Source organism: Nicotiana sylvestris, chromosome 6 (assembly GCF_000393655.2).
Source record: "Nicotiana sylvestris chromosome 6, ASM39365v2, whole genome shotgun sequence".
Taxonomy (NCBI): domain Eukaryota; kingdom Viridiplantae; phylum Streptophyta; class Magnoliopsida; order Solanales; family Solanaceae; genus Nicotiana; species Nicotiana sylvestris.
The window spans coordinates 90765401-90837489 of NC_091062.1; the positions used below are offsets into that span (position 1 = coordinate 90765401).

The 72089-nt window shown below is 38.2% G+C and overlaps 2 protein-coding genes across 4 annotated transcripts; both read left to right on the top strand.

Annotated features, from left to right (window-relative positions):
- The first annotated feature begins 23457 nt into the window (after nucleotides 1-23457).
- On the top strand, nucleotides 23458-38008 carry LOC104237291 (protein FAR1-RELATED SEQUENCE 9). Of its 3 annotated transcripts, XR_011400652.1 has the most exons (4): nucleotides 23458-23582; nucleotides 24255-25798; nucleotides 28205-28974; nucleotides 37616-37723. XR_011400652.1 is itself a non-coding variant. In XM_009791406.2 (3 exons), exons 2-3 carry the CDS (start codon nucleotides 24314-24316, stop codon nucleotides 37781-37783), a joined length of 1653 nt encoding a protein of 550 aa, XP_009789708.1. In that variant the 5' UTR covers nucleotides 23458-23582; nucleotides 24255-24313; the 3' UTR covers nucleotides 37784-38008. The 3 variants fall into 3 exon arrangements, 2 of the variants coding, with proteins under 2 accessions (XP_009789708.1, XP_009789709.1); XM_009791406.2 differs by lacking the exon at nucleotides 28205-28974 and having other exon boundaries at nucleotides 37616-38008; XM_009791407.2 differs by lacking the exon at nucleotides 37616-37723 and having other exon boundaries at nucleotides 28197-28335.
- Nucleotides 38009-52539: 14531 nt separating this feature from the next.
- Nucleotides 52540-52977, top strand: LOC138870925 (uncharacterized). Its single transcript, XM_070148768.1, has one exon. It carries the CDS (start codon nucleotides 52540-52542, stop codon nucleotides 52975-52977), a length of 438 nt encoding a protein of 145 aa, XP_070004869.1.
- The last annotated feature ends 19112 nt before the right edge of the window (nucleotides 52978-72089 follow it).

Sequence of the window (72089 nt, forward strand, 5' to 3'; positions counted from 1 at the left end):
GAGGGTTGCCTACGTATCTCACACTCTGTGAGAATCAAACTGGCGTAGTTCTGGCAAAGAAAATAAACTAATTTGGAAAAACAAGACTTCTTTCTTTAGTTTTTTTTTCCAAGTAAATCACACTAAAAACATTTTTCATTTTCTCAAAATTTTGGCAGAGTTTCGACGCTATTTGGGCACTGATTTTTTCTAAAAATAGGTAATTATCTCTCTACACTGCTATTTTTCTTTTTCTCTTTTTCCCACTTTTTCCGATATTCCCGTATTTTCAGAAGCAGGTCAGCATGCAAGTTTGAAGCAAATAAATGCGTAAAACAAATAGGATGCAGTAGGATGGTCATTTCATTTCAGGTTGCTTGTCCTAGACGGACCCAACCCCTGTGTTGAGTCCCCTAAGTCAAAAAAATGCATATGATGCACACAAACGTTCCTACTAGGGATCCGTCATGAGGTTTTGTTATACTAGGTTTAATGCCTGGGTGTATTGTTCTAAACCTGGCTTACCCGAGCGGACAACTCGAGCCGAGGATGGGAGCTATGTACCGGTAACCAAAAGATCATCCGGTTTTGCAACTCCTCCGAATCCTCGTTCTATTTTGGGATATGACACTAACAGAAAGAAGTCATGACCAGCGTGCACTCCTCAGGAGAGAGAAGAGGGGGGTTACGTAGCAGTTTATATATACAGTTCAAATAATATCAAAGCGGTAAAAGCAACATTTAGCACATTAGGCCCAAACATATAATAAAATCAGATAATAACTAAAGCCAATTATAACAATTATTCTAAGCTCGAATTCTGGAACCCTAAACCAGAAGTTCTGGGTTCTTGTCCCCAACAGAGTCGCCAGAGCTGTCACACCTACTTTTTCACCTACACCCGCAAGGGCATAAAGGAGTTTTTCCACTTAAAGGACAATCGGAACAAGATTTATTATTATTTATTCAGAGTCTCCACTTGGGAGATTAATGGTGTCCCAAGTCACCGGTTGAATCCCAAACCGAGGAAAATATGACTCTGTTAACAGTCCGCGAACCAGAAATCCGAGTAAGGAATTTTGTTAACCCGGAAGAAGGTGTTAGGCATTCCCGAGTTCCGTGGTTCTAGCACGGTCGCTCAACTGTTATATTCGGCTTAATTATCTGATTTTAGTACATGTTCAAACCTATGTGCATTCTTAACCTTAACCGCTTTTATTCATTTTTAGGAAGATTGCAACGTTATTAAAACACGTCTTGAACCACGTCACATAAATGCACCCGTGATCTTTGACATATTTTAACATTGTTGAGATTTGGATTTGGGTCACATAAATGCGCACCCGAGTTTAAGAAGGTAATATTATTAAATGTCGGACCTAAAGCAACTAGCGTATTATTAACTTTGGGGGAGGCCATGAAATTCGCTAAATGGCACGTCCCGAGGTCTAAAATATTTTTACTATAATTAAGAGGGCCACACAATGTATGATATTTGTTTGGCGCGACGCACCTCATTTATTTTAAAGCCAACCTAAAAGAACTATGATTTTTCTATTAAGTATTGTCTCTAAAAGGGCCCTAATTAATTAGCATTGTTAATAAACCATCATTGAAAGTATTACATCACAATATTAAATCAAAAAGCTTTAATAAACAACCTAGTATCTTTAGCAGATTGGGCTTCAAAATCAGCCCAAAAGAAGGAGAATTGTTTAACCTTACAAGAGGGGAAGGGTTGTCTGACGCTGGGCCTTAAGCAGATTCAGGCCCAGATCTTGTTCAAACAGAGGCTTTCACGTTTAGGCTCCTAAATGAGCCTAGATCCCGTACTGATTGTGAGCACGTGATTTTTGTTTCGCGAGACAATCGCTCCAAAAGAAATAAAAAATAACAACAATTGATCCCGTTGTACAATTTTGAGATTTTTACATGGCACTTCGTTAATTGTTTATGACTTTGGCCCATTTTTACTTTATTAAAACAAAATACAAAAAATGTACGTGTCATGCATGATCTGAACTGTAACATGATTGTTAAATAGAAAAGCATGAACGGGCATCTTTGCCTTTGATTTTGTTCTGTTTAATTTTTACCTGTTTTGAGTCATTTTAATGTGTGTGCAAATAATTGTGTTAGGTGTTTATTTTAATTTGATTTTACTTAGTTTTGTATTTTTATAATAAAAGAAAAAAAAAAAAGACCCCTTCCGGACTTGGGCCAATAACAAACTCAGCCCAAAACCTAGGCCTGCCCGGTCCAGTCCAGATGATGCCCAGAGAGAGTCCAAACGACGTCGTATGGATACAGTTTGATCTGGGCCGTCGATCTCAGATTGATCAACGGCCAAGATCACATTTCCTATACCCACGAACAGAACCCGACCCGTTTCCACCCGGACCGACCCAAACCCCTTCAGGTTGAAACGACACCGTTACCCATCAGCATAAAAATCCTGGCCCTTCATCGCAGCTCATCCAATGGCCAAGAATCGACCCCTCACTAACTATATAAGCCTAGGCCTTTACCCTGCCCCCTATCCTAACCCCCAGGCCTTAGTCGTCCCCTCCACAGACCTCAGTCCTCCAAACCCTAGCCGCCCCTGTATACTTTCGCCATTAAAGCCGGCGGCATGGATGCCGGTGACCTTCCCCTGAACACCATAGAACCCCCATGCCATCCTGAACCTAAATCTACCAACCACACACTTCGAATCACCCCCAGGTCCTCGAATCTTCATTTGAAGATTCGAGTCAAAACTCGATCTACACCAACCAACCCCAGCTTCATACCAGACACTCCCCAGACCCCTCGTGACCAAACCATACTTGGTTTGGTCCGAATCTGATCAGGGAAGCCTGAATCCCAGATCTAAGTTTGAAAGTTTTGTGTCCTTCATCACTGGCCCATGCCAGTCCGAGCCAAAGAGATTAAGGTCTAATGGACCTTAATCGAAGTGTTTCTCATCTGAGAAACACTTCGATTAAAGTCCGTTCAGCCTTAAGAGAGGTCTGTCCAAATCCGAGTTCAAATTTTTAACTTTGCAAGCTTTAAGGTGAGTTTGTTTTCTTTCCTTTATTTGTTTTAGTCCGTGTGATTTGTTTTAAATATCTGGTCATGTTTTGTTTCAATTTGTGTCTTTAAATTTTACCACCTTCTGATTGACCACTTTGCCTGAACCACTGTGTTTTGTTTGAACCCCTCCTATTCTGATAAGACATGTGTATTGGTTGTATCCCAAATTTGTACTGACTTACTGATTCCTCAAAGTATAATCCTGCTTAATCAGTATAAGTCGAGTCATGTGTCCCATGCTTTTGAATGTCTGATTTGGCTACGTTTGTGTATGTTAATGCTAATATAGTCGAGTCGACATGTGTCGTCAATTAGTTTCAACTGTCTGAACAAAGTTAAATCGATTTGCTTCTATTGAACATTTGCCTGAATCAATTAAGAGCCAGTTAAGTTCACTTATAGCTGTTGGATTGTTTGTGCTTAGATTCTGAATTGGAAGGCATGTGCACTCGTGCACAGCATGTGCATTGGTGCATCTCATGTGCTTTGTGCACAGCATGTGGCCTGCATAAAGGTCCTTTGTTTAATTTTAAAAATGGTTTGACAGCATATGCTGTCAACATATTCTACTGCCCATACCTTGCTTTAAGTTTAAAAAGTATTAAACCTTTTAAAAGTTAAGCCTGCCAAGGGAATGTCATGGGGGTTAATACTTAAAATAGCTGAATGGAATCTGAAAAAGAGGGGAGCACACGGGAGGTATCTGATTGCCTAACAGGCTGTAAAAGTTTGGAATTTGAACTATAAAGAGAGAGATATACAGAGGGATTAGAGAGAGTGATATACAGAATTAGACTGAGACAATAGAAGAGAAAAAAAGGAGATACCATCTGAAGGGAAGGAGATATACAGGATTGAGAGATAGACATACACACACACACACAAAAGGAGGACAGAAGGAGAAGGGAAAAGGAAAATAGATAGACTGTGAGGAATTCTTTGAAAGAGAGAGCTGGAATACACATGGAGAGATAGATATACACACACAAACAGAAAAGTTGGGAAGAACTCTGTTTGATAGCACAGACAGACAAAAACTAGAAATTGCATTCTTAGTTGCTGTTTTGATTTCACTGGTCTTGATATGTTGTCCAACACTGATTCCTTCTAAATACAACTGGGTCTGTTGTTCGTTTGTTGGTCTATTCTGAGATTTGGTCTAGCTGGGATCTAGATTCTACCCCAATTGTTTCATTTGTTGTTGCTGCTGTTACTCTGATTCCTGTTGCTGCTGATTTTCCTTGTTATTCTCCTCTTCTTCTTTGCATTTCAGCCTTCCAGGTACACATTTCGAATCCCGTATTGATGTAACTGAAACAATTCGAAAGCATGAAATGAAAAGGGTTGAAGAAGTTCAAGTATTTGTTGTGATATTCATGGTACACTAACGGGTCTGTAAAAATTTTGATTAGTTCATAATTCAATAGTTTGAAAGCATGTACTGGTACTTGACTGGGTTTAGCCCCTTTGTGTTTTAGTTTGGTAGTTGTTTGTTAATACGGGGTATGTATACTCCAATCTTATACAATGCTGTTTATGTTTCATTTAATCTTTTTTTGGTTCCGTTAGGCAATACATAGGGTCACGCTCAAAGTCTCATTAGTAACAATATCCAGTAACTAAATCCTTTAATCTAGTCCAAATAAGTTCAGTTAAGTTCAAATTAAGAAATGTTCGGATTAAGTATTGCATTTCATCTATCTCATATGTGATCTTTTGTTCGACCAGGGCATTTTTCCTAAGGCATGACGTCTTTTACTTTAAAAGTAATTAATCAGAAACTGATAGGAGTTTGGTTTAGGCCAAAGTATATATTTCAATTATCATACATTTTTCTTTCTTCTATCTCTAGAAAAAAAATAATAGAAATGTGTCACTGTAGGATACCCTTCTAAAAATAATGAGACGAGCCTCGACTAATAAAAAATGCAAATTGCGGGGCCCTAAATAACCATGATAATTATTTAGAATTCAAGACAGGTCATTTAATAAATTTCATGGCCTTCTGCAAAGATAATAACGCGTTAGACTCTGAAGGCGCGGCTTAATTAAATCATATTCTTAAATTCGGGTGCACATTGATGTGACCCAAATCCGAATCTCAACGAAGTCCGAATGTGTCGACGATCACGGGTGCATTGATTGTGACGTGGTTCGACGCGCATTTTCACGACGTTGCAATTCTATAAAAATAAATGATAATAATAAAAGCGGTATAAATCTAATAAAAAGCACATAAGTCACAACATGTATTTAAAACAGATATTTAGCCATTATAACAATTTAAGCGACCGTGCTAGAACCACGGGATTCGAGGATGCCTAACACCTTCCCTCGGGTCAACAGAATTCCTTACTTAGAATTTTTGGTTCGCAGACTTCATTTGGAAAAGTCGAAAATTTCCTCAATTTGGGATTCAAGATAAACCGGTGACTTGGGACACCAAAAGCCAAACCTTTCCCAAGTGGCGACTCTGAATTAAATAATCCCATTTCGAAATATTGTCACTTAAATTGGAAAAACTCCACCCGCGCATTTAACCCTTCGGGGCGGGGCGCGCAAAAGGAGGTGTGACAGCTCTGGCGACTCCGCTGGGGATGATGAACCCAGAACCACTGGTTCAGGGTTCAAGAATTCGAGCTTAGAATAATTGTTATATTTGGCTTTATTATCTGATCTTTATTACATGTTTTTGCATAATGTGCTAAATGTTGTCTTTTACCGCTTTGATATTATCTGAACTGTATATAAACTGTGCTGAAACTCTTCTCTTCTTACCTCCGGGGAGAAGCTCGCTGGTCGAGACTCCCTATTCTGTTAGTGTCAATACCTGAAATAAGAAAGAGGTCGGACAAGTTACAAAGCCGGACGATCTCGCGGGTCCTCGGTACGTAGCCCCCTCCTCGGCTCGAGTTGTCCGCTCGGGTACACAGTCTAGAACGTATACCCAGGTTATAAACCCAGTATAACAAAACCGCTGCTGGAGAATTAGACCCAGAACCGCTGGTTCAGGGTTCAATAATTCGAGCTTAGAATAATTGTTGTATTTGGCCTCACTATCTGATATATATTACATGTTTTGACATAACATACTAAATGTTGTCTTTTACCGCTTTGATATTATCTGAACTGCATATAAACTGTGCCGAACCCTTCTCTCTTCACCTCCGGGGAGAAGCTCGCTGGTCGAGACTCCTTATTCTGTTAGTGTCGATACCTGGAATAAGAAAGAGGACGGATAAGTTACGAAGCCGGACGGCCTTTTGGTTCCCGGTAAGTTGCCCCTCCTCGACTCGAGTTGTCCGCTCGGGTACACAGTCTAGAACAAATACCAAGGTTTAAACCTAGTATAACTCGACTTCATGCCGGATCCCTAGTAGGAACGCTTATTTGCATCATGTTGCATTTGACTTAGGGGACTCAACACAGGGGTTGGGTCCGTCTAGGACTAGCAACCTGAAATGAAAAGACCATCTTGTTGCATCCTATTTGTTTCCGCGCATTTATTTGTCTCGGACATGCATGTTACCTGACTTTGGAGTATTTGAAAATAAAAAAAAAATATCAGTGTATAGGACTAATTTTCTACTTTGAAAAATAGCAATGCCCAATTACCGTCAAAACGCTGTTGAAATTTTGCAATAATAAAAGGTGAAAATATTTTATTTACTAAGAAAAAAAAACAACAAAAGATAGAAAAATAGTCTTTTTGGAAAGTTGTTTGTTGAAAAGGAAAGAGTTTTGTTCTAAAATAATTCGGTTAATTGGACCGAACTACGCGGGTCTGATTCTCGCCGGATGTGAGATACGTAGGCAAACCTCATCGGTTCCGGCCCCAATTTCCAAAAATCAAAAAAATTAAAAAGAATTTCCCTTTAGTTCTTTCTTTAGAAAATATAAATATATATATATATATATATATATATATATATATCTTTAGAAAATATAAAATATATATATAATAATATAAAGGTTTTCTTAAACTCAAATAAAAACAAAAAGTCTCTTTCTTTCTGAAGCCTTTCATATGAAATAATGTAATAAAAATTAAAAACCAGCAATAAAAATCTAAAAAAAATACTCTTTGCTTTAGTCTCGCTTTTGTAAAATGTTTTTTTTTAAATAAAAAAAAATATAAAAAAATATATATATATATATATATATATATATATTTGAAAATTTGAATTTCGAAATATTAGGATTTTTCTTTAGAAGTGATTTTGTAAATAAATAAAACTCAGAATTTCACATCATTTTCTTAAAAGTCCCTTTTTCAAAATTTAAGGGGCAACATCATATACATTCTTTCTTCCGTAGAAAAGGTAAAACAAAACAAAAAAAAAACAACCAAACATATTTTCTTTTCTTAATAAATTTCCAGAATTCAATTCAAAAACAAATAAATTTTTAGAAGTCTTTCTTTTTAAAAAAATAATAAAATAAAACAAAAATCAAAATAAACAAGATTTTCTTTCTTCTTTAAAGTATTCCTTTCAAAAATTCCAAAAAAAAAAATATAAAAAAAATTATAAGTAAATAAACAAAGAATAGCCAAATCTTTTGAGCCCTATGCTAAATGAGCACTTGCTTCTTTATTTTGTTAGTTTCGAACTACGTAATGATCTAATTCACGTAGGCATCGTGATACGTAGGCAATCCTCATCGGATCCGGTCGCATTTCTTTTAATGCAAAATAAAAGAAAAACAAAAAAATATATAATAAAAAAGGGGAAGAACTAATAAGAGGAAAAATGTCGGAATGACGCATGCTCTCGTAGCAAACATATAGTAATCCACTTAACTGTATAGGTGCATCATGCCCAACGTGAGATTAACTATCTGTTATTTGCTGCAAATTAACCGTGCGCTTGTCGATGAGTATATCCAGGGTTTTTGGAAAGACGGTTGGTTTGGTGAAAGTCTGGCCTCGCACTCATACTTCACGAGGTCAAGGAGAAGTGTTCAGCTACCTGTTGTTAGGACCAGAAGTAGTACTCACACTTACTTCACCAGGTCAAAAGGCAGTGTAGAAATGTCTTCAGAAATTCCATTGCAAACAATCTCTGTTTCTGAGGAAAGCTCGATCTCAGCCGTCCTCACACCTGAGTCCGCAACTGCGGAGGAAAATAGAATCCTACGGCTCCGCATGTTGGAAATGCTGGATGACTGGAACAATGGGAAAGAGCCGCCAAGTGTCATCCCCGGATTCCCTGAATTATTCTCCAGGTCAAGTGGGACTTCTAATGTCCCCATAAATTACCCTGCTACCCCATTTGGTTACCCAGCCACCTCCGCCTTCTCTGCCGGATCACCTTCTGAGCCTCATCCCCGAATGTCGGCCACTGATGCAAGCATGAACATCTTTACTGCATCGCCTTGCCCGGCTACGGCACAGCCTGCCATATACAAGCCAAGCTTTGACTCCTCTTCTTTTACATTCCACGCACCATCGTTCTCAATGGAACCAACTAGGTTCGCTACCAGTACTAATCCGCTACCGCCTCAGTGCGAGCTCGCACCAGGGCAGGATCAGAACCCCAAAGTTGTAGAACAAAATGAGATTGCCAAGAGAATGAGAAGCCTTGAACAATGTCTGAAGAATATGCAAGGATTGAGCGGACAAAAGAGCGTCTCTTACGCCGACCTGTGCATGTTCCCTCACGTGCACCTGCCAACGGGTTTCAAGACCCCCAAGTTCGAGAAATACGATGGGCACGGTGACCCCATTGCACATCTTAAAAAATACTGCAATCAATTGCGGGGAGCCGGCGGAAAAGAAGAGCTGCTAATGGCATATTTTGGAGAAAGTTTGGTGGGAATCGCTTCGGAATGGTATATGGACCAGGACATATCTCGCTGGCATATATGGGATGATCTTGCCAGAGACTTCGTAGGGCAGTTTCAATATAATATCGACATCGCGCCAGACAGAAATGCTTTGTCAAACTTAAAGAAGAAACCCTCGGAAAGTTTCAGAGAATACGCCATCAAATGGCGTGAGCAAGCGTCAAAGGGTAAAACCTTCCATGGACGAGATAGAGATGGTCACTACTTTTCTCCAGGCTCAAGAGTCCGACTATTTCCAAAACATGATGTCAGCCATGGGAAAGCCTTTCGCAGAAGCGATTAAGATTGGAGAAATGGTGGAGAACGGTTTGAAAACGGGAAGAATTTTGAGTCAGGCAGCCATAAGGGCAACCTCCCAAGCCGTCCAAAGCGGGTCTGGAGGAATGGCAAGAGGGAAGAAAAAAGAGGAAACGTCCATGACAGTGGCAGAGGTGGGAGAATATCATAATCCCGGGCTTTGTTCTTCGGAAAGAACCTCGCAACAGTATTTCCCCCACCAAAATGCGACCTACGCTCCTCAGCCCTACATGGTCATGAGCACCCAGCCTTATATCCAGCGGACACAACCAGTCAATCGGGGGCAGGCCCCACATCCTAGGAATCAGCCTCCTCACCGAAACCACTACAATCCTCGACCTCCTCAAAATAATTTCCGTCCTCGGGAACCACCCAGGAGACCCAACTACACACCAATCGGTGAACCCTATTCCACCCTATTCCCTAAGCTTGTCCAAATGAATTTGTTGCAGCCCATACCACCGAACGGGCAGAACCCGGGATCACCATCATATCAGCGGGGTGTCAGATGTGCATACCATTCAGGGGTAGAAGGGCACGACACCAACGACTGTTGGACATTGAAACAAGCTGTGGAGAATTTGTTAGACCAAGGGAAGATTGTGTTGAGAGATGAGGATATCCCAAATGTGACCAATAATCCGTTGCCCGCCCACAACAACGGGCCGATAGTTGGGATGATTGGTGAGGACGAGGAGGTTGATCCAGCACTTAAAGCCATAATTGCTGTTGCTGATATAGGAAAAGGACCCAGGGTAACTCCAGAGCCAGAAAAAGGAATAAGTGATGTATTCAAGCAGGCCTCCATGGTATGGGGGACGATCAAACAACCTCGGCCGAATGAGCCAGTGTTTGTCGGACGCATACCATAGGAACCAAAATGCAACAAAGAAGGAGATGATAAGGTGTCCCCGCTCGACGAGAGCAAGGGAATATGTGAGGCGACAAGGGAAGAGCTATGCGAAATACACATGGTCCAGCCAAGAGAGGGCACTAGCACCGTTGAAGCATCGTACATGGGACCAAGCACCTAGTTTCAAAACTAGAAGGCTACGCCGTTCTTGATCAAACGGAAGTCCTAATGAACCTGTCTTGCCACTTTCTCTGCATCACAAGTAACCCCAGAGGGTGACTCAGATGTTTTTCTTCATTTTCATGTTGTTTAATTCCCTGAATGTCAACCTTTTCTTTATCTTCCCCAAAATGCCAAGAAACGAAATCATGCTTGATTACTCACTTTCTTCTTCTATGTTTTCTTTTGTGTTCTCTTCAATTCTGATGAATGCAGCTTTAAATAACATGACATGTTTGCGGACTTCATGCCTGGATCACGAGAACTCCGATCAGACTTCAAATAATGAGTCAAAATTTGAGATATAAAGAATTTGAAAAGTAGGAACAACTAAAGAAAATTGGTTCATGGTTTGGAAAATGTCCTTCACTAAAGCAGAGTTTGAGAGCAGTAAATGGGTTTAGACCCGTACAGAATGATAACCTTAATAACTGCGGTTTGTCACGAGCAATTGTACCAAGAAATAAGGGTCCATACGTCATCAAAAAACGTTACCAAATGGAGCATTTGTATCTGGGCGACGTCGGAAGAAACGATGTCAGCCTTGCTTGGAAAGCAGGTGCAGTGATATGTCTAAATCACTCTAGCGATATCTTTGCACAGTTTGAGATGACGAAGGCTTTCATTCTCGCTACCCAAACACTATCAACCCTTTGCAAACCCATTTGAGCTGGTTACTCTTCTTTGATTACCCTCTTTGGAACCTGAAAAATATTATTGAAAAAAAATTGAATAAAAAAAAAGAGAGAAGGAAGAAGAAAGAATTGGAAAAATAAGGAAATGATAAAAAAAAAAGGAGAACGTATGAACTACGTCTGACTTGATTCCGAAAGGATACGTAGGCAACCTCTCCTTGGGGTTCAGTCACACCAACAATAAAATCCAGGAATTCCCCCGAAAGTGAAACTGGGGCAGAGGTTATAACGATCTGGCAATAATCCCACCCAAAAGGTTCCAAAGTTGTAGTTCAATCCAAATTCTTTTCACCCCAAACCTTTTCAAGTCCTTCTGATCAATCAACGTGCCATTCCAAAATAGGGAGACGGAATTATTTGGGTCTGATACAACAAATGAGGAGAATAAAATGAGAGAGTCTTGCCGGTGAAAACCTTTGGGCACCGTGAGGCGACGCGAGAAGAGAAATTGAAAATGAGAGAGCTTGTTTAGTAAAAACTCGCAAAGAGTACTAGCAGGCGACTGTAAGAAGAGAAATGAGAGATGTCGGCTAGCGAAAACCCGCAAAGGGCGTTGTCGGCCAGAAAGATGATTCCACCTCAGAAAGTCCTGGCAAGGTTCTCATGCTTCGAAAATATAGATCTATTTTGATTCATAAGGAAATGCAAGTTCTCGGAGGTCGGGCATCCAGTCCAAAAGGCATGTCATGTCAGTTTGAAACTGGCATACACTCCAGATAAGTCCTTCTTTTCTCCCCGAAAGGGGCGTTTCTCTTTAAACTCATATGTTCTCCTTTACATAGTTTTCTTTGAGTCCTTTTTTATCTAACTCTTAATTCCGTAATAATCACAAAGAAAGGTGGCAGGACTGGTTTTACAGGGCTCCGTTTGGCAAGAGTCAAATAAATGTACGACCTCAGTGACGCGTTAGTCCCATCCCGACTGGCCATGGTAGTTGATTTGCTTCCAAAACCGACAAATCCCCACAGGGTATCCCTTGTTACAAATCCCCACGAAGTCTCCCCCTGGTACAATTCCCCAAAGAGGTCCACCCCAGCACATCCCCCGCAAGTCTGCTACAATCAAAAATCAAAAAAAAAAAATCCTCACAGAGTTTGCATTGGGCAAATACCCACGGAGATTCCCTTGTACAAATCCCCACAGAGTCTCCCTGATAAAATCCCCACCAAAATCACCAAGCAGAACGGGACGGAAAAGCCAAAGCCTTATAAGACAAATCATCACAAATCTGGGAACGCAAGTCTGAGTAGTCCAAAGGTTTTCACATCAATGGCAGAGTTGGTCAACAAGAATCAGGCTAAGACAAAGCAATTGGAACGATCAAGGCCCCCAAAACCAACCGCCATTTCCAAACTGACAATGTTTTCTTTGTGTAGGGAATTGAGACAGGTACGACCCAAAGCAGCCATGCATGAAGCTGGTGTAGCCCAAAAGAAATGGAGCACACAAGCATGGAAACGGCCTCGCAGCGGAAAACGACCAATGGTAAGTTTCCCCTTAATTCTTTCGTGCATTTCTGATAAATAAAAATAGAGAAAGGGGAGAACCAAAGGAAAGAAAGAAGACAAGGAATAAACATCTCAAAAAGAAAACAAATCATGGTAGCATAGGACCTCGTTCCTCAACTATCCCGGTATAAACCCCGGATCTCCCTAGCATAACCCAAGGAGCCTTTTTTATCCAAATTCCCGGCATAACCCGATGAATCTTTTCGGCATAACCCGATAAACTTTTCGGCATAATCCGATAAATCTTCCCGGCATAACCCGATGAATCTCCCGGCATAACCCGATGATTCTTTTCGGCATAATCCGATAAATCCCCTGGCATAACCCGATGAATTTCCCGGCATAACCCGATGAATCCTCCCGGCATAACCCGATGAATCTTCCCGGCACAATCCGATAAATCCCCCAGGCATAACCCGATGAATTTCCCGGCATAACCCGATGAATCCTCCCGGCATAACCCGATGAATCCTCCCGGCATAACCCGATGAATCTTCCCGGCATAATCCGATGAATCCCCCCGGCATAACCCGATGAATCCTCCCGGCATAACCCGATGAATCTTCCCAGCATAACCCGATGAATCCTTCCGGCATAATCCGATGAATCCCCCCGGCATAACCCGATGAATCTTCCCGGCATAATCCGATGAATCCTCCCGGCATAACCCGATGAATCCCCTTGGCGTAACCCGATAAATCCTCCCGGCATAACCCGATGAATCTTCTCGGCATAATCCGATAAATCTTCCCGGCATAACCCGATGAATCTCCCGGCATAACCCGATGAATCCTCCCAGCATGACTCGATGAATCTTTTCGGCATAACCCGAGAACTCTTTTCCATGTAATCAACATTAGGGTTTTAAACCCTAAACTGAACTTTTACTTTCAGCCAGCATTAGGGTTTTAAACCCTAAACTGAGCTTTTCCATGCAATCAGCATTAGGGTTTTTGAACCCTAAACTGAATTCTTCCTTTGTTCGGCGTTAGGGTTTTAAACCCCAAATCGAACTTTTCCCCAGCTAGCCGATGTTAGGGCTCTAACCCTGAACTGAGCATGCATATCCTTTTTCATCAAATTTATGAACTTCCTGGTGCATAATTAACGAAATTTTCCTAGTGAAACTGGGGCAGAAAATTTCGTTCGTTTGTTTGTTTGTTTTTCCCGCAGGTCTAACCTCGAGCCACATGAATCGAAATGACCCACGAGACGAGTCTCAACTCAAAATCAAAGAAGAAAAGAGGTGTCCCAAGATTCGGAGTAAAAGGAAGGCGGATTGACTCCAGCATTTAATTAAGGTCCTGAACCCTGCCAGTCGCGCCTCACTCAGTATCCCAGAGATTAAACAGGTCACCACAACTCGCAAGCATCAAGATTCAGATCTTTAGTCTGCAAGCAAAATCAGCTAAGACCCAAGATCAAGTCGTAAAAGAATCATAGATAGGAATCTTGTAACTAGTAGTTGACATACACACAAGTAGTTAGTTCAGTTTCCAATTTTCGTTTGGTTGTAATAAGGCGGTCAGTGACGCAGCAGTGGCAACAACAACAACAGTAGCAGCAAGCATTGCAATCCCATGGTAGTCCCAGCTACCAAAATTTTCCCGAACTACATTGACCTGATTCCTGTTTAGCCCAGGATATGTAGGAAATCTTTGAAGCAAGATTCGGTCAGATCTTTCAAAAAAAACGCTTCATACGGAGTAGTCCATAGGCAAAAATCGCTCACGCACGCTCACTTTATCTTTGCACGAAAACTCTTCGTGTTTCCGAACAAAGAGGGGCAGCTGTGAGCACGTGATTTTTGTTTCGCGAGACAATCGCTCCAAAAGAAATAAAAAATAACAACAATTGATCCCGTTGTACAATTTTGAGATTTTTACATGGCACTTCGTTAATTGTTTATGACTTTGGCCCATTTTTACTTTATTAAAACAAAATACAAAAAATGTACGTGTCATGCATGATCTGAACTGTAACATGATTGTTAAATAGAAAAGTATGAACGGGCATCTTTGCCTTTGATTTTGTTCTGTTTAATTTTTACCTGTTTTGAGTCATTTTAATGTGTGTGCAAATAATTGTGTTAGGTGTTTATTTTAATTTGATTTTACTTAGTTTTGTATTTTTATAACAAAAGAAAAGAAAAAAAAAAAAAGACCCCTTCCGGACTTGGGCCAATTTGTTAAATTGGCCCAACAAACTCAGCCCAAAACCTAGGCCTGCCCGGTCCAGTCCAGATGATGCCCAGAGAGAGTCCAAACGACGTCGTATGGATACAGTTTGATCTGGGCCGTCGATCTCAGATTGATCAACGGCCAAGATCACATTTCCTATACCCACGAACAGAACCCGACCCGTTTCCACCCGGACCGACCCAAACCCCTTCAGGTTGAAGCGACACCGTTACCCATCAGCATAAAAATCCTGGCCCTTCATCGCAGCTCATCCAATGGCCAAGAATCGACCCCTCACTAACTATATAAGCCTAGGCCTTTACCCTGCCCCCCTATCCTAACCCCCAGGCCTTAGTCGTCCCCTCCACAGACCTCAGTCCTCCAAACCCTAGCCGCCCCTGTATACTTTCGCCATTAAAGCCGGCGGCATGGATGCCGGTGACCTTCCCCTGAACACCATAGAACCCCCATGCCATCCTAAACCTAAATCTACCAACCACACACTTCGAATCACCCCCAGGTCCTCGAATCTTCATTTGAAGATTCGAGTCAAAACTCGATCTACACCAACCAACCCCAGCTTCATACCAGACACTCCCCAGACCCCTCGTGACCAAACCATACTTGGTTTGGTCCGAATCTGATCAGGGAAGCCTGAATCCCAGATCTAAGTTTGAAAGTTTTGTGTCCTTCATCACTGGCCCATGCCAGTCCGAGCCAAAGAGATTAAGGTCTAATGGACCTTAATCGAAGTGTTTCTCATCTGAGAAACACTTCGATTAAAGTCCGTTCAGCCTTAAGAGAGGTCTGTCCAAATCCGAGTTCAAATTTTTAACTTTGCAAGCTTTAAGGTGAGTTTGTTTTCTTTCCTTTATTTGTTTTAGTCCGTGTGATTTGTTTTAAATATCTGGTCATGTTTTGTTTCAATTTGTGTCTTTAAATTTTACCACCTTCTGATTGACCACTTTGCCTGAACCACTGTGTTTTGTTTGAACCCCTCCTATTCTGATAAGACATGTGTATTGGTTGTATCCCAAATTTGTACTGACTTACTGATTCCTCAAAGTATAATCCTGCTTAATCAGTATAAGTCGAGTCATGTGTCCCATGCTTTTGAATGTCTGATTTGGCTACGTTTGTGTATGTTAATGCTAATATAGTCGAGTCGACATGTGTCGTCAATTAGTTTCAACTGTCTGAACAAAGTTAAATCGATTTGCTTCTATTGAACATTTGCCTGAATCAATTAAGAGCCAGTTTAGTTCACTTATAGCTGTTGGATTGTTTGTGCTTAGATTCTGAATTGGAAGGCATGTGCACTCGTGCACAGCATGTGCATTGGTGCATCTCATGTGCTTTGTGCACAGCCTGTGGCCTGCATAAAGGTCCTTTGTTTAATTTTAAAAATGGTTTGACAGCATATGTTGTCAACAGATTCTACTGCCCATACCTTGCTTTAAGTTTAAAAAGTATTAAACCTTTTAAAAGTTAAGTCTGCCAAGGGAATGTCATGGGGGTTAATACTTAAAATAGCTGAATGGAATCTGAAAAAGAGGGGAGCACATGGGAGGTATCTGATTGCCTAACAGGCTGTAAAAGTTTGGAATTTGAACTATAAAGAGAGAGATATACAGAGGGATTAGAGAGAGTGATATACAGAATTAGACTGAGACAATAGAAGAGAAAAAAAGGAGATACCATCTGAAGGGAAGGAGATATACAGGATTGAGAGATAGACATACACACACACACACAAAAGGAGGACAGAAGGAGAAGGGAAAAGGAAAATAGATAGACTGTGAGGAATTCTTTGAAAGAGAGAGCTGGAATACACATGGAGAGATAGATATACACACACAAACAGAAAAGTTGGGAAGAACTCTGTTTGATAGCACAGACAGACAAAAACTAGAAATTGCATTCTTAGTTGCTGTTTTGATTTCACTGGTCTTGATATGTTGTCCAACACTGATTCCTTCTAAATCCAACTGGGTCTGTTGTTCGTTTGTTGGTCTATTCTGAGATTTGGTCTAGCTGGGATCTAGATTCTACCCCAATTGTTTCATTTGTTGCTGCTGCTGTTACTCTGATTCCTGTTGCTGCTGATTTTCCCTGTTATTCTCCTCTTCTTCTTTGCATTTCAGCCTTCCAGGTACACATTTCGAATCCCGTATTGATGTAACTGAAACAATTCGAAAGCATGAAATGAAAAGGGTTGAAGAAGTTCAAGTATTTGTTGTGATATTCATGGTACACTAACAGATCTTTAAAAATTTTGATTAGTTCATAATTCAATAGTTTGAAAGCATGTACTGGTACTTGACTGGGTTTAGCCCCTTTGTGTTTTAGTTTGGAAGTTGTTTGTTAATACGGGGTATGTATACTCCAATCTTATACAATGCTGTTTATGTTTCATTTAATCTTTTTTTGATTCCGTTAGGCAGTACATAGGGTCACGCTCAAAGTCCCATTAGTAACAATATCCAGTAACTAAATCCTTTAATCTAGTCCAAATAAGTTCAGTTAAGTTCAAATTAAGAAATGTTCGGATTAAGTATTGCATTTCATCTATCTCATATGTGATCTTTTGTTCGACCAGGGCATTTTTCCTAAGGCATGACGTCTTTTACTTTAAAAGTAATTAATCAGAAACTGATAGGAGTTTGGTTTAGGCCAAAGTATATATTTCAATTATCATACATTTTTCTTTCTTCTATCTCTAGAAAAAAAATAATAGAAATGTGTCACTGTAGGATACCCTTCTAAAAATAATGAGACGAGCCTCGCCTAATAAAAAATGCAAATTGCGGGGCCCTCAACAACTAATCATAATATTTAGAATTCGGGCTAGGCCATTTAGTGAATCTCATGGCCTTCTCAAAAATAATAACGCGCTAGACTTTTCAGGCACGACTTAATTAAATCATATTCTTAAATTCGGGTGCACATTGATGTGACCCAAATCCGAATCTCAACGAAGTCCGAATGTGTCGACGATCACGGGTGCATTGATTGTGACGTGGTTCGACGCGCATTTTCACGACGTTGCAATTCTATAAAAATAAATGATAATAATAAAAGCGGTATAAATCTAATAAAAGCACATAAGTCACAACCTGTATTTAAATCAGATACTTAGCCATTATAACAATTTAAGCGACCGTGCTAGAACCACGGGATTCGAGGATGCCTAACACCTTCCCTCGGGTCAACAGAATTCCTTACTTAGAATTTCTGGTTCGCAGACTTCATTTGGAAAAGTCGAAAATTTCCTCGATTTGGGATTCAAGATAAACCGGTGACTTGGGACACCAAAAGCCAAACCTTTCCCAAGTGGCGACTCTGAATTAAATAATCCCATTTCGAATATTGTCACTTAAATTGGAAAAACTCCACCCGCGCATTTAACCCTTCGGGGCGGGGCGCGCAAAAGGAGGTGTGGCACTGATTTTATTTGAATCTCAGCCTACTGATTTTAACTCACAACGGGCTCAATTATTGGTGAACACATAATCATTTCTGAATTCATGCTAATTTCAACATGCTAACTTTGAATCATCACATGCATATTCACTGATTCATACATGGTTAACCAAACATGCTGAATCTGTCACACAGTTAAAATGAGTAAAACAAATTCATTTTTGGCAGACACTTCAATTCAAATCTGTTGAGGCTAAGCAACACATATTGATTGTTTGACGAAACAAAAGCAAATTTGTTGAAACTGAACTCAAGGTTATTTGAATCTGCATAACTGGTGACTTTTCTCTTCATTTTAAATGACCTACACGTTAGGTAACTTTTGAATCTCGATTTGGTATTCATCAGTGATACTAGAATATGTAAAACCACTGCTTAAAATCTTCGTCGAACTGTGAATTCATTAATTGAATCGCAGCTCTTCAACAACACTCATATCTCATAGATACCCTGCTGTAGAGTATGAGATGAGTAATTCCAGTCAATATAAGTTCTAAAATACTGATTATTTATAGGAAATTAAAATACACTAGGACTAAACTAATGAAGCAACATACAGATAATTCTAGTTTGAACAGTCCAATTATACAAACGATACAAAGTCTCAAGTAAACGTGACTGTTTTACACCTTTAAACCAAAACAGAACAGAAGAAATTCAGAGATCAACCCAAACAACACTTTATCATTTAATCCCCAAATCAGACCTACATTGATCCTTTACAGTTCATACGAGATCAAGGGGAGTACCTGGAAATTGCACAAGGAAAGAAGGTGAAAGCAATGAACAACAACAGAACAACCCAGATTTATAGATTGAAACACTACAACTAGCTTGAAAATCCAATGGAATTGTGGTTCTTAGAAACTTGAAACAGAGAAACTCTTCCAAAACTCAATATCACTCTATATAAACTCTCAGAATAAGTCAGAAACTATGTCAAGACTTGAAAACTTCAGCGATTGACCAAGAAAGGAAAAGGAAGATTCAATGGAACATAAAAACCTTATTCGTTTCTTTTTCTGGATCCTCCCTCTCTCCTATTTCAGAATTGTTTTCTTTTATTTCTGAAGACCAAACCGTTCTCTCTTCGTCCCGTCTTCCCCGGCTCTTAAACTCTCTTCCTCTCTCCTTTTCTCGAACTGATCAAAGAACCCCCTTTTAAAGACCAATGTTAAACTTTTTTTTTTCAAATTTTTCCATTGTTCAGCCTGTTTATTCCCTCCCATGTGCACTCCTTTTAACTTTTATCATTAGCCCATGTTGTTTTCTGATTTCCAGCTCTTAAAAGGTCCTTAAACAAATGTAATTCCCACTACTGATCTTTCTTTTCAATTTTTAATTCCCTCCACTAACTTAGTACTTTTAATTAATTCAATAGTGTACCACTACCATTTGTTGTCAGACTCAATTAGTAACCCCTCGCGCTAAACTTATACTAGTCAGCTGGTTATTAAAACAAGAAGTTATACCAAACCATTGAACTAATCCTATTGTTCTGACTAAGTGAAAAACGAGATGTAATTTCAATGCCTTAAAACAAACTGATATCCTAATTGTATGAAACAAATCCGCAAAACCAATCCTAAAGAAACCACAGTGAATGAAAATAATCTATACGAGGAACTGATGGAATTAACAGAAAAAGAGACGAAGAAGACGAATATCAGAATAAGAGTTAATAGAATACAAACATAGAATCAGGACAGGGACTCAACGGTCATTAGTAATTGAAGAAAACCTTCGAATCTTCAACTTTTAAACCAGATTTTGACTTTAACTGTGTATTCTCATCAAGAACACACAGACAATTATCACACCATTAAATACCAATCAAAATAAAATCACACAATTGGATATTAAATGCTAAAAAATGGCAAGTACATATTTTTTTGTGATTTTCATTCTCGCAAATCCAAATATTGTTTAATTAATTCTTAATTGTAAAATTAAATCCTAAATGCACATGTAACACATATTTTTGTATTTTTCTTAATTAAAGTAAAAAATAAACATGCACAGATAAATACAAATAAATCACAAGCAACGCAAAACTATCTTATTTTGAATTTTTGGGAGTAGTTCTTGTAGGGCAAAAATCACGTGCTCACACTACCCTATACAAAATCATATCCAAGATGCCAACAAGTAGGCTGAGTATGGTCATGAACACACTGGTGGATGAAAGCCAGGCAACATTTGTACCTAGTAGAGGATTGATGGACAATATACTGCTCAGTCATGAATTGATAAAGGGTTATGGTAGGAAAGGAGTCTCACCTAGATGCATGATCAAGATAGACATGCAAAAGGCATATGACTCACTTGAATGAGTGTATTTGGAGCAGGTGCTAGTTGGGATGTGTTTTCCTAAAAAGTTTGTAGGTTAGATTATGGAGTGCATTAAAACAATGTCCTACTCTATTAATATCAATGGCAGTCCTACTATTCCATTTGATGCAAGAAGGGGTGTGAGACAGGAAGATCCTATGTATCCATTGCTATTTGTCTTAGCAATGGAATACTTGACCAGAAGTTTGAAGAACTTAAAGGATCAACCTAACTTCAACTACTACCCAAGGTATGAAAAACTTGGTATTATCCAACTCAGTTTTGCTGATGACCTACTACTTTTCTGTTGAGGAGATAGGGTGTCTATGCAATTACTATATGAGTGTTTCAACAACTTTTTACAAGCTTCAGGATTAATGGCAAATCAGAACAAGAGCAGCATATATTTTGGAGGTGTTTCAAGTGCAGTACAATATGAGATTACTCAAATAATAGGGTTCAACATATGTGAACTTCCTTTTCGATACTTAGGTGTCCCATTAAGTACAAAAAGACTATCAGTAAGCCAATGCCAAGCATTGATAGACAAAATGCTAGGGAGAATTAAACAGTGGACAATGAAGTTTCTGAGATATGCAGGAAGACTACAATTGATCAAAAGTGTACTTATTGCTATACAGTCTTTCCGGTCACAGATTTTCCCCTTGCCAAAGAAGATCATTCAACAAGTTAAAGCCATTTGTAGGAAATTCCTATGGACTGGTGATACTAGTTCGAGCAAGAAGGCTTTAGTGGCATGGAACAAGCTGTGCAAGACTAAAACTAAGGGAGGACTGAATGTCACAGACCTCAATACATGGAATAGGGCAGCTCTGCTGAAACATCTGTGGAACTTGGGCAAGAAAAAGGATAAATTATGGATCAAGTGGGTTCATGCATACTATATAAAAGGAAGGGAACCATGGGAAGTTGATGCAAAACAAGCTTCTTGGATTGTAAGGAAGATACTACAAGCTGGGAAATACTTGACTGAAGCAAGTTTGGACACAGGAAGGGTAATGCAAACTAATTCATTTTCCATTAGAGGAATGTATAAGCAACTAAGAGGGGAATTTCTAAAGGTGAGCTGGAGTCGATATCTGTGCAATAACAGAAGCTGTCCAAAATGGAAATTTATTATGTATCTGGCAGTGCAGGGGAGTTTATACAAAAGATAGACTGATAAGATGGGGAATGCAAGTAAGTCCAGAATGTCCAGTGTGTGAGCATGAGATGGAAAGTCACAACCATATCTTCTTTACTTGCTCTTTCACAGAAGATGTTTGGAGAAGATTACTAAAATGGATGGATATCAGTCAAGAACCAAAAGGATGGGATGAGGATATCAAATGGGTAATAAAGCAGGTGAGAGGCAATGGATCCAAAACCATGTTGACAGGCTGGGTATGACTGTAGCAGTGTATCACATATGGATGGAAAGAAATAGAAGGATCTTTCAGAAGATTAAGAGAAACAATGAAGATATTCCTAGACAAATAGTTAAGGACATTCATTGTATAGGTCATAGTCATAGTAGATTGAGGAATAGTCTGCAAAAGCTCAACTATTATTCTTAGAGTAGGCATTGAGGAAGAGATGTTACTAAGTTTGGGGATGCATGTCCAAACTTAGGAGATATACTTGTGTATATTTACGTGGAAATAAAGTTTAATTACCAAAAAAAAATAATTCCTAGAATCTCTCTAAATATAGGCATTCACCATAAATAAACTTCTATTTATAACAGTATTGTAGTTTAAGAAAGAAAGAAAGATTTTTAAAACTTGTGATCTAACATATAAAAGGTAAAGTAGTAAGTTTAAAGTTAAATTGTTTCTAAATAAGTAAATATAATATTTTTTTGGTCAGTCAAAAAAAAAACACATAAAATTGAGATAGAGTAGTATTTCTTACTAATTTTTTTTTATAATTCTCATTAAATATAAATATATACTATTAAAAAAGGTATTTTGACGTTTCTAAGCTTTTAGTTTAAGACATATCACTTTATAATTTTTTTTTTTGCTGAAGTATCACTTTATAATGATACAATAACTATACGCATACACAAATGGAAAGAGTTTTTGGCCAATATTGTCCCTTATCTTTGAGGGTATGTCTATTTTAGTCCCTTAAGTATAACACTGAGCATATTTAGTCCTTTAATTATGCTAAAGTGGAGCACGTTTAGTCTCACTAACAGAATATGTTCAAAAACTAACGGTGGTAACCAACTCTGATTCATGAAGCAAATCTTCTGCTCTGAAGCAAAACGTTTCCTCTCCTTATATTGGATAACACAAAGTACCACTTTAATTTCTCATTTTTAGATAATGTCTTCTAAAATTTTGACCTTGAAAATATCCCCTTTTGTTCCAGTTTTCAATGAGAAAATGATATTGTATAGCCGCTGTAAAAATAATAGCAAAAAATGTATAAATTATATACATATATATATATATATATATATATATATATATATATATATATTGTATGTTAGTATACAAAATTATACAAATTTTATATACCTTTTTGGCTACCGGATGTAAATAGTTTCTGGCGCGGGCTAAAAGTGATAATACAATTTAGTTATTCGTTTGATTTAATAATATATCTTGGCAGCTCTATTTTTATTTTCAAATTTTAACTTTTCTTTTTGGAAAAATCAATTGAAATTTTTAAAAGTAAAAGTTTCAACATTAAAATCTTAAATTTATTAGCTCTGTACTATTAGTGGGTGTTGGTTTATAAAATATTTTCGATAAGTAAATTAAAAAGACGGTGAGTGCCGACACCAACCCCCTAATTAATCTTGGACAAATTCTGTCAGTGAGACTAAAGATGCTCCACTTTAGCATACTTAAGGGACTAAATATGCTTAGGATTATATTTGAGGTACCAAAATAAACCTACTCAAAAATAACGGACAATATTGACAAAAACTCCCAGATTGAAACATAATTTTCATTAAAACTCTTCAGAGTCTAACAAAAAAAGCGTTCATATGACAAGGAGGATACCAGTTTGTGAACTCGCTCAACAAATTTCAATTCAGTTTGAGGCTTTGAACTTCTTCACGACACCACTGTTCCTCAACGGCCAAATCGAGCTTTAGGTTTTATCTAAACCCTATTACTTTTGTTATAAGAGAATACGAATTGTAAATTCAGCTGCAAATTGCATTGTTTCTTCTCGAATTACATAATTATCCCTCTTTCTATTGTTCTTTGTGCATTAAAACATTGAAATGTTAATTATCATACTGCGAGTTAAAGTAGTAAATTTCATCGAGTCAATTACCAAATCTTTACATTTCAATTTCTGGCCGTCTTAAAGGTAAGATTTTGACATGGTTTGCTTTTGATTTGATGTCTTGAATTGAAGTAGCCCCACCCCCAGTATGGTTCTTTGTTAGCTTATCAGAAAACAAACTTGATTAAGTAATATCTGTAGCAAATGAATGATGGATTATTAACAAAGAGTGAAGTTAGTTTCTGTTTGGAATGAATGAACTTAGCCTGCAGTCTCATATGGCCAATACTTGTTTTTTTGGGTTGCAATAGTACTTCTGGCAGGCTGAAAGTTAATACTCTTATCCAATTGTATATCAAGCGAGCATTCAAGTTACTAAGCAAACTTTAGTGAAAGCAATGAATTAGATTTTAGATATCTTAAATATGCTGTTTTGCAGAAAAGGGTTGATTTAAAATGCTGAATATTTTGCAATGAAATGTTTCCTCTTGCAATAAATTCATGGTTATGCTCTATTATCTGCCAATCTCTTCAGGTCGTGACTAAGTTCATAAGAACGCAACTTTTGCACTGTATGTTGGGGGAGGACTACAAATGAATAGCAGACAAAGAATCCTCGGTGGAGGGGTTCAACATGTATTGGACTATCTGAGACGAATGCGCTCCGAAAATCCGGCATTCTTCTATGCTGTTCAAGATGATAACGGGTCTTCTAATGGAAACATTTTTTGGGCCGATGCAACTGCCAGGATGAACTATCACTATTTTGGGGACACTATCAAATTGGACACTTCCTATCGAGCTAATTGCTATAGTGTACCTTTTGCCACTTTCACTGGCTTAAATCATCACGCCCAGCCTGTTCTCTTTGGCTGTGCTTTTCTTTTCAGCGAGTCTGAGACCTCACTTGTCTGGCTCCTCCAAACTTGGCTTCAAGCAATGTCTGCACAGAAGCCTGTTTCCATCACAACTGACACTGATCATCTCATACAGATGGCTATTGCTCATGTTCTGCCAGAAACGCGCCACCGTCTTTGTAAATGGAGCATACTTCGAGATACCAAGGAGAAGCTGACCCATGTATGTCAAACACATCCAACCTTTGAAATTGAATTTATGAAGTGCATCAATGAAGCAGAGACACTTGAGGAGTTTGAATCTCAGTGGAAGTCACTCCTAGAAAGATATTACCTCACGGATAATGAATTCCTTCAATCAATTTATATTGCTCGCCACCACTGGGTTCCTGTTTTCATGCGAGAGACATTTTTTGGGGATTTTTTAAGTGATGAAGACAATGATGCCAAAAACACTTTCTTCGATGGGTTTGTGAATGCTTCTACCTCTATCCAGTTATTAATTAAACACTATGAAAAAGCCATTACAATCTGGCATGAAAAGGAATTTAATGCAGACCTTGATTCTAATAATACTACACCAATTCTAAAGACACCATCGCCTATGGAAAAACAAGCAGCTGATCTCTATACGAGGAAGGTGTTCATGAAATTTCAACAAGAGCTGGTTGAGACCCTTGCAAATCCTGCAACTAAAATTGATGACTCTGGAGCAATCACAACATATCATGTTGCAAAATTTGGGGAAGAGCACAAGGCGCACACGGTTAGGTTCAACACACTTGAGTTGACAGCTAACTGTAGCTGTCTAATGTTTGAATTTTCAGGTATAATTTGTAGACATGTGTTATCTGTGTTCAGAGCCAAAAATGTTCTTACGCTTCCTTCCCAATACATTTTGAAACGTTGGACAAGAAATGCCAAGACTGGTGGTGGAGGCACTATAGAGGAAAATCCTTTAGAGTTACCTAGCAATTCACAAGAGTCTTTAACTATGCGTCATAATAGTTTGCGGCAGGAGGCTATTAAATTTGTTGAAGAAGGGGCTAAATCTATTCATAGTTATAATGTCGCGATGAATGCTCTGAAAGAGGCTGCAAAAAAGGTTTCTGCTGCAAAGAAGAAAAACACCGACAAAACTCAGGTGACAAACATGGTAAATGGATGCAATCAAGGAGTGGATGAAGGAGATATTGATCAAGCAGATTCAGGTCAATCCAAGGTAAGTTTTCAATTAAAGTTCCTCACTTTCTATGATCTGAATTTTGTCCATCTAATGATGTTTCATTCCCTTTGCTATCAATTTTTTGCTATACAACGATGCCCTTTCTATGTGGATTTCTCCATTCCGTCCTATATGCCTTTCTAGAACCCATATAAGTAATATGCGCAGTAGAGAGTTCATGATGTAGCACTCATTTGGTTGACTTATTCTAGTCCAATTGGCTTTTAGTTTCCAAGTGATACTGTAATCCTCCCAAAGTTGATCCTAACTGTTACCGTGATTATAGATGAACAAGATAAATATTGATATGATTAATATCACCAGATTCATGGATTTCTTTTTAATGCTATAGCTCGTCTGATATTATATGTTCTCCTTTTCTGATCCAAGTCGAGGCTCATAGGAGTTTTCTATGCGATATACTTTATTTATTTGTACAAAACGTAAATAACATTTATTCATGGTTTTTTGAGTCATATTCGTGTTCTTGTTGTGGATTTGGTAACCTTGTTTCTATATTTAAGTATCGTCATATGCCAAAGCTAGCAGACTGATCGATCTCTCTTTTGTAGGAATTTATGGATAATACAATTCCCTTAAAAAATGATAATTACATTCTTATTCCATGAAGAAATACTTTGGTATATTGGTATCAAATGATGACTTCACCTTGATTGAAGGATGAAGTAAAGTACCTTAATTGTACCCAAGGGCGTGACTTATTGGTCAATGAAGTGGGCGTAAACCTTAGTTACTGTCACAGGGGTGATTTATGTCACTCGAATTTTGCCCGAGGTTCACCACTGCACGGCAGTCAAGCCCAGCCTTGACTTCAGCCTTCCAACACTTAGAATAATTTTAGGAACGTTTTGGACTTAAAATGATTTAGGCAGCAAGTAGAGTAAGTAAAGGCACACACAAATTTACAGGAATTTCTTCCCAACTCATATTAATATGTGAATACAAGAACACAATAAGCCAACCCTATGGCCAAGAACAAAGAACGCCCTAGTTCCCTGCCCCAAAACGATTTTCCCACCCTTAGGGATTACTTAGACGTTTTTGGCTTAACAAGTTGCCACAAGACTAAGTTCTGCCCCTATGGGACAACCTTATGCACATATTTATAGTGTAGGCTGCCCAATTACACTTGGCAGCATTTTAGACAATCAGTTGACAAGCCCCAACTGATGAGCAAACATAGGGAACATGCTAAAAACGTGTATCACTAAGCCATACAATCAGCCATGATCTAAAAACGTGCCTCCACTTAGCCCCATGATCAGACATGTTTGAATGGGGCAGTTGTAACCGCTCAACCGCCCTGCATGTGCACTGCGTGTGCTTGTTTTGGCCAGCTGCTGCACGCCCAAGGTTGCATTGCTCCCAGCCTTGTCCTTTAACACTGCTCCGCCCCAATGTTATGATCATAGCTTGCTGCATATTGACTTAGCCGCACACGCCCATTGCCACAGTTGCCCGCCTATGTCAAGTCGCCCTCAACTTGATCAAATCTGCCCACATTAATGTCATTGCTTGTCCCGCATTGCTTTGCCTTGTCTTGCCATGCCTTGGCCCCCCTTTGACATGGCTTTGCCTTGCCATTGTTATGCAAACCCGCACGTCCATGTGAAATGCGCCTTGCCTCCGTTCAAGGTGCGTTTGTCAACCCCACATAGTCCGTCATGCCGAGCTGCCCGTCATGATGTTGCCCCATTTTTTAGGTTGTGTGCCAAGGCCATCATGAAAATCCTTGTCACAACCCACACCTGCTGAGGAACTTTGTCAAGGGGCTAACAGTTACCACGGTTCAAATGATATCATAGATTAAAAAATACTAGATGATTTCTTCCTATTTGCCCAAGTCTTGGTGGGTAGAGTTACCCGGTACTTATACTGGTGGGAGCTAGCTGGTGCCCTGTGGAATAATCAAGGTGTGCACAAACTGGTCTGGACATCATGTCATTAAAAAAGAGGGAAGTAAAGTACCTTGATAGAAACATGTTATTGAGCGGACGTATGTTTTTGTTGTGATCTACAATTGGGTAAATACAAATTCCAATCCTTCGGAGTGAACGCTAAATATGAAAATACGTTTTGGCATGATTAATAATTTTCTTAAAGCATAAGCATATCTAGTCCAGTTCTCTTACTCCATAGTGCTTTTATAAGTTCTACTAATTTGTTGTCACCCTATTTGGATGTGCCAAAAAGCCTTATACATTGTTTTGGCCCAAACACCACCCTTGTTGAAAACAAAGGCCTTTTCTATTGTAACTCTTCATAAATAAATTAAAAAAAACGGACCTTCTATTGTAACTAGATTGTGTTATTAACGGGACAAAATTTTCAATAAGTAAAGCCGCCATTTTATTTTTTGAATGACAATTATTAGTTGAAAAGGGCACATCAGGGGAAGAAGAAGGAAACGAAGAAGCCCAACAAGACCCAGTTGACAAGGAAAGTGCCATGATGATTGCTGAAGAGCCAGCTTGGTATCCACTAGAAGTTCAACCCTTGGACAATATGCAAAACACTGAAGGGAGGAAACTACTCGATGGACAATTGAAGAGGTTGAGCCTTTGAATTCACACACCCAAGAGTCTAAGAAGGACCCTGACTTTGATACACCTATCTGGGTACACAAAACATCATCAAACTTGGCAAAGAATTTGGGGTTGATTTCCAAAGTTACAAAAAGGAGGCTTTATAGATTTTCATGAAGATTGATCAAAAAAGGCAAAACACATGGGTACTGCAGGAACAATGGTGACACAACTCCTAAAATCAAGGGGTCAAAAGAATTGAAGAACCTGGACATTGGGAGCAGTTTCAAAAGCAATGGTGCCAGATGCAGAGGGGGCTACCACATCAATCAAGATCAATGAAAGTCAACATTGTCTCACGGAATGTGAGGGGCTTGAACAAGGCAAGGAAGAAGAGACTGATCAACAGCTGCATTAATACTTGGAAAGCAGATGTCTATTGCTTTTGGGAGATCAAAATTGAAGGAGATATCACAAGATTGTGAAAGATTTATGGGCCAACAGATGGTGCAGATTTGCACAACTGGAGGCTACTGGTACCAGAGGATGCATTTTACTGATGTCGGACAACAGAAAACTGGGTATGGGAAGGTGAAACCACCAGCTTGGTTTCCACCTCTATCACATGTAAGTTGACTGAAAAAACATAGAACTTCTTCCGGCACTTATCCAACATTGATGCTCCTAATGACATGGCAGAGAGAGAAGAAGTTTGGTGGGATAGTGGTGCAGCCAAGGGCTTGTTTTCGGGTCTTTGGGTGGTATGTTAGGAGTTTAACACAATCAGATTCCCTTTAGAGAAAAAAAACTATATCAGAATCTCCGGAATGACTGATTTCACTGAATTCATTGAGGATATGGAGTTGGTAGATCTATAATTGCTGGGAAGTAAGTTCACTCGGAGGAAAGGAGACAATTATGATCTAAGTTTCTTAGACTCGGGTGCGAGTGTCCGATACGAGTGCGGATCTAGAGGTCAGATCCTTCATGATCTAAATCTTAAGATGCGAGGATACAGATCCAGGTGCGGATTCGGCTAAATATAATTCTAATATCTAAAAATAGAGTTATAAAAATATGTCTACGTTATGAGACATTATATGGAAAACTTACAAGGTATTCCAAGAAAGAGAAAATAATGATCAAGAGGAGAATTCGAGAAGGAGATAAAAGAAAAATGATTGACATAGAAGTTTCTATATACAAGGTATGAACAACTAATTTTTGACCACACCCGAATTTTATACTATTTTAGTGTAAATATTTCTTTTAGGTCTAATCTTGATATTTTAAACTTTTGTCTTACTCTTAATAGGTCTTATTTGAAGGAAAATATTTTTAATTAAAAAAACGACAAAAAATATTCACATTCTTTGAGTATGAGTTTTATTTCTATCTACAAGAGAAAAGAAAATTTACAAATATATATATATATATATATATATATATATATATATATATATATATTTATATTTAGTTTCTTTTAATTAAATTTTTGATAAGTAAGCTATAGAATCTTTCTTAGTATCATTTAAAGTACATGTAAATATTTATTTTTTCTTATTTATATAATATTTATGTCTAAAAGTAATTGGCTAATATTTTAATCTATATATTTTACTTTCTCTTGTCTTTATTTCAAAAAAAAAAAAAATGAGGCAAAAAGTTACTTTAATAAAAGTAACTAACCAAAAGCCAAACAAAAAAATAACAAAAAAAGGAAAAAAAAAAAAGGAGCATAAATCCCAGCAAACCCCCACAATCTGCTCCTCCCAAAGCCCCCATTTCCCCAACTTACTCACTATTTTCACTTTTACTCCTTAATAAATCTCACCACAATTGCACACACCCTCATGTCTCAACTCTTTTCTGAACCTCAATCCCACGTTCCCACCTCAATTCCTTGGCACAAGATTAGATAACTACCATTGTTCTTCTTTATAAAGGGGATGAGAACGAGATTTATGGGGGTCCGAATTTTTTGAAAAAGAGAAAAATTTTGAACAGAAGAGAACGAAAATTGAGAGAAAAGAAAGAAAGTCGCCGTTGATTTCCATTTCCTAAATTGAAGTTCTTGTCTTCTCTGTACACAACAAAAGGTTTGAAATCCATCAATGAAAGATTCTTCTTTTTAGTCTCCTTTTTCTTTAAGGCTTCTATTTTGGTTTAGTTTTATCTAAATGTTTCGTTATTTTCTCTTTTGTTTTTGTTTCTGTTTGTTTGATTGAAATTAGTTTTGCAAGTAGTTAGAGTTTGTTCTTAAGTGTTAAAGTCATGTAGGGATTAAAGTTTAGATCTTTAAGGTTTAATTGAAAAGAATATACTTTGGTTTAATACTTTACTCAGTAATAGTAGTTTGGATGACTATATATTTTATTCTTTTTTTTACCTTGCCTCAAAATTAAAAGTTAATGTTTGTTTATATCTAATTTTTCAGATTGTATAGTATTATGAATGTTTGATGGTTTATCAAAATTTCAAACTCATACGAGAGTCAATCTTGATTAGAAACAATTAACAAATAGAAAATACTATAACCAGAAATAAGGCACAAGGGGATATGGGTTTTAAAATTGGTTTCATGGATTCAATGCTAGAACTGTGATTGGAACGTTTGGTTGTCTTAAGTTGACATCGGCATGCCGTATTTTGCTTGGTACAAATAGAAAGATTACGTTAAGTTACTAAGATCCATTTTAACATTTCCTGTTTTAATGCAAATATGTTTTAGATGATATTTTTAATTAATTGGTTTGTTATGTAATTGTCTACTAGATATTTTCTTTCTTTTTTTAAAAAACTTTTCTCTTTTTTTTTTTTTTTTTTTTGCATTTTATCGACAATTGTTTTTAATAAATCTCTAAGATATAATAGTAAGAACTTATTGCGTCGTAAATAATTCAAAGTAACTTGTTAATAGTTCTAGCAACTAAAGCCATACATTTCTTCCACAATTCCATATCCATAAATCATAGCCTCACAATGATCTCAAACTTAGGAAAGAAACGAATCATGAATACGCTAGAAAATTTTTAGACACACTTTAAACATTAGCCCATGTATTCATACCCGAACCTTGGATTGATATGCCTAAATAATAAAAGAATCATGTGTGCATTCCCGTGTCTCGATGCCTTTATATTTAAAATAATTATGTTTTAACCATGTGTACATTCCCATACCTTGGTTTAACATCCAACTTGAAAAAAGAATACCTTGTGTGGGTACCGTATCTTGGTGAACACAATTAATAAAATACAATAATATATTAAGCGGTAATAGGCAAACCATAACTAATAAAATACAAGAATATCCAACAATTGATTTAAGCCTTGCATTAGTCAATAAAAATGACCGTGCTAGAACTACGGGAATCGAGGGGTGCCTCACACCTTCCCCTTGGTCAACAGAATTCCTTACTCAGTCTTCTGTTTTCGTAAACCATAAATAAGGAGTCAAATCTTCCGTTTGATGAGGGATTCAAATAAAAAAAGGTGACTTGGAACACCAAAACTCAATTCCAAGTGGCGACTCCAAATAATAAATAATCCCTTTTCAAAACGTCACTTTAATTGGAAAAACTCTTCTAACTCAACCTCGTAAAAGGGTTGTGTGGAAAAAAGAGGTGTGATACAAGGTATTCCATTTTCTTCAATTTCAACCCAGCTTTTGTTTTGATTTCAGAAATCTTGTATTTGTCCTGAATTATTCCGTCGACTTTGGTCAAGGTACCCAAAATCGGTTGACCAAATCCGGTACGGATCCCACACCCACACTCATACCAACGTCGTGTCGACACGAGTGCGGCACTAAAAGTAAAGAATCCAAGCAACTTAGGTTATGTGTTGTAGCTAGACTAGACATGTTTCTTATTTTTGACGATCGAGATGAGGGCTTCAGGAGTATGAAATAATCAACCTTGCATAGAGTGACTTATAATCACACACCCTTGTTACTTCAGTATGGCAATTGGGAGCCTATCAAGTCCTATTTCAAAATTTGAAAATTGGTGGCGGTAGACAGAGGGTTTCAAAGAGAGAGAGAAAAGAATGGTGGGACTCTTTGAACTGTGAAGGAAGACCTGATTATACTCTGGCTTTCAACCTGAAGGCTCTGAACGGAAAGCTCAGTGAGTGGAGCAAAACTATCTCGGAAAATCTAGAAATGTAGAAACTTAACATCCTCACTCAATTAATTGAGCTAGATGAGGTTCGGGACCTCATAAATCTAAATGAAGTGAAATACTCAAAAAAGCAACATTAGAAGTGGAATTTGAGAAGGTCGCAAGAAAAGAGGAGTTTGCATGGAGACAGAGATCAAGAGCTCTTTGGTTGAAACAAGGAGATAACAATACCAATTTCTTCTATAGAATTGCCAATGCTCATAAGAGGTACAACAACATTGAGATGTTAGAAGTTGAAGGTGAATCTATTAGAAATCCCGCAGACATCAAGACATAAATCATCTCAGTCTATCAAAACTTCTATCCTGAGTCAGAAGAATGGAGGCCCATGGAAACCTCAAAGTTTGTCCTATGATCACTCCAGAAGAAAACCAGATACTACAGAATCCCTTTGAAGCCCAAGATATGGAGCAGTGTTCAAGAATGTGCTTGGGATAAAGCTCCTGGTCCTGATGGCTATACCATGGCCTTCTTTGCTCATTGTTGGGAGGTAGTCAATGTTGATGTCACTACTGCTCTACAAAATTTCTATGACAGATGCGCTTTTGAAAAAAGTTTCAATGCCACCTATGTGACTTTGATTCCTAGAAGGTGGGTGCCAAGGAATTGAAAGACTTCAGACCTATCAGCCTAATAGATAGCATCTACACAATCATCTCTAAATTGCTAAGTGAGAGACTCAAGAAAGTGGTACATAAATTGGTGGATGCTCAACATATGGCCTTTATCAAAGGGAGGCAGACAATGGATGGCATATTTATAGCAAATGAGTGTGTAGACACAAGGATCAAAAGCAAACTTCCAGGAATTCTATGTAAGCTGGACATTCCGGAGGCTTTTGATCATCTGAACTGGACTTATTTGCTTGGAATTTTGGAGAAAATGGTTTTTGGAGGCAGATGGATTACCCGGATCAAGTTCTGCATAAGCACTGTCAAATTTTCTGTCTTTATCAGTGGACCACCCATCTGGCTTTTTCTCATCTCAGAGATGACTGAGATAGGGTGATCCCCTATCCCCCTTCCTGTTTATCATTGTCCTAGAAGATCTAAATGACATGTTGACAACTGCTCAAGGTACCACCTAGATCAAGGGATTCAATTCTACATGGGCTGCCAACAATCTAGAAATCACACACCTTCAATACATTGATGACACACTAGTGTTCTATGATTGAGAACAACTGAAAATTCTGAGGGTGATATTTATCCTATTTGAAGCATATTTCTGTCCTTATCAGTGGACCACCCATCTGGCTTTTTCTCATCTCAGAGAGGACTGAGATAGGGTGATCCCCTATCCCCCTTCCTGTTTATCATTGTCCTAGAAGGTCTAAATGACATGTTGACAACTGCTCAAGGTACCACCTGGATCAAGGGATTCAATTCTACATGGGTTGCCAACAATCTAGAAATCACACACTTTCAATACATTGATGACACACTAGTGTTCTATGATTGAGATCAACTGAAAATTCTGAGGGTGATATTTATCCTATTTGAAGCTATATCTCGGTAGCATATTAATTGGAGCAAGAGTTATTTATATCAAGATTTCTGATATCCAAAACCTAGCTAACATTCTTGGAGTAAGAATTGGAGAACTACCTACCATGTATCTCGGAATGCCTTAGGGGGCAAAGAGCAAGTCAAAAAAATTTTGGAATGGTGTATTGGAAAAGTGTGAAAAGAAACCAATCAATTGAAAAAGCTAATTTCTTTCCCCGGGTAGTAGACTAGTTCTAATCAATACTGTATTGGATGCCTTCCCTACTTCCATGATGTCTCTATTTCCTATCCCTGCAAATGTGTTCAAAAGAATAGATGCATTGAGGAGGAACTTTATTTGGCAAGGCAACCGTGACAAAGACAAATTTCACCTGGTCAAATGAGACTCCATTTTTACCAACAAGAACGAAGGGGGGCTGGGCCTTTAGGAACTTAAGAATTTAGAATCACAGCCTAATGACGAAATGGCTGTGGAGATTTGCTTCAACTGAACACTCACTATGGAAAAAGGTCATTAGGGTGAACCATGGAATGGAAGGTAATTGGACAACCAACTCTACAACTAATTCTTATGGGGTCAGTCTGTGGAGATCAATTAGGAACTTGTGGCCAAAGTTCATAAACAAATCCAGATTCAAAGGTGAGCAATGGAATGAAAACTTCTTTCTAGGATGACACGTGGCTAGGCCAACGTCCTTTGAAACAGATTTTCCCATACATTTACAACCTGAACCAGCAACAAGGAGCAACTGTGGGAGAGGTATGGTCAAACCAAGGATGGAACCTTAGCTATAGAAGATTATTCAATGACTAGGTTGTCAAGCGAACAGAACTCTACAACACCTTGGATCAATTCAAAGGGACACCTCTGAAGATTATATGTTTTGGTAAAGGGATAGGCAAGTTAAATTCTGAGTTAAGTGTGTCTACAAGGAATATAACACCTCTAATAATCAGATTGGAAGTTGGCCTTGGAAACTAATTTAGAAAGTCAAAATTCCATCCAAAGTTGCTTGTTTCACGTGGCTGCTAGCCAGAAAAGCAGTCTTAACTTAGGACAATCTTATCAAGAGGGGCTTCTACCTATGCTCCAAATGCTACTTATGTGGAGAAGAGGCAGAGACAGTCAATCATCTTTTTTTGTACGGTAGGATACCAGTACAAATTTGGAGGATTTTCTTTAATTTGAAAGGAATCATGTGGGTAATGCCTTGGAAATCTTCCTATACCACCCCCTGTAGTTATGGATGGCTGTATCTGTTTTGATGCAGTTAATATATTTACAACAAATGTTACCTCAAATGTTGGTAGAGAACACAATTTTATTACTGAGGGATTGCATCGTGGTTCAACGATGATTCACATTTAGGCAATAACCTTGAGGGGTGTGTTGGAATTTCATTCAATACAAAATATGATAGGACCTTTTTTTATTCAAAGAAGACTAACACAAAACTATCAGTATAAAATTCCAGTAATGTAAGCTGCTGATTTATGGTTTCAGAATGACATCCATTGCGTACATTGAAAAAATCGATTGTAGGTAGTATACTTATGAATAAGGTTTTAGTGGCATCACTAGTACTGTAATTAACTCTTTCTCTTAAAATTTTCCGTACTCATCTACATCATCCCAGCAGGTATTGGATTTTAACCCCCTCCGTGTAGCCATTTGCTGCATTCTGGTGTGTGTCCACTGTTAAGTAAATTTTATCCTATTCCCAAGTTAGAGCTGCTCCAAAGTCAATCAAACATTTAGAATAACAAACCGGCAGAGAAAAAAATAGAGTGAGAGATGAAAATAGATATTCAAAGATGAGAGCAGGGCGGGAGAGACTGTATATTGGACCTAAATGTTAATTCTATGAAAAATGTGAGGTCGTATGAGACTGGACAAATTAGAATGATCAAGTCGGACAAAGATAGCAAGTATTACATAGAGGATAAGACGAGAGAAGGTCTGCTGGGATGGGCTGGAAATGTCCAAACTCCAACATAGACCTCCAAATGAACCAATAGTAGATATTATAATACAGACTGGTGATTGATAATACAGTTCGGAGACTGTATATTGGACCTAAATGTTAATTCTATGAAAAATGTGAGGTCGTATGAGACTGGACAAATTAGAATGATCAAGTCGGACAAAGATAGCAAGTATTACATAGAGGATAAGACGAGAGAAGGTCTGCTGAGATGGGCTGGACATGTCCAAACTCCAACATAGACCTCCAAATGAACCAATAGTAGATATTATAATACAGTACGGTGATTGAAGGTGCTAAAAAGGAACAAGGTAGGCCTAAAATCAAGGATAAGTTTTCTCAAAGACCTATAATCACTCGACATAGCTAAGAATAGAACACGATGACAGTATACGATCTATATTGGTGATACCAACTGGTTTGGATTAAGTGTTAATTGTTAGTGTGAGCTTAGGATATATCTCGTTTTATGGAGTCCATAGTTTACGGCGAATTACGTATCAATATTTGAATGAAGTGGGCCTAATGGAGCAGAACTGAGAGGATTCATATCTGCTTCCCCAATTTGGAATTGAGGTATAGTTGATTGATCGTTAGATTAAATGAATAGAATTGGCACTTTTACAGTCGCAGTTTAATTATCATTGTTGACAGGCACAGGTATAAAAAAGGTGAGAGTTCAAGTTTCATCATGCTTAAATAGGAGTGGATCTTAAAGCGAGAGGATATCTTCTGAGTAGTTTACCCCTTTTTTAATGCAAAAGTGGATGTAATGTAATGGTACCTTTTTGAGGAACTTGTATTCTCTTTTAAGGAAAGTGCATATCATTATAAGACAACCAAAATTAGTGGATGCAAAGGTGCAGTGTTTACTTTTGTTTCATTTTTGGTGTTAACAGGGCTTTGTAATTGATGCTGAAACAGTGATAGATCCAATAGAATCCCTCTAAGAATGGGAAGGGAATTCTTTTGGTATCCTGTAAATGCATTTGCCTGCACTTCCATCTCTCAAAAAGTAGTGTGTGAGAGTTAAACTGGGGAAAAGGAAGTAGTGTTTTATATATTGCAGGGGTCATGAGGTCAAGTTCTTTTTGCTAACCAATCTATACATTTTATCTTTTAACCATATAGCATTCCTTTGAATTTATTGATAGCTCTGGTCATTAAGATAGTCCAGTGATGGCGAGATTGATATTGATACATACTCCGTCAATAAAACATCAAAACATTAAAGATGATAGTCATTAGAAATTCAAGCGTCATGCTATGCATAAAAGTTGCATGTACTTCTTGAGTATTGCTTTCTTTGAGTTCATCGTTGTCCTTCTGACTTGGAGTTTTCAGTTGAAAAAATTGGTTAAATTCAATTTACTATTATTATAGTAATTTATTATTTCGTAGTCACATTGATTAAAACACATCACAGTTCCTTGTAACCTAGAAAAGAGTTGGTGAGTCTGATAGTGACAAAGTACTCGGACATATGTCAATTATTTAATAAAACCTTACTGCAAAGAGAGATTTATCCCTATTAATGATGGTAGTTTTAGTCTGCTACTGTAGTGGATTTACTCCTATTTTCTTTCTGGCAGGAAGAGAAGGAACAAAAGATTCGTGAATTGACTGCCAAGTTGGATTGCATAAATCAACGATCTGAAGTTTATCGTGCCAATCTATTAGCAGTTTTGAAAGACATGGAGGAGCAGAAATTAAAGCTATCTGTAAAAGTGCAGAATGCACGACTTAGCTTAAAAGAGTGACTTCTTTCATTTTCTCGTTTCGAATGCAGGAGAATGCTTGAAAGTTTTCTCTCACATTTTGAAGTTAGCTCTCATTTAGTCATTGATGAGAACCAAGAAGATGAAATGTATATAGCCAGAATCTAGCTAGCATTTTTTTTCCAGCAAGATTCTTGCAAGTAGGATCAGGTAGACTTTTGATTGCTATAATATAGAGGTTGAGAATAAGAAATTATCATTTTCTCTCGTTCAGGCGTCTTACTAATTTAACCCAAGATGCTATAATATGCACAAAATTCTCACTCCTGCATTTGTTTGATACACTTTCAGAAACGGTAATCCTATCATCATTCAGGACTATGAAGAACTTGTTGGTAGGATTTGATATGTTTATTCGAGTTTTGGATCCCTTGGTAGCTTATGTTATGCCAGTTGTTTGGATGCTGCTGAGGAAGTCTTAATTTATATAATAATGGGATTATGAATATGAGTACTAAGATTGAGTTGAGATGATATTTTTCCAAGGTGTTCCTGCATAGCAACATATGGATAGCTTTGAATATATGCATGCATAGTTTCATCTGCTGATATCTCAGTTGTGTTAAATATCTTTTAAGATTCTACAAATGTGCGAGACTGCTAGAATAGAGTGTTGAGATTGGTTTTTGTACGGTAGCCAACCATGATGTCTGGAGAAGTAGTAGGAGTGTGGAACTAAAGTGTTATTTTTGGACTCAAAGCACAAAAATTGGTAGAAAAAATAATTGATGACCATTTTATGTATAGCGCCTGCACTGCATGCGCTATACCTTAACGACACGTTTCTCCGTTAAGGTATAACGTATGCAATCCATGTGCTATACTTCTTAATTGATTGACCAACAATAATTGGTGGGTATAGCGCATAGCTTTACTGCACTGTATATATAACGCCTTTAATTAATGTGCTATACACTCACAATTATTGTACCCCGCACAGCTTTTTTGCTTAATTATATAGAATCAATTAAAATTTATTCTTTCTTAGAAAATCCATTCCGAAAAATTCGGTCCTCTGCATCCTTTTTTTATTTTCCTTTACTCATTCTGAAATATTTGTTTACTTAACTTTTTTCTGCATTTTGCCATAATGTCTGAAGAGCGAAAAATTAGGCTTGCATTATATGGTGTGTGGGGGGGGGGGGGGGGGAGGGTTTGAGGTTATCGTGAAGAATAACTCAGTACACTATAGTTGTTCTCCATAGTGTATTGTTAAATTGCCACTTACATTGAAGTAGGATAGGCTGGTATCGTTGATATGTAAAAGAATGAGTATGAGAAACATTTGGTTAATATTAAAGTAACCAGAAGATATCCATATTCTCTTACTCCGCAAGGGGTTACTTGTTATGCTGAGTTTAATATCGAAGACGATGAAACTCGAAAAGATTTTTTGAGGACTCTGGATGAACACCGAGAACTTCTTGTGATAAAAATGCTGGAAATGTACGTCAAGTCTGAAGACGTTCGGAATATTGAGGTTCCGCAAAATAAGGATAACCCTCAATCATTGAGTGGTATTTTTGTAGCAGTTTTATACGAACAAGTTCCGTTTGAAAGAGTTTGGCCAGATCTAAACTTATCTCCATGGACGAATGAAGAGCGAGGACATAATTTCTCCCCAACTTTACATAATCCACACGCCGAGTGGTAAATTTCAATTTTCCTTTGTCTTAGTATATTTTTTTTATGTATCATATTCGTACTAACACTCATATATTCCAAAGGGGGTACCGTCCATATATGAATTTATAAGCTATGAACCAACGGACAGTTGGAATATGTCCAATTTTGGTATTTTGGATCATGGTGGTCCATCCTGGAGTCATCAGCAACTCGATAATGTGCATTATGGGATTTCAACAGAGTATGAATTGTAAGTTAAAAGTTAATATACAATGTTGGGATGAATTTGAGAAATTCATTATTTTATTGGTTGTGCAGTGAAAACGAGCAACTAGAAGGTCCTGTCATTACTCAGTTGCCCGAACACAATATATATAATTAGGATTTGGCAGATGCACAGAGTCAGGAAGATGATAATAATTTTGACAACAACGCTGATGAGTCTGGAGATGATACATCCTTCCATGATGAGGAAACACGATTTACTAATGAGATTGAGAATGAGCAACCTGATTTGCCGAGGGACCATGATGCCACCAATGAGCATGCTCCATATATGCAGACTTCACCTCCTGTTAGACCTAGAGTATACAAGTCCCATGTGTCCCTTCATTCAAGGGTGATTGCCTACTTTGATCAGTTGCCCAGTATGTCGGATGTGAATTCCCTCACAAGGGATCTTGATGACATTCGAACATCAATGTGGGATGAATCTAGACTAACGGTGCTATCAAAGGATATGCTTTTTGCTAATAAAGCTCACCTTAGCAGGGTGGCGCGAATGTACAACATAAAAGAGTATCGTGAGATTGAAGTTTATGAGTCATATTCGGAAGTATATACAGTTATTTGTTGTAGATGGTTTCAAGGTTGTAGATGGATATTGCGTGCGAGAAAGTTAAAAACAAATATGTGGATTGTGGGGAAATACATTGGCGCCCACACTTGTGATATGGGTACAGTTAGTGAGAATCATTTTAACTTAAATGTTGACTTGATTTCTCTTGTCTTGATTTTACACATTGAATCGTCCATAAGGTACAAAATTAAAGAGTGTATAATATTTGTCCACCATGTATATGGTCGTACCATTACCAAAAGAAAGGTATTTCTCGGGCGTAAATGTGTGTTTGAGATTGTTTATGGTAATTGGAATAAGTCATTTGCCGCTCTACCCAGGTACATGGCTGTTTTGCAACACTTTAACCCCAGACTGTTGTTGAATGGAAGCTTGAGTGGAGACTGAGAATAGCAGAATTCATATTTAGATATGTGTTCTGGACATTTAAACCAACCATTGATGGTTTTTTGCATTGTTGGCCGGTAATCTCCATAGACGACACTCATGTCTATGAAAAATATGATATTAAGATGATCGCCGTTGTAGTAGATGCTAATGGAAGCATTTTCCCCTTGCATTTGCTATTTGTGCCAATGAAAGTCAGAGACTTGGACATGGTTTTTGAACCACTTGAAGGAGCACGTTGTCAGACAACGTTCAGGTATTTGTCTAATATTTGATCGACATAGTGAAATTTTAAGTTCTGTACAAACTTTGGATGCCTGGCAGGAATCGTATGCATACCACCATTACTATGTTAGGCAAGACCAAATTTCAGTGGGCTCATCCGAATAAGAGCTTGCATGATTTAATATGGATGACTGCAACAGATCATCAAGAGTGTAAATTCAGGAGGCGAATGGAATTGATTATGCAGGAAGACCTAGAAGATTATCGTTGGTTGATGTGACATAAGATTGATAAGTGGACTTTGCATAAGGATGGTGGTAGAAGATGGGGAATTTTGACTACAAACGTGTTAGAGTATTTCAACGGGTTGTTGAAGTCTGCCCGTGGATTGTCTATCACTGTCATGATGCGGATGTCATTCAAGTAAATGGCGGAGAGGTTTGTTGAAAGATCCCGAAGTGCATTGTCCTTGTTGGAAAAGGGTGTTCAATTTATGCCACAACCGATGAAACGATTTGAGAAATATAGGAAACGAGCACAGTGGCATACATTTCTGTAGTATTGCAACGAGCGGAATATTTTTGAAGTTTGCACTAGTCTGCATCAAAACCGCGAGAATAATACCCACATCATCAATGAATCCAGAATATTATGTTCGTGTGGGAAATGGTAGATCTATCACTTGCCATGAAGTACTTTCAACATACATGTTTTGCGGTGACGAGGTATGTTGATAAAAAATATAGTGTTGCTGCATACATAAACACCTATAGTGGCCACTTGTAACCAGTGGGTGCTGAGCATTATTGGCCGCCAGAACCACTTAAAATAGTATGTAACAAGGATAATGTGCGTCACCGGAAAGTGCAAAAAGGAACGCAGATACGAAATCAAATGGATATTAGTGATACCGTTTATGCGCGTAAACATGGTATATGTTTCCAAACAGGACACGATCACCGTAGATGTCCTTCAGTTGGTTTGGAAAGTGGTGGTAATTCAGCTCCCGGTGGTAGTTCATCCAATGTGCCTAATTTTTAAGGATAAACTTAGTGTTTTGTTGCAGTATTTTTGTTGTACTAAATGTTTGTAATGGTGTTGTTTGTAACATTTATGAAATAAAATTAAGTTTCCAATAGGCTTAAATCTAATTGACATTTAGCATTGAAGATTTAATACAACAATTAAAAATAACTTCAACAAATAAATAACGATTTTCATTTGCCATTATCGTCATTGTCTAACTCTATTTTATTGTCATTGTCTTCATCTTCTTCGTCAATACCTTGTATTCATTCGTCCAGACCGAGGACATCATAATCTAGGCCCTAGTTGACACACATTTCTCGTATTTCATCGCTATCATCAATAAGACCACTTGCTTGATTTCTACAACAATATGGGACTCCTACGTCCAACGTCTGCGGTAGAAACTTAGGTAGTCTCTCTCACTCGACAACTATTGGAAATACATGATAATTAATGTCTCTATGCAATTTTTCAGTTTTTAATAAATCCCAATACTGATCCGCCGTTACTTGCAGGTAGTTAAGATCATCCAGTGCATGATGAACGACTAATGCCTTTTCTATCTCTAAAATCTCCTTCATCAAATGCCGAATCACTTCTGGTTCATCTTTGTGTGTGTTTGTTTGGAAGGTTGCAGATAGTGCCTGTGGTACAACTAGCCCATGCCAATGGCATAGTATTTCATAATCACATTTTTTTGAGTAAAGGGGAATTCATTGTAGTTTTTCACCCCAAATTCGCATACCTTCGGGTTTTGTAGAATGCGCTTCCACCTCAATAATGTGCCTTGCAACTTTGAGATCAGTGTGTATATTGATAGACTTATTTTCCAAGGGACGTAGAACACCATACCACTTGTCATCCATCAAATCAGCATAGCAACCTAGCATATTTTTTTCAAGGTAGGGATCAATTGTGTTATGACGTGTTCCATGTGGATCTGTTGAACTACCTTCATCTTTTTGCCTCTTCTTAAATCACTTATTAAATGTTAGTGGTATTTCAAAAATAGATGTTGTAATGGTTCTTGAAATAGTTTTTGATTACTGAAATGTTAGTTCAACTTAAAAAGAACTAAACTGCACGAACTTCTATGTTAAACGTAGCGCATCACCAATATGTGTTATGTGTATTGTCATGTCGATCTGAAAAGGCTGCACTGACTTGTACCGTAAAGAATCATTAGCACATGAAACGTAGCGCATCACCAATATACATTAAGGGGTCGTTTGGTAGGGTGCATAAGAATAATGCTGAATAGGGTGTATTAGTAATGCTGGTATTAGTTATGCTTGCATTAGTTATGCTGACATATTTCTTATCCATTGTTTGGTTTGATGTATTAAAGCATTGCACAGTTTCTAAAAGAATTGTTTGTTTACAAAAATGCCTTCAAAACTAGTCCACACCCTAACTTTTTAAAAGAAACATATGTTGAGAAATGTTTTTATATGAAAAAGTTTTAAAAAAATTATTTTATTTGTCTACCTATATTGTAAAATAAAATTAAATATTTATTTATAAAAAAAGAAATATGCTAAGTATATATTTATTTACTAGGGATATAATTTTATTTCTCACTATTTGGATTATTTTGAACTTGAATTAATATATTAACTAGCATATTTTAATCAAGCATAAATTTTGAAGGACAATTTTGTCTTTAACTAAGCTAATGCATGCATTAAAACCCATTGCATTGCTAATACCATTGTTTTCTATGCATTAGTTATGCATAGGATAATACCAAATAAGATGTATAACTAGTGCTTGCATAACTAATGCATAGGTTCAAAATGTCTACCAAACAATGTATTATTAATACACAAAGCTAATGCATGCATTAGCTTATCTAATGCATCCTACCAAATGACCACTAAGTGTATTGTCATGTTGACCTGAAAAAGTTATTAACTTGAAAAAGTTACACCGACTTGTACCGTAAAGAATCATTAGCACGCGAAATGTAGAGCATCACCAATATGCGTTATGTAACGTAAAATCACTATTAGCTGCCAATAAAACCCCAGCGCATTTTGCATTATTATTTGCGGCGTAACCAAACAAAGAAAACAACTTTCCATAAATTTTTCAAGTTTGAGCATTACGTCATGTTTGGACGCAATGAAGTACCAAGGTTTTACTGCGGTAAACGTGCGATTTTAAATCCATGTTGGCCAAATTACGATCTAGGACGCAGACATTAGATGTGTAAACAAGTTGTAAGTTATTATTATTGAAAGTTATGTTGGTTAATAGATTATTTATAATATGTTAATTAATAGTCTTTTGTTGACATCCCCAATTGTAGGACGAAAATCAATGTAGTTTTGAAGAACAGTATGATGAACTCATTAACTAGGACTACAAGGCACTCCAGATCTTGAAACTTCAATCTTTTAGTTTTGGAATCTGACCGGTAAGTATGAACTCCAGATCTTGAAACTCCAAGAATAACTTGCGACAATGAAGGAGAAACTAAAAGAAGCAGAAGAAAAAAATAATCGATTGGAACAAAAATGTCACGACCCATTTTCTGAACAAGCCGGGACCGGCACTCGATCACTAAACATGACCGAGCGGACCATCTCTGCTTATCAAATCTATTATAACCTCAAACTTTATATGCCACAAGGCACTACTGTAACCAAACACTTTTAAATAATTTAAATATCTAAAATAAGCCAACTTCAAAACTTTATTCGTAGTAACCAATAAAATGCTGCTAAGTTATTATCAAAAATATCTGAATCTTAACCCAACGACTATGTCTATGAAGCCTCTACTGATAAACTGACGCACTGCTCAGGACATGAGATTTCCTGGCCAGTTCTCTAAGTAACAAAGAAATAACTAAATAAAGATGACTCTAAGGAATACTCCACGAACAGAAGCGGAGCTCACCAATAGTACTGGAAGAGAAGGAAGTCCTAACTCGTAGCCTGCTCGCCTGCAAATCCGGTTCCTACGTTGTACCGCAGACCAACGTAGGTTCCCAAAAGAGAACGTCAGTACTATCCATTGTACTCAGTGAGTCTCAACAACGGGGGCGAAACTTTAATAACATATACATTATGAGCAAATGTTCTAAATGCATGTAAAACATAAAGCTTATAAGAATAATTCTAAATAATTGCATAATAGCAGTTTATGAATATTCTTAAAGAAATTCTTTTCTTTTTCCTTCTTATAAAAAAAATACTTCACTTTATACTTTGGGAGTTCCAACTATCCTGACTTAATTCTGTCTCAGTCACCGTGTGATCAGCACGGGTTCGATCCCAACCTGATCGAATAGGCCCAATCCACGAGGTGGCACTCGCTTCATGATTCTCAGCGCTCATGTCTCATACCTTAGCATGGATAAGTAAGTTCTCAGCACGAGACCCTCGGCTCGTGTGCTCCCTACTTTGGCACAAGTAGTTTCAGGAAGTCAACACCTTAGTCAGGACCCTAGGCCTGGACGATGACCCCTTCTCAGAATAAAGGATACTCCCCAAAAATCTTTTCTTTCTAAAACTTCTTCTTGTGACTTTTCAAGTCTAAATCTTTTATACATACTCCTACTGGTATCCTTAAATGTAAGGCATGACAAAAGAATGAAAGAAACATTCAAAAGTATTTATAAAGGTTCTTGATCCATCATGAATTTTCAACATGAAAATGGCATATAAGAATAACATAAAAATCTAAAATTTATGCACATATATCCAAATAATCATCTAAACTTTAGCTAGAAAATAATTCTAAGCTAATATGTACTTACTACTTCCATTAAGTATATATTAACTCTTTTATGCAATTCATCAAGCACCTTGTGTGCGTACTTTTGTGAGTTAAACCACTTTAGTAGAGAGTTATATCAACTCACCTCAAAACTTCTCGAGCCAATACGTAGACCCCAGTCCAATTGACACCAGTCAAACAATCGATTCTACAACAACCAATGCATTTTAATCAGTTTTAAAGTTTCACACCTAAACGTGAAATTTGTTGTTGATATAGAGGAAGAAGGAAATTAACTATTCTATTCTTACCTACTACTACTTTAAGATAATTGAGAATAGGAAATTCTATGTACCTGAGTTTAAGAATTAGTGATTGGTAAGAACCCTAAAATTTTATTTGCCTGCATGAGTACCTGCTAGGACATGTTCTGTTTTTGTTTTGTGCACAGAAGTCCTTTGTTCTAGTTCCCTGTAACCCCTCTTTCCCAAGGCTTAAGGCTTAAGGCTTTAAGCCTTCTTATTTTCCCTACAATAGGCAGATCCACTCAATGGGCTTTAAGCCCAATTCTTACGTCACTTTGTTTTTTTATTCAATCTTTTTTTTTGGACTTAACAAATATTTAATGGTACCAACTTTCAATAATTAATAATATTAAAACTATTAATATTTTCCTAATTGCATATCCAATTATATATATATATATATATATATATATATATATATATATATATATATATATATATATATTTCACTATAGGCAAGATAAAAATAATAAAAATAGTAATAATTTAGTTCTATAGTTAGCGTGTCTCTAAACTTTTATAATTTGAGGAGTGTTACAATCTTCCCTCTTTAAAAACATTCATCCTCGAATGTTGCTAGGGCCTTATTCTTAAGCTAACAATCATCCCTTAGGTCCTTGATCCTCTTAAGTTTTCTTAGCACTACTCACTTTTCCAAGGGACTCAACATTTTGGCTAACTCCTTAAATTTTCAAAAATTTCGGCAGAGTTTTCCTTGTAAATTGGACTATCCAAAAAAATATCCCTGTCACAAATACCATAACTACACCAACAACAACCAAATATACCATAACAGGCCATTCATAGGCACCATATACATCTCATAAATTAATTACTCACACTCCGGCAAGGAGTACCACAATAACTAACAAGAATCTAAAGCACAACAACTTTAGCACAAGTAAATCACTTTAATGAATTAAACATACTACGACATAAACTAAATTACTACAACAACTAACTATAATCTTGGAAGGATAGAAATACTTGCTAACTTGTATTTAAATAATTAAAATATAAATGTAAAACCAAACTTAGGTTCACCTACCTTGTTACTCAAATAAATAAGGATACTTCTTCCTCATATCTTCCTCGACCTCCCACGTAGCTTCTTTTGAATCATGATTACTCCACAAAACTTTTACCGATGCTATATCTTTTGTTCTCAACTTTCTTACTTGTCTATCGAGGATTTCTATAGGTACCTCTTCATAAGTCAAAACTTCTTTAATTTCTATGGTATCGACAGGTATTATATGCGACTAATCATGAATGTACTTTCTAAGCATAGACACATGAAAGACAGGATGAACAGAGGACAACTCAACGGGTAGCACTAGCTTATAAGCCACGTTTCCTTTCTTTTCTAGAATTTCATAAGGTCCGATAAATCTAGGGCTAAGTTTCCCTTTCTTACCAAACCTCATAACTCCTTTCATTGGTGAAACTTTCAAAAACACCTTATCACCAACCATGAACTCTAACTCATGATGCCTCTTGTCAGAATAAGACTTTTGACGACTCTGAGCCGCTTTAAGTCTTTCTCTAATTAGTTGAACTTTCTCCAAAACCTCACAAACAAACTCTGGACCAATCAACGACACCTCTGCTGGTTCAAACCAACCCACTGGAGACCTATATCTCCGCCCATACAACGCTTCATAAGGAGCCATGCCAATGCTGGCCTGATAGTTGTTATTGTAAGCAAATTCTATAAGTGGCAAGTGATTATCCCAATTACCTCCAAAATCTATAACACACGCACGCAACATATCTTCGAGAGTCTGAATGGTCCTTTCTGCTTGGCCATCGGTCTGTGGATGAAAAACGGTGCTTAAATTGACCTTGGTACCTAATCTCTTATGAAATGCCTGCCAAAAATGCGTTGTGAACTGAGGGCCTCTGTCAGATATGATTGAAACTGGAGTACCATGCAATCAGACTATTTCTTTGATGTACAACGACACATACTGCTCTGCGAAATCTGTCGTCTTTACTGGTAGGAAATGCGCGGACTTTGTCAATCGGTCTATAATAACCCAAATTGAATCATGTTTACAACTCAATTAATAATATTAAAACTATTAATATTTTCCTAATTGCATATCCAATTATATATATATATATATATATATATATATATATATATATATATATATATATTTCACTATAGGCAAGATAAAAATAATAAAAATAGTAATAATTTAGTTCTATAGTTAGCGTGTCTCGAAACTTTTATAATTTGACGTACAAACAATTTCAGTGGTTGAAGCATAGAATAATGAGCGATAGTGACTAAACAAACACATGAATGCGTTAAGTGTAGTTTTTTTATTTTTATATTGTATGTGTCATGTATTGTATGTATTTTTAACGAATTTAAATTTATGTTAATCTGTCTTATTTTATTGTGTTCTAGGTTTAAACTAATAAATAACCTGAAAAATAAAAACACATACGCAAATTATGCAAAACATCAATAATTTTACTATTAGATATTTAATGTCATATATACAACTCAAAATACATATAAATGAGTCCCACAACCTGTATGCTTTAAAGATTGGCTGGCCAGAGGCGCATATCATCCCGCCCAATTACGCTATCAGGATCATCCTCATTATGTTGCCTCTTCATCGGATGATGCACTACAGAATGATCGTCAGTAAGGCTAGCAGGCTCAGTAGAAGCGCCCGTTGGGCCATCAGTAACCTACAAAATATTAATATATTTAGTATATGAAATATAGAATACTAACGAACGTGTTAGCAAAATTTTTTTTAGTCATACCATGGTCTCAGCGAGCTCCTGAATAAGATCATTCGTCTCCGGCAAGCGAGTATAGCACAATGTGGCCTCCGTGACGGGTGATGACGAAATCTTTAAAAAAATATAAACATTTTAGATATTACTGACTAATCTATAAGGTAAAAACAAATTGAATTGATAGTAATACAAACAAACCTGCGCCTGAGTAACCACACAATGCTCTATGGGAACTCCGAGGTGCACTGTAGTAGATGTAGGTTGTGACATCTCAACCCGATATGATGTCTCCTTATCTGTGCCTGAAAGATCCTTAGCATCCCTCAATGATGAGCCATAACTCAGTCGTCGCCTGATAATTGTAGATTTTGATCACTTATTAGTATCTTTTTACTTTAGTTTTAGTCTGAAAGTATTGATTTATGTTCCCAAAACTAATGAAAGTGTGTAAATTGTAGGAACGTTGGAAATTTGGGCTCTTATGAAGAAATCTGACTCAAAAGGAGTGTTTTGACTCACAAGGCAGAAAAGGGCACAATACACAAGAAGTGCGGTTCGCAAAGGTATTTCTGCAGTCGCAGAAGCAAGTGCGGACTGTAGAATTCCCTCGCGGTCGCAGAACTGGTGAAGAAGCCCAGCGGTACTTCAAGCAGAAGTGCAGACCGCACATGAATTGTGTTGCGCAAAACATGGTCTGCACTGACAAGAATTCAAAAAGTTTAGAGATTGTGAAAATGACCAAGACTGAAGCCTTGCCTAAAGTGCGGACCGCACAAGAATTTTGCAGCCGCAGACAAAACAGCGCGACTACAAAATCTAGTTCCTTGTAAGACCAAGCAATATGCGGACCGCACATGGAATTGTGTGGTCGCGGAACTTCTCGAGGGGCATTTTTTTCAGCAAATTTTGGACCACTACAAATAGATGGGAATCACATTTTTAGATCAGGTTTTGAAGTTCAAGCAGCTGTAGCCATTGTAGTTTTCCATTTTAGGAAATTTGTGATCATTTTGGGATAAAAACATCATAGTTTATCATTTTAGTCTTATATTATGAGTTTAATTAGTATTTGTTCTTCTCTTTCTTCATTTTCTACTATGAGTAGCTAGACATTTACAAGGGCTATGACCCAACCCTAGTGTATAAATCTTATGGGTATTTAATTTAATGCTTGTTTATGATTGGTGTTTATTATTTGGCCTTGGTTATACTTTAATTTTAGAATTAATAGTTGCAAATATTGATTCATGCCTTTTTGACTTGGTCTTTAATTAAGAAAGAGGGACCTAGACTAGAAAAAGTTGGCTAACAAGAAATTGGGTTACTTGAGGATTTGATTAGCCTAATTAAAAAGTTTGAACTAGAGATAGGAAAAACCCGACTTGAGCTCATATCAACTATTTAGCATGATACTCATTTGGACTTGAGAAAACCAAATTGGGCAAAATTACTCTATGACCGAGAGATGTTGAGTGGATAACATAGAGTTGAGAACTATAATACACCCCGATCTATAAAATAAGTGTTTACATACTTAACCCATTAGACGAACACCTAGGTGAAGGTCACATCTATAGACTTTTTAACCATTTGGTAAAAATAACAAAAATAATCACTCGCCTTCTAATTTCTTCTCATTAGTTTAGAATTGTTAGTGTTAATTTAGAAGTAGAAAATAAAATCCCTTATTTGGAAGTGAAATTTAGTTATTTTAATTACTCTCATCAAGTGTACATCCTGACATCCATATTAAACTCCCTGTGGAAATCGACCCCAGCTCTTGTTAGGTACTATTCTTTCAACAACTGTTTCCACTCACTATTGAGTGGGATTGGACGTGGATTAGTTTTTGGCATTGTTATCGGAGATTTAAAACGGAGTTAGCTATATATTTGAGTGTGTTTTTGGAATATCTTCTTTCCCTTCCACGTTACTAACCTTTTTAAGAAATTATAGGTAAAAACATGGCGAACACTGATCTTGGAAATTTTCCTTTAAGGGAATTGGACGACGATGAGGAATAAGTAGAGGAGGTACCTTTTGAGCCTTAAGCCAATTGGAGCCGGGTACCACATGAAAACGTGCCCGTTCCACCCCCACCTCCACAACGAACGGCTCCACACCGGATATTGCCCAACGAAGGTTATGCTTGTGCAATAGTCCCTCCTCATATTAGGGTAGACAACTTCCAAATCACCAATGTGATGCTCACTTTGCTTGAGAAACGGGGCTTCTTTACCGGTGCTCCAACTCAAAATTCTTATAAACATTTGACGGGCTTTGTTGATACATGTTGGGCGAGCAAGCAAACTAATGCTTCCGAGGATGCATTGAGGCTAAGGTTTTTCCCTTCTTTTTACGGGGGAAAGCTTTAGATTGGTTGGAAAGATTGCCGAACCATTCAATTCACACTTAGGATGAGTTGGCGTAAAAATTCATTGCTAAGTTTTTCTCTCCTGGGCATATGGCTACATTTCGAGATGAGATCTTGGCATTCAAGCAAGACCTGAATGAACCACTACACGAAATATGGGAGCGCTATAGAACAATGGTTAAGGAATGTCCCAACAATGATATGACGAAATACAGGATTCAACAAACCTTTTATCGTGGTATTAACACAACCAACCAATGTGTAGTGAATCAACTAGCCTGTGGGAACTTTATGACTACGCCTTATGGGGAGGCGTGTGAAATCTTGGATGAGATGGAGGAAATGTCGTCGGCTTGGCAATCCCGGGCCAATGTTCCGCAAGGTGATCCGAATATGATCCACCTTCACAAAGAATTGCAAGACCATGGGCAAGCCATTATCGAATTGACCACTACCATGATTCAACTAGCAAATGCCCAACTAAATCAAGTGCAAGCTCTTAATCAAGTTAATGCTATGGAGAGAGTGAATGTGTTGGTGAATGAGAGGAGGAACAAAGGTGCAAACTCGAGTGGAGAACTATGTACAAGATGATGGTGGTTTTGAGTAAGATGATTCTTATAATGAACAATTTTCAAGGTCAAAGAAACAACTTCCAAGGCCCAAACCAACAACAATGGCGACCACAAAACAATCATGGCAGTTGGAATTCTAACAAACAAGGGAATTCTCATACCAAAAACAATCAAGGAAAATGGAGTGGAAACAACCAAGGAAATTGGGGAGGCAACAATCAAGGTGGATAGAGTAACATTCAAGAAAATTGGGAATCGGGTTTTCAAATGCCCCCAATATATCAACAATCGAGAAATCCACCTCCTTATCCTTCCCATGGTTCAAGTTCTTCAAACAATGAGATGGGACGTATTAAAAGTATGTCCAAGCAAATGATGGAAAATAATGCTGATTCTGATGCCCAACTTGCCTCACACAACACATCAATCCGCAATCTAGAAGTTCAAACGGGGCAAATCTCTCAATCTTTAAATTCTCGTCCTAAAGGGGCACTACCAAGTGATACGATGGTAAACCCAAAAGGCAGTAACAATACGGGGCATGCCGTGGCGGTTATCATAAGAAGTGAAAGAGGCAGGAATGCACCCACCTCAAGTGGAATGCGACTTGTTGATGATGATCAAGTGATGCAAGAAGAAGAGATCCCGAATAATGTTGTTCAACCTAATGAGAAAGTTCAGATTGATATTGATGATAGTGTGGAAGAGACTCAAGAGGAGGTGAACCCGTCTAGGGAACACATTATTGACATACCGTAGCCGGTAGTGTAAAAGTCTATGCATAATTGCCTAAGACTCCATTTCTATACCCCCAAAGACTTTCCAAGCAAAATGGTGAGAATCAATTCAAGAAGTTAGTTCAAATGATGAAGAGTCTTTCAATCAATGTGCCATTGGTCGAAGCTTTGGAACAAATGCCCGGTTATGCAAAGTTTATGAAAGATATTGTGATAAAGAAGCGGTCAATGAATTTTGAGACCATCAAAGTCATTCATCAAATGAGTACAATTGTTCATTCAATGGCTCCTATGTTGGAGGATCCCGGTGCTTTCACGATTCCTTGTACAATGGGAAGTGTCGAGTTTGCTAAAGCTCTTTGTGATCTTGGGGCAAGTATAAATTTGATGCCCTTTTCGGTTTTCAAGACTTTATGGATTGGGCAACCAAGGCCTACCGCTATGAGATTGCAAATGGCCTATTATACCATGAAGAGGCCATTGGGTATGATTAAAGATGTTTTGGTTCGGGTTGATAAATTCATTCCTCCAGCGGATTTTGTCATTCTAGATTGTGAGGTTGATTAGAGGTGCCAATTATTCTTGTGAGACCTTTCCTTGCTATGGATAAGGCTATTTGCGATGTTAAGGCCGGAGAACTCACTTTCCGGGTTGGTGATGAAAAAGTGGTATTCCATGTGTGTATGTCCATGCGACAACCAAATAGCAATGAGGTGTGTTCTTTTGTGGATTTGGTGACCGATGTCATTGTTGATGATACAAGTGCTACAATCAATGTTGGTGATATGTTGGAGGTCGTCTTACTTAATTATGATGATGACGAGATGGATGTCTTCATGGAATGTGTGAACTTTTTGCAAGGAATGAGGTTGTACAACTATGCACCCTAGAAATTGTCCTTGGATCTTGAAAATAGGAAGACTCCTTCTATAAAGCCTTCTATTGAAGAGCCAACTACCTTGGAGTTGAAGCCATTGCCTCTATATCTTTGGTATGAATTTCTTGGCCATTGTTCTACTTTATCGGTTATTCTTCCTCTTATTTGACTAACATGCAGGTAGATTCCACATTGGCAATGCTACAAAAGAGGAAGAAGACTATTGGGTGGACCTTGGCAGATATTCGGGGTACAAGCCCTGCCTTTTGCATGTATAAGATAAAGTTGGAGGATGGTGCTAAACCATCTATTAAACATCAAAGACGACTAAATGAGGCTATGAAAGAAGTTGTGAAGAAGGAGATTATCAAGTGGTTGGATGTCGGGGTTGTCTACCCCATCTTCGATAGTTCATGGACTTCTCCGGTTCAATTTATCCCAAAGAAGGGGGCATGACGGTGGTCACCAATGATAATAATGAATTAATTCCTACAAGAACAGTGACCGGTTTGAGGGTATGTATGGATTAACGCAAGCTCAACAAAGTCACAAGAAAGGATCACTTTCCACTTCTTTTCTTAGATCAAATGCTCGATAGATTGGCCGGCCGTGCTTTCTATTGTTTCCTTGATGGGTACTCGGGCTACCAAAAAATTCTCATTGCTCCGTAAGACCAAGAGAAAACAACCTTTACATGTCCCTATGGTACTTTTGCTTTCAAGCGGATTCCATTTGGTTTGTACAATGCACCGACAACTTTTTAAAGGTGTATGTTGGCTATTTTCACGGACATGGTGGAGGACTACCTTGAAGTTTTCATGGATGACTTCTCGGTGGTTGGGGATTCTTTTGATGATTGTCTTGCAAATTTGGACAAAGTGTTGGCTAGACGTGAAGAAACTAATTTGGTACTCAATTGGGAGAAATGCCATTTTTATGGTTGAGGAAGGTATTGTCCTTGCCATAAAATCTCAAGGAATGGGATTGAAGTTGACAAAGTAAAGATTGAGGCAATTTCTAACCTTCCACCCCAACTTCGGTGAAGAGCGTGCGGAGTTTCTTAGGCCATGCAGGTTTTTAGCGGGGCTTTATCAAAGATTTCTCTAAGGTGGTGAACCCGTTGTGCAAGCTTCTTGAGAAGGATGCCATGTTTAATTTCAATGATGATTGCATGAGAGCTTTTTAATTGTTGAATCTCAAGTTGACAACTACTCCCATCATCACTGCTCCAAATTGGAGTGTGCCTTTAAACTCATATGTGATGCAAGTGACGTAGCGATTAGGGCTGTTTTGGGGAAATGTATCAACAAGATTTTCCATCTGGTCTACTGTGCTAGTAAGACCATGAATATTGCCCAATACAACTATACCGTTACAGAGTAATAGATCCTTGCTATTATGTTTAAAATTGAGAAGTTCCACCCATACTTGATGGGTGCAAAGGTTATTGTCCACACGGATCATGCGGCGTTTCGTTATCCTATGACTAAAAAGGACTCCAAAGCTCAATTGATGAAATGGGTGCTCTTGTTACAAGAATTTGAGATTGACATCCAAGGTAAGAAAGGTAGTGAAAACCAAGTGGCGGACCACTTGTCTTGTTTGGAGGAGGAGGGAAGGTCGCATGATGGCCTTGAAATCAATGACTCTTTTCCTGATAAGCAACTTTTGGCAATTTCAATGAAAGAGGTGCCATGGTTCATGGACTTAGCAAATTTACTTGTGTGTGGAATCATTCCGGATGAGTTCTCTTCAAGCCAAAAGAAAAATCTCAAAAGGGATTGTCGATATTATTATTCGGATAAACCATACCTTTTACAATATTTTTATGGATGGGGTGATTAGGAGGCGTGTATCAAAAGAAGAGCAAGGTGATATTCTTGGGGCTTGTCATTCTTCGCCATATGGTGTTCATCATGGTGGAGCAAGAACGACAGCCAAATGCTTACTTGTGGTTTCTATTGGCCCACTCTTTACAAGGATGCTAGTGAGTTATTGAAAAGATGTGATGAATGTCAACGGGCCGGTAGAATCTCAAAGAAAAATGAAATACCTCTCACAATCATTTTGGAGATTGATATTTTCGATATGCGGGACATTGACTTCATGGGCCCTTTCGTGAGTTCTTGTGGAAATACCTACATCTTGGTCGCGGTGGATTATGTGTCCAAATGGGTTGAAGCCATTGCTTTACCCAACAATGAGGCGAGAAGTGTAGTGGCTTTCATGAAGAAGAATATTTTCACAAGGTTTGGTAATCCACGTGCAATTATAAGCGATGGGGGGTCACACTTTTGCAACAAGGCTTTTGACACTTTACTTAGCAAGTATGGTGTTACTCACAAAGTCACGACTTACATATCACCTACAAGCTAGTGGGAAAGTGGAAGTCTACAACCGAGAGATAAAAAGTATCTTGTCTAAAATAGTGAGTGCTAATCGGACGGATTGGTCCAAGAAGCTTGATGATACATTATGGGCTTATCGGACGACTTACAAAACACCTATCAGAATGTCTCCATACCGGTTGGTGTTCAAAAAAGTTTATCATCTTCTGGTGGAACTAGAGCACAAGGCAATGCGAGTTCTAAAGAAGTTGAATCTTGATTGAGATGTATCTGCTAACGTGAGGGTTGCACATTTGGATGAATTTGATGAGTTCCGGTACCATGCTTATGTGAGTTTTTCCTTGTACAAAGAAAAGATGAGATATCTTCATGAAAATACATTTGGAACAAAGAGTTCAAGATGGGCGATCTTGTATTGTTGTTTAACTCAAGGTTGAGAATGCTTCCTGGGAAGGTAAAATTTTAGTAAAGTGGTCCATTTGAAATTGTTGTTGTGACACCTTTTGGTGCATTAGACTTGAAGAACAAAAACAATAAAGTATTTCGAGTCAATGGTCACCGGGTAAAGCACTACTTGGGCAAGGCTGGAGATAGCCACGTGGTGGCAGTCATTCACTTTACTTGAGGGTATTTTGCATCGTGTTGTGACGTTAAATTAGACGTTTCTTGGGAGGCAACCCATGTTATTTTCCTTTTTCTTTTGTAGTTAGGTTTTATTTATGTTCTAACTTGATTTGAAGTGTGCTACAGGGATGAGTGTGACTTAAAAGAAAGGTGGACAAAATATGGCTAAGTGAACAAAATTCTGCGGACTGCACTTTATTTGTGCGGGCCGCACATTTTATGTTCCACGGTAGAAGAGCATCGTGACTGCACATTTCTCATGCGGACCACACATTTGAAATATTGAAAAAGTGTCAAAATGCTAACTCTCTGAAGTTTGAGCTTGTTTGTGCAGAGGCTGATCTGCGACCGCACGTGATATGTGCAGCTGTACCTGAAAATGTACGGACCACACATTGAGATCTAAGACGTTCAACCCAGGTGATAGAGTGCGGACCAGACATGAAAATGTGCGGACGCACTCGACTCTTTTTCCTTGTGCAAACACTTGGTATAAGTAGAGGAATAGAGATCATTTTACACTTTTACTTCTTTGAACAAACAATGTTGCTCTGTTGATTTTCTTGAGAGATTTTAACTTTCCTCACACACAACCACTTGTGATTATTCACCCATTGCACTCACTCTATCTGGTATGCTTCAATTTTATGTTAAATTTTGTGTTGGTTTACTTTTTAGATTCTTAGTTCTTTTTAGGCTATCTATTATTATAGTTCAATTATGTGTCCATGTGGGGTATATTTGAACTGGGTAATCGTAATACATGCTCTAATGGGCTTGGGTTAGTGAAATTTCATATTTTTACCATGTTGCCATGTCTATTTGTGCAAGAAATTGAAAACATCTAAGTAGAAAAAAAATATGTTTGTTTGTAACTTTTGAAATCTGCAGCCACACTTGAATTTGCGCGGTCCACAGATTAGGAGTTTTTGGCAACTCAGTGAAGCAGGGATCTGCGGCCGCAATTAAAAATGTGCGGACCGCATATTTCTCTTACGACCGCAGATCTACCATCACATTGTCATCAGAGACTCTACATTTTGAGAGTCTAAAGTGCGGTGGTACTTGCAAATTGTATGGACCGTACTTCCTTTCTGCGGCCACACAACCAAATTCTGTGCACCGCAGTTCCTTTATGCGGCTGCACATAAAAAATGTACGGACTGCAGAACCAATTGCCTGCAGACCTATGTTATACTCACGACCCCCACTGTGTCCAATTGTTTTTCCCTTGTCTATTTAAGTCCTAAATGTGTTGAATAATGAATTGCAACTAACAATCTTATATTCTTTGATATAGACAATAGTTCGATCGAGAGGCCGAGGAGACACTACAAAGGGAAGGGATGAATCTTCTAGGGGCCGTGGTAGAGGTACCTTTCCCCTTGGCCAGCCTAAGACCATAAAAATGAAAGCCACATCAGGAATAGAGAGAGGTATAGACCTCTCCGAGTCTAGTTCCTATATACCGTCTAGGGAAGTGTTAGAATGAAACTCAGTCTCTATTCGGGAGGAGAAGACAACCACATAGGCGAGACCACAAGGGAGATACTAGCTTAGGGATGAGCCCTCTTGATCTCACAACATCTCCGAGATGTCGGAGAGTGCTAGCCAGGCCTCTAAGCCATCAGCTACACCAGACACAGAGGCATAGACTATACAAGAGATCCTTGACGATGGTAGAGGGGGATATTGTACAACCATGAGTGTGGAGAGATCAAAGAAGAAGGAGGTATGGGAGGATAGGTTTGTCATCTAGGCCGCTTTCACTGATTTTCGTATGTGGTGGCCAGTGAGGTCTTTGACTCTTAAGAGACAGTTCCTATTGAAAGAGTTGGATACATACAACCTGATGATCTTGAGGTAGTTCAGAGCAAGAAAGGGTTGGATATGGTTCAGTGAAAGAGTTGAGGCTGCGAAGGAATAACTCCTCCAAAAGTTCTATGTTTATGTTGCTCACATAAAGAAGGGGACGAAGGTCACCAAAGTATGCAAACTCAAGGTGAGGTTTTATCAGCATACACTAAATGCATACTTGGGATTTGAGGATGTGGAGCCAAAGGAGTATCCGGAGAAATGTGCAATGAAGGAAGAAGTCCAACTTTGGCTGGCTGAGAACTTAACACCACCAGGGCTACCACCACTATGCATTAACATTGGGGTTCCTATTCAGCAGAACACATTGAGCTTCGAGGCGAAGGGGTGGCAGACCTTTGTTTGCAACAAACTAGATCCAAGCCAGAATGAGACTCATCTACCTATTCCTTGGGCTGTTCTTGTGGATTCCATTATGGTCGGGTACCTAATTAATGTGGGTGTTGTGATGTCGGCCAATATTTCTTTGATATAACAGTAGGCTAGATCAACCTACCCTTATCCCAACACTCTCACAGAGTACCTCACTGATGCAAAGTTAGAGCCGAGATATTTTGACACCAAAGTGAAGCCGAAGAAGACATTTGACTGGTATTTACTGATGGATGAGACCGCATGCCAATCTGATAAACTAGCAGTGGTAGTTATTGAAACAACGGACCTTCCATCCACCTCTGCTGAGCCCTCTTCCAGTGCCACTGCTTTGCCTCCGCCATCATCCTCAACTCCTACCATAGCCCCTAAGGCAGCCCCTTCTCCAGCTCTGAGGCCAATGACCATGCCTACAACTCTATTATCTGCTCTACGAGTCTCCCAGACATTGGCGAGTATCAAGAAATGGATGCAGACAACTACTATAAAGCTATCTGAATTACCTAGTACTGTTGCAGCGCAGTCCACTAAACAGGCCCCCTCTGACATGATGAGACGCTCAAAAAGATTCTGGACTAGACAAGGTTTTTGAAAGAAAATAGCTCTAGTTAGTGACTTTGAGACTCTTGAGTTGACTTTGGCAATTATCGAGTGGTTTATTGGACCATAGTGATCTTTAAACTTGAGTGTGGTTGTTGTAGGCTCTCGACTCTATCCTCTTTTACAATCTAGTTGCGTTAGGGGTGAGATAGATTTTTGCTAGTCCAAGTATCCGTGCAAGTGGTCTAGAACTTTCCTCGAATGTGCTTCAAGGCGAAATCCTAAGTTTTGCTTAGTTTGAGAGATGATTGTAGGCTTTCCTTTGCTCATTTGAGCTTTATATTGTCAACCAATGTCATTATCCCTAGTTAACCCCCTTTGAGCCTCTAACATTTCTCATTTGATAACCATGTTATAAACCTTTACCCATTTTGTCATGATCCTCTCTTGGCACCCAAACTTTTCTTAACACTCTTGTGAAATAAGTTGCTTAAATCATAAGTTTGGGGGAGAGATGAGGAATTTGAAAAAGGTATCAAGGCAAAAAAAAAGAAGAGAAAAGAAATGATCTCTATGAAAAGAGAATAACAAAATATGCAAAAAGATAATAAGTGGAAGGGTTGATGGATTCAAAAAGAGGTAACGATCCCTAACATGAGCATCAAAGGGAGAAAAATAATGAAATGAACAAGAAAGAGTTATGTCAATTCTCTCTAGCCCCCAATAACAAGAAAATGCCTATAAGAATTGGTAATTGTGAGCCGAGAAATGAAAATATGGAGTGCTTAAGGAAAGATGTAACCACTTACCCAGATGGTATCCTAGCGTAATCCAAAATCCTTAATTACAACCCGAAAGAAGTCCTACTTGATTTCAAACCAAGTGAGCTTGCATTAGTGACGATATACATGAGGGGCAAGCCTATGGTACTTGAAGCCATACTTGTCACATTTTCTTATGAGAGAAGAGTGAACCTTTCGTGAATCTTAAGATTGAGTGCTAACTTTTTAAGTGATCTTGGAAAATGGAAGGTAGAGGGGGAAGAGTTTGGAGTCCACCATGACCGACATGATAGAACAAGAGTCCTTGATGAGTAAAGTCAATTCTTGAAGCTCAAATGTCACATTAGAACTATATGTGCATGAATATTTGGCTTGTCACCTTGTTGATAATGCATGAGTAGTGTGGGTAATTGTTGGTCCCAACTAAGTATGAATATGGCTCATCATCGACTCACTGAAATGACCATTAACTTTGAGGAGGCGGGAACTCATCTATTTGCTTGAGGACAAGCAAAGACTTAAGTTTGGGGGAGTTGATAAGTGTGGATTTTAACCACTTATTAATACCTTTTTTACTTTTGTTTTAGTCCACAAGTATTGATTTATGCTCCCAAAACTAATGAAAGTGTGAAAATTGCAAGAATGTTGGAAATTTAGGCTCTTATGAAGAAATCCGACTAAAAAAGGAGTGTTCTGACTCACAATGCAAGAAGGGGAAAAACACATAAGAAGTGTGGTCCGCCGAAGTATTTCTGCGACCGCAGAAGCAAGTGCAGACCGTAGAATTCCCTCTACTGCTGCAAAACTAGTTGAGAAGCCCAGCATTACTTTAAGCAAAAGTGTGGACTGCACATGAATTGTGATGCCACAGAACATGGTATGCACTCACAAGAATTTAAAAAGTTCAGAGAGTGTGAAAATGACCAAGACTGAAGCCTTGTCTAAAGTGAGGAATGCACAAGAATTGTGCGGCCGCGGACCAAATTATGCGACCGCCGAATCCAGTTCCCTACAAGACCAAGCAATATGCGGACCGCTCATTGAATTGTACGGCCGCAGAACCTCCCAAGAGGAATTTTCGTCAGTGAATTTTGGGCCATTATAAATAGACGGGAATTACATTTTTAGGTCAAGTTTTGAAGTTCAAGCAACTGTAGTCGTTGTAGTTTTCCATTTTAGGAAATTTGTGATCATTTTGGGATAAAAACATCATAGTTTATTATTTTAATCTTATATTATGAGTTTAATTAGTTTTTCTTATTTGCTTTCTTCATTTTCTACTATGAGCAGCTAGACATTTACTAGAGTTGTGACCCAATTCTAGTGTATAAACCTTATGGGTATTTCACTTAATGCTTGTTTATGATTGGGTGTTGATTATTTAGCCTTGTTTATGATTTAATTTTAGAATTAATGGTTGCAAACATTGATTCATGCCTTTTGACTTGGTCTTTACTTGAGAAAGATGGACCTAGTCTAGGAAAACTTGGCTAACAAGAAATTGGGTTAATTGAGGATTTGACTAGCCTAATTAAAGGGTTTGAAATAGAGATAGGAAAAACCCGACTTGGGCTCATATCAGCATGATACCCATTTGGGCTTGAGAAAGCCAAATTGGGCAAAATCACTCTATAACCAAGAGGTATTGAGTCGGTAACTTAGGATTGAGAGCTATAATATACCCTGCTCAATAAAACAAGTGTTAACATACTTAACCCATTAGGCGAGCACCTAGGTGAAGGTCACATCCCTAGGCTTTTTAACCATTTGGTAAAAATAACAAAAACAATCACTCACTTTCTAGTTTCTTCTCATTAGTTTAGAATTGTTAGTGTTAATTTAGAAGTAGAAAAAAAAAATCCCCTTTTTGGAAGTGCAATTTAGTTATTTCAATTACTCTCATCAAGTGTACATCCTAACACCCATATTAAACTCCTATAAAAATTGACCCTGACTCTTGTTGGGTGTATTCTTCCATTGACCGCTTCCACTCACTATTGAGTGCGGATTGGACGTGGATCATTTCCCACTATGCACCTGTCGTATCGGGCGATCCTCAGCAACCCTAGATGGCTTTGGATAATCAAGAAAATACTTATCCCAATCCTAATACATAATAGCGATGCCCACAATCAACACTGGAGCTGATAGGGTCAATTGTGAAGTCCTTGGTGACCGTTGAAGGCTGAAACGCATATCATGAGAAGCATCATATGGCGCAGGGTAGTCACCTGACTAATCATATCCAATATCCTCCACGGCTTCCTCAACTCCCTTTGCTGGGGACCCCGTCCTCGCTAACCACAACGACCACGTGGGTCACCCTTTCCTCTCTAGCCACGCCTGCCACATCTACCATGTTCTAGGGCCACGTCCCATAATGGTACTCCTCAGGAAGCATATACACAACCTTTTAACCTAACCGTATATCCTCTAGGGCACGTCTCAATATGTCAGCAACAAGATCATCAACCCGATGACCAAGCCCGTGCATACCTGACGCTCCATCACCTGCATGTTGTAGCATCTCCAATCTCAACTAGTAGAACGGCGTAAGCCAATAGCCTGCATAGCATATAACATATTAATTAAAGAGGGAAGTTAAAGTTGTAACATTATAAGTAAGTATCAAATAACATACTAGTGCCTCATGCCTCCCGGCGTATGGAACGTACCGACCACCAGCACGATGAACAGGATTCCCGATCAGAAGGCGAGTAATACTACGATACCAACCCATGTACTCATGCTCCCCGTCCAAACAATCATGTGGAGGTTAGACTCTACGTGATAGAATTGATCATTGTTTGACCTAAAATTTAGATCTAGGTTCAAACAATTAGATTTTCTAATAGAATAGGGCTAATCCTAGCTAATATTAATATCCAAAAGAATGTTCAACTGTTTTGGTGGCAAAATATCACAAATTCCGTTCAAATATCAATAAATGTGTAACAACAACAATATTTAATGGCCCAAGAACAAAGAAAATAGCATTAAATAGTAATAAATGAAACATAATGGCATTAAGTAAATAAATGCAACTGAGGTAACCGAAAATGGGTGAAATTCTATGATGTTCATCCTGACAATCACAAGTGATTGATGAACCTCTGATATTCGTATTCTTCTTGGATCGTGGGAGAAAAGCTAAAATCAAATCTAAGGAAAAGGTATATTTTGTATTATATAAAACAAGAATCTTTAGAGAACGTCAAAAGTGTTGTTCTTTTACAATAAGTGTCCAATCCCCCTCTATAACTACATATCTTTCTATTTATAAGGGAGCATGAGCCACAAAATCCTAATAGTACGGATTTTCAGGAATATTCACTAAAATATTCTCTTTAAAATCTTATTTCTAAAACCAGCCATTACTGCTCCGTTAAGGAGAGTACTCGTCCTCGACCTCGATCTCTGTTGACTCCTCTGTTTGACCAAAATATCTTCAAATCTTTTGGTAAATTAATATAAATAATAAGAATAAGGATAAATTCTAGCCAAAAATAATTAACTTTAGATCAGAAAATGATAAGCCAAAGGAACCAAATGGCTGGACTCAAGGATTTATTATGAACACGTTTGACACCTTTGATATACAATGGAGTAACATACTCAACTACATCAATTCATAGTATAAAGTAAAGTAAAAAAGAAAAGAAAGGAGTTTACCGACTTGTAAACTAAACTTATCTTCATTTATGTTACGATAATGGTTACAAACGAATGCATGGTTCTGGGCTCTCCCCCGTTTACGAAGTAGGCTCTTAGGTTCCTCCTTGTTATGAGTGATAATTTTTTAGATCTTAGAGCCCCCCTTTCCACCATTCTCTCATCTAGTATTTATACAAAATATTTTTATTTACCCAACGGTTCTTAACCAAGGTACCTCAGTCTTTGGACCATACTTTAGATTAACCCTCTGAAGAGCCATATCATTTACTTCGCCGTGCAGGCCGTCCGAGTGCACGTCCTCGGCCGTGGCCGAGGTATTGCCACCATAGAGCCTCTTAAATACTCCTTTTGCTTTCCTGATCCTTCTGTTGCCCCTTTTTGTGCGGAATTCCTCTTGATCAAATTTCGACCCATACAGTTAGTCCCTCCGCCTATCGGGGTCGCCCTTGGGCGAGCCCGATAGGCGGACCTTGCTAATTCGAAAGTTTGAGAAATTTGAGCATTTTAATTGATAGGGGAATACCCTATGGCAAGATAACAGTGTGTCGTTTTGAAAGCTGCACCAAACCATTGCTTCAGTTCGAAATATCATTAATTCGTCATGCGTCATTATGGCGCATGTTCTCTGCGCATTGCATTGTTTCCCTTGCCCTTTCCTTTTTCAAAATGGCGGCGTTTGTTTTTCCCACTTAGGGTATTTATATCCCTATAAATAGGGAAAATCTTACATTTGAATGTTGTGCTTCCCAATCGTTCAAGAGAGACTTTCGCAGCTTTTCTTCTTCTCATTCAGTTTCTCATGTTTCCCTTTCTATTTAAAAATTCTTGCGGCCACTACCTTTTCCATTATCATTACCAATTTTCCCAACCAAAGAAGAGATGGCCAGTGCATCCTCTAACCCAGAGAGAGTTGCTGGTGCACTGGCGCCGGAAATTGATATGCCTCCACACGAACAGGGTGTAGTTATGGCGGAAGATGAGAAGTTTCCTGTCATGACCCAAACCGATGGGCTGTGACGGGCACCTGGTACCTTACTCAATCGAGTACCAACGTAACGTATCTTTCATATTACATTATCATATACACATGACATACGGGCCTAATAGGCTAACATGATTATTTATAAACTCAAGACATCGGCCGACAAGACCGTACAATCTTTCACGTACATGACATATGTCTACAAGCCTCTAAGAGTACATAGATATCATAAAGGTCTGGATAGAGTCCCGCCATACCAAACAATACACGTCTAAATCATACCAGCCGAACAAGCAACTCCGAGGCAAATGGAGCGCACCAACATCTTCCGCTGAACTGATAGCCTACTTGGAGGGCTTTCGACCTATCTATCGGGACCTGCGGGCATGAGGCGTAGTGTCCCCAAGAAAAAGGGACGTTAGTACAAAAAATGTACCGAGTATGTAAGGCACATAAATAAGTACATAACAGACATGGAAGAATTATAGAGTACTTGACTCAACCTGTAAGTCTGAATAACTCTATAAATCATGAAATACTTTTAGCGACATTCATATGCGTATGTATATCATGTCGTGCATAGGTACATGTCTCATAACATCATCAGCCTCTGAGGGCATCCCATCATATCATACGACCACTATGGGCAAAATCATCAACGTATACCAGCTGATCAGGTGGTGGTGCATATATAACGCTGTAACATCTTCCCATATCCCATATACATATACATACATATATATGCGTATATAACACTGTTTGAATCATATTTCAGCCACTGTAGGCAACATCATCATCCTATACCAGCTGATCAGGTGGTGGTGCGTATATAATGCCGTAACCTTTTCCCATATCCCATATACATATATTTACATATATATGCGTATATAACGCCATCTGGTCATGGGTTGATGCACATGTATAAATGCAAGAAATGCATGAAAAATACATAATAATCTCGATATTCCTTCCGAATAAACTTTTACAATTGTGTATTATTCTAAGACCCATGAACAGAAGATAATAATAGTTCTCATGGGGAATCAAGAATATAGGCACCCCTACTATTTCTATGAATAGAGCGTGTATTTGCTCGTTTCTTCAGTATAATTTGGACCATGCTAAAAGAAAGAAGAAAGGGCCTTAACATACCTGTTCCTCAAATTATTCGAATGAATGAAGCTTCTGCTTCAGTGACATATGTTGAACGAGATTTCTTCTTGAATCTCTTGAAATTCCAATTGAAATGTTGGCTATATATTTGGATGAATTGATTTGTTGTTCTAGCATTTTTGGTTTTAAAACCAAAGACAAAATGAATGGAATCCTAATTTTGACTTATTCCAACATTTTTGTTGGATTTGTTTCCAAGTGCTTGATTTTCAAACCAAAGAAAATGAATTGAGGATTGGTTTTGGAAATTAAATTTGCTGATTTGAAATGAAGACAGATTGTCTGTCATGGATAATAGGTACAAGTCTTACTAAGACTTATCTCTTTAAGTCATTTAGACACATATACCTTAACTTAATGAGTCATTTTCCTTACTTAGTGGTCTTGTGCCACGTGTCATTTGGGGAGAGTTAGTTGAGTTTCGTCTGCTTATTAGTTAACTGGGTAATGTTCTGTTACCCGATAATTAATCAATTACCCGCATAATTTAAAAATTACCATAAATTATTTAAAATTCTAATTATTTTTAAAATACTTCATATATACTTTATATATTATACTACCGTGGTCATATGGTACCTTACATGGTACTAGTTTATAATTATCGGGTATTATCGCTCGACCCTATTTTATTCCAAAATGCCAAACTTTGACAAAATTCGTTTCCTTAGACTTGCTCCCCCTTTCACCTTCATAAATTTACTAATCACTTGTGAAATAGCATAATCCTTATAATCCCCAAATAATCTTTTCCTTGGATTGATGTCAATTACCCTACGATAAATTTAACTTAAAATACTGCAGGATGCAATACTGTCGTAACTTATTACTGCGAAACATAATATCACAGTAATGTAATACTGTCGGGTACAACACTGTTGTAACTTAATACTGCAGGACGTAACATCAATCGTAATATATTGCTGCAGAGCATAATATTGTCGTAATATAATACTGTGGGACGTAATATTATGGGGTGTAACATCATTCCCCCCTTTGGAACATTCGTCTTCGAATGTTAACTGATGCTCTTATTATTTTCGTAACTTATAGCTCTTGTGAATACCTTAATACTCTTCTTTCCATTTAAGCAGTTGTTCTGTGAATAAATTCAAAGTCTAGGGTATTTCCCCCTTTAGTCTTTTTGCTCATATCATGACCTGTGATCGAAATCTTCCTAATCTTACAACTTCTGTTACCTCCTGTCATGCAGCCTATATGACCCTGGCTTTGTAGGTGCACTTATGCGATTCATATTTCCTTTTTCCTTTTATCATTTAGTCAATTTGTAGGCCTTACTTTGTATATACAAGGCTTAATAGGATGTATCTTTGGGCCTCTATAGGTATACTGAAGTCCTTTGCTCGATACTTTGTACAACTTGCGAATATAGCCATATCTTATTTCATAGATTTGGTTATCCATTCATATGACTTTACTGCATTTCCATGGGTTATACTATACCATAATTTTTTTTTCTTCGATCTATCTTTACTGAGGTATGCTTACCAAGCTCCCAGTTAATTTTGTTACCTATCCTTTAGGTATAAATCTCAGTCTTTCAATGCTCCTTCATTACCGCTCGTCTTAAGAATCATGGCCTAATCTCATATCATATTTTGTAACTTGTGTCTGACCATTGTTGATTCGCCTCAATGTTGATCTATAATCCTCTACTTGAAGACTTGAAACTTCTTACGTAATACATTACCGCTAGGGCTTACGTTGCTTTGAGGAATATTTGAAGTGATTTTCATAATCACATTTCATAGTGTCTCAATGTGATTCACCTTATGGGGTATCCTAATTTTGCGCCGCCAAAGAAATCTTTTCTCCTTCTCTTCTTCTATTTTCTTTTTTTTTCAAATCATTATTCAAACGAAGGCCCAAACGACATCCTTTATCTATCACAATTATACCCTCATTTTTGTCACGACCCAAAATCCCAACCCGGTCATGATGGCGCCTCTCGTGAGGACAAGGCCAGCCAATCAACAAAACAGTACATCTCTTTATAATTACTTAGCAGGAATAAGTCTAAATCATGGGCAATATAATCTTAAATGCGAAATAAACGTGATAGAACAAGGAAAACCCTCCCAACTCAGCCCGAAATCGGGGTGTCACAAGTCATGAGCTACTATAGAGTTTACTAATATTTTACAAAGTTTGGAATTATCATAAATAACAAAGATAAGGGAGAAAACGGGGTTGCGGACGTCAACAGCTACCTCGTTACTCCTAGTCACCGCCTGGTCTGGAAAGAATCAGCGCTCAGGAGCGAACTCAGCTCTGCCTGTATCTGCACACATGGTGCAGGGAGTAATGTGAGTACTCCGACCCAATGAGTGGTATGGCAGAATTAGGTCATATCTCTGATCCCAATCCTCTATTTGGGCATATAGCTAGACCTAGTATTTATGGTCGACCTTGCAGCGATCATCTCGCTGGTAATATGTGGAATGCTAAGTGGGCGGAATAGGTATAAGCTAGCGTCGACCAGACTATTGAAGGACCCACTTGGTGGTATGATGCTCGATTATATTGTGACATAAACGTGGGACTGAAGACATCCACATAGCTCGACCATGGGAGCAATAGTCTGGCAATCCAGCTATGAACTCGTCGTTGTATGGCCTCCATATGAACTATTTATTAAACATAAGAATCGTGAGAAAATGCAAGACGGATCAAGCATTATAGAAAAAACTTAGTCATATATGTACCTGAGCATCTTCAAGTAAACCCAACAAATCCCTTTAATAAGGGAGATGATGTCGAGCCTCAACCTCGCGGACATGGCCTTGCCTATCTACCCACCTTCTAGCTAGTGGCTGAAATGGTGGAGGTGGTGCATCTGGAGCTATCGGTGGCAGAGGTGGCTAGATATGCAGGAACCGCTCTCAGGCCCAAACCTAATATTGATTGTGGACGTAACATTTAAGTCATTTTTTACTATCTCTATTATAATCATGAAAAGAATTGATTATGTTATCACCTGCAGCAGTGGAATAAAACGATAACATCTCTTACGGTGCCCATGGACGATCAACACAACTGCCTGTAAAGGTAGGCTAGAACAGCTCCACCCCAGTGTAATCAGGTAACTCATCTAGTCTCTGAAGATGATGCAGAAATCGCAAGCTAACTAGGTTTTTCGAAGTGTTCAGGAACAAAATACCACCAAACATCATCAGCAGCAACAACCTTGTTTGTCGGTCGCTAGCCTATGGCGGTGAGTCATCAGTAATCTCCGCATACAACACGATCAGAGGCTGCCTAACGGGCAAAAACTGCAATCGACTGGTACCATTCAAAGCAGTCGGCTCAACAGGCTGGAAACCGGTGAGCCTCTGCAACATATTTCGATAGTCCTCTCCCGTATAGTCCCTAAGAGCATTCAGGTAGCTTACAACCATACCATCAACGGGCAACCCGAATAGAACCTCCACGTCCTCTAGCGTGATGGTAGCATCGCCGATTGGTAGATGAAATGTGTGCGTCTCCAGTCGCCACCACTCCATCATAGCCGTGATTAGGGGCCAGTCGAACTGCAACCGATCGATCTCTATAATCTGGTAAAACCCCATCTGCTCAAGGTGTCTAACTGTACGGGAATGCAGTGTGTAGTCCCTAATGAACTCCCAAAGATCATCTATACGTCTGGGGTGGAAGGTCTGGGACAGACACTGCATCCCAGATGTGTGAAGACCTATGGACACCCTAGAGCAATAGTGGCTCTCGAACAGCAGGTCCAGGATGCACAGGGGAAAGCTCCATGACGATGTTCGTAAATTGAACAATAATAATTAAAGTATTTTTCTTTTTAATCGTTTAATATCTTTACATATATTGCGATATTTTTTATATTAATATTTAATCGATAAAATTTCTATATTATTATTTAGATTGATAAATTTTTATATGTTAGTTTCTTACATTTTTTACTAAAATTCGGTAGGGTTTTGTTTGAGCTGTCGTCTTTTTTTATTGTCCAGATATTTTTGGGTTATAAGAAAATTAGATATTTAATTTTCATAAATTTTTTATATTATTATTTTATATGTTAGTTTCTTATATTTTTTGACTAAAATACGGCAGTTTTTTTTTTTGGCAATCCGCTAGACAAGCGCCTAGGGCTAGTTTTTTATTAATAAAAGAAAAAGAAAAAAAATACAATAATTCGGAAACGTACAAATAAGGGGGACAATAGCACTGGTATTGTTAACCATATGCCTTGGCTGTATAATCACTCCTCTGCGCCTCACATTGCCATATGATGGCAGCCTCATGTAGAGGATTCATGGAGTAGCTGCCGGCAAAGTCTCACGAGGGCATATAATCTCATAGCCGTGTGGATATTTTTCCAAAGGCATAGGACCAAGGCAACTCAAACCGGGCTAAACCTTACCTTACTAATCCTATTGAGACTTTAAATAGCCTCACCTACTAACATGCATGTAAAAATAAGAACTGGAAAGTACCAAATATTCAATGATCATCACAGAGTTTATAACATACTCTGTGATGATATTACAAATGAGAATACTAATATAATGGTAGAATAAAATGATGAAGGAATTAAAATGTTGTCCCTTCTTGTCCGAACTTGTAATTTCTTCAATTTGTAACTCTTTTTCATCACAATCCCAATTCTTCAAGATGTATTCAAAATTCATGATTTCTTTTTTGAACGATTGGACTTTGTAGATGTAGTTGGGGCGTCCTTCTTTTGTTTGGAAACTCTCATTGGATGTCGCCTAACATTTAAAAAATCACTAACCTTGTCGTCCCAACTAAATTTCCTTATATGAGTCCTCTTACCTTTGTCGCTATGCATTGGTGATAGATCCTCTTTTCTTGCTGCCTCTGCTCTACACTGTTGTAACATTGCTTCTTCCTCTCCGTCTTCATACAAGTCTCTCCCCAGGTGCACAGGTTGTGGAACATTTTGGTCGATAACAATTGTCTTCAATGCAGATTGACCTTGTGTATTTGTCACCATTGCCTTGGTTTGATGTTGTTCTATTTTTTGCAATTTGTTCCTGCTCTTACTCAACATTCCAATGCTAGAAGCAGTAGGATTTACAGGATTTAAGGGATTAGAACTCACCATTGCATCCAAGAGTCTTCTTTCCTCCTCTGAAATACCTGGGATGGTTGTAACAATTTGGTTCTGTCCAGAATTTGTTGTTGTGACTTCTCGATCACGTAGATGAGTAGCAGCAGTATGAATAACATTTGAAGTGTTGGGAATAACTTGCTGCTGTTGCACAGTAGTTGTAGGTGTTCCAGCTACTGCATTTTGAATAGCTGGAGATGAAGGACTTCTGGGAATGAAAGCAGGAGCATTAGAGTTCAAATTGCTCATTGGACTTGCTGCTGGCATTCTTTTAGATTTTACCATCGCTAAGGAATCAATCTCCTCACCTGCACTATCATGATTAGCCTCACGATCAGCTTCTTCTGATGAATAACCAGCAAAACCATCTCCCCAATCCTCTTCATCATCATCATCATCCCATTGATCTAGCCAAAGTTTGGACTTGATAGCCATCAACCTCAAATTTCCTTGTGTAACTTCATTGTTATTCCCTGTTGATAACATAAGTAGCCCAGTTTCACCTTCAACGCCTCCACAAGATTCCATTGACTGCGAAGGAACCTCAAAAACAGATTTGTGTAAGGTGACCAAAGGTTGTTTGACCATGGGATTGTTCATCATCATTTCTTTTTGAACATCTTTAATGATTTGTTCAACCTGTGGATTGGAGAAGTGCAATGTAGGTGCATTGGAGCTGTGTACCTCTGCATTTTGCGCATCAACAGGAAAAATGTCCTTCGAAGTAATGAGTCGTTCACCTGTGTTCTTGGACTTTTGCTGTTGTGTGTTACTGCCTCGAGCTTGTGGCTACCCATATTTTGGAGTTGTGTTGATCATCATAGCTGCATGGGCATTCTCTACCATTTTATCTAGCTCTGTATTGGAAATGTGCATTGTTGTTGTAGGATAATCAGGTACTTGACTTTGCTCATCAAAGTGATATTTATCTGTTGCAGTCCCAAGTCTAGCAGCTAAGTCCTTTGCATGTTTCTGCTGAATTACATTGCATGTAACTCTTGTTTTTCCACCAACTGATTGTGTCTCATCACCCTCATTGACCAATGCATCAAAAGAGTTCGCGACTCCAATGACTGTTGATGGTATAATCTGATTTTGAAGAGCTGGAGTTTGCTTCTTGCTAGGTGATTTACTCACCACTGTCCAATTGTTTTGATTTGATGAAAATTGTTGTTGAGTATTAGGTGCATCAGTCGTGCTTGATGAAAGAAATACCTGCCCTGCATTTGCATTCAGTGTTTGGTGCCCAGTTTTACCATGAAGTTGCTCTGAGCCAGACCTTATAGAATCCCCAACTATGACAGGAACC

Bases quoted from the DNA above. Each gene is read 5' to 3' on its own strand.
- LOC104237291 (XM_009791406.2), top strand. From the start codon at position 24,314: ATGAATAGCAGACAAAGAATCCTCGGTGGAGGGGTTCAACATGTATTG. The intron at 25,799-37,615 runs GTAAGTTTTCAA...TCTTTCTGGCAG, and splicing joins CAGATTCAGGTCAATCCAAG to GAAGAGAAGGAACAAAAGAT.
- LOC138870925 (XM_070148768.1), top strand. From the start codon at position 52,540: ATGAAGAGTCTTTCAATCAATGTGCCATTGGTCGAAGCTTTGGAACAA.